This window comes from Xyrauchen texanus, chromosome 14, assembly GCF_025860055.1.
Source record: "Xyrauchen texanus isolate HMW12.3.18 chromosome 14, RBS_HiC_50CHRs, whole genome shotgun sequence".
Lineage (NCBI taxonomy): Eukaryota > Metazoa > Chordata > Actinopteri > Cypriniformes > Catostomidae > Xyrauchen > Xyrauchen texanus.
The window spans coordinates 6,168,688-6,240,776 of NC_068289.1; the positions used below are offsets into that span (position 1 = coordinate 6,168,688).

The 72,089-nt window shown below is 38.0% G+C and overlaps 1 protein-coding gene and 1 pseudogene across 2 annotated transcripts; one reads left to right on the forward strand and one right to left on the reverse strand.

Moving 5' to 3' along the window:
• Positions 1-11,684: 11,684 nt before the first annotated feature.
• LOC127655070 (WD repeat-containing protein 3-like) lies at positions 11,685-20,558 on the reverse strand (annotated as a pseudogene).
• Positions 20,412-57,257, forward strand: LOC127655302 (ganglioside-induced differentiation-associated protein 2). Of its 2 annotated transcripts, none has more exons than XM_052143032.1 (14): positions 20,412-20,570; positions 23,137-23,349; positions 24,703-24,842; positions 25,007-25,160; positions 27,734-27,822; positions 27,968-28,044; positions 28,350-28,509; positions 30,950-31,100; positions 31,547-31,623; positions 36,716-36,792; positions 37,329-37,468; positions 47,185-47,239; positions 48,597-48,740; positions 56,113-57,257. In XM_052143032.1, the coding sequence occupies exons 1-14, from the start codon at positions 20,557-20,559 to the stop codon at positions 56,152-56,154; spliced, it is 1,533 nt and encodes a 510-aa protein (XP_051998992.1). In that variant the 5' UTR covers positions 20,412-20,556; the 3' UTR covers positions 56,155-57,257. The 2 variants fall into 2 exon arrangements, with proteins under 2 accessions (XP_051998992.1, XP_051998993.1); XM_052143033.1 differs by lacking the exon at positions 20,412-20,570 and adding an exon at positions 21,951-22,222.
• Positions 57,258-72,089: the final 14,832 nt, after the last annotated feature.

Consider the following 72,089-nt stretch of genomic DNA (forward strand, 5'->3'; position numbering starts at 1 on the left):
GTGGCAGCAGTCCTTTTTAGTGCTGTACTATATGAAATCTCAGAAAAGTTCAAAATGTTATGCAGGCTCATTTTATATGTTTATACCTTTTGGTATACCTTCACTTCAGAAATATGGAATCTTTAGTGTTAATTTTGTAAGTATTACTGCGTAGTCTAAAAAAATTAAGGCATATGTTTAATGATTGACGGATTGCTCAGCAGTCTGGGTGGTCTTTTCAGGACTAATATGGGGGAGGGAAGGTTCTGACAGCTTGCATGCCTTCATGACATTTTTATTTTGCCCTCCGCCTTTTTTTTAAAAGCAAACCTTAAAGGAGATTGACCATACTCAGGTCAGGAATGAATATCTCATCCCTGAGGCAATTCCGACATGTGGGGCTCCATACTTTTCCAGTAAAAAGAAAAACCATATAGTCTCTAATGAATATAACCTTTCACAGACTTTTTTACTTGTATAATTTCGTTTTTATGGATCATTTTTTACATGGTTTACTTTCAATTTTTCACAGGCTCTGCACCAATATATTGAGTCTCAATGGCAGTACTCAGCCAAAGGAACTTCACAGGCGTTCTTTGAATGCTCTTAGTGTCCAACTGATCACTGCATATTTCCTGAACATTTGAGTCTCACAAATACACTGATCTAAACAGATTCTTAGCTGTGACTGCTGTTGTCCTGAAACGCTGTCTGGCTATCTTAGACTTCACTCACGCAAAGATGTTTATAGAATCAGACCATAATGACCTTTACAAACATCCATTAATTGGAGATAATTACATCTGTTTCCAACAGCATACAAAATCCAAACAGATTGGTGGACAAAACAAAGAGATCCCTATGAGATGAGATCCAATCATCCCATCTGATCCTCGGCTCATAATCACTGATGTTAGATTTCTGGTGCCACACCTGTTGCCAGACAGCTGAGCCCAACCATACGTATTTGTTTTACTTAAAAATGTAGCATGTAGCCTATAATGTTTCTGTAGACATCTCTTTAAAGCCAACTCATGCACAATGGGTGAATAACATAAGAGGCGTGACTCTGTATTCAACCATTTTATTTTGTTAGAATTTGAGAAGGAAGAAAGTCAGGTCCTTTTCTACCATAGACCAGTTTGATAGATACCACATTTAATTTGATGTGAATGAAAACGAGGCTGTGAGGAATAGATGTACAGCCAGTTTAATATGTCTTAAACATTTATTGTGTATATTTGGTCAATTGTTTTCCTATACGTTAGTTGTGTGCTATACATTCTTATTTGGAGAACATATGTTCCCATTCTAATTTTAGTCAGAGCACAGTGCTGTGATTCATAGCCATTCAGATTGTTGTCAATACGTTAAGTTTCTGTGTGAGATAGAAAACAGTTGTTCACGCTCACTGGAGGGCTCAAACAAACGCAAAGTCGCTTTGCTAGTGTAATACAGATTTATGTCTGGATATATTTAGATAATGATGTAGATCAAACCTTTGAAAAACATGTCAAGGACATTTTTCATTTGTCACACCCTGCTATATATGTGTCGTAAATGTAAAAGTTGTGTGTCCATAATCGATCTGTATTTATTTTCCTTGTTTAATTGGACAAATGAACTGCATTCCTTTGGCGTAGTATAGGAGCATTATTGTTGGGGAAAGATAAACCAAGAGTGGTCCAGAACAGATTGTAAAATGACAGGATAAACAGTGAACACTGAGTAAAGGATTGAATGTCTGTTTATAGGGAGTGTTATGAAGTGCATGACTCTAAAATGACTAATTACATCAGCTGTGTGGATTTCTGTGGAGAGCTCTTAAAAACTTCTGTCTGTGCATGTGTGGTGAAGCAAGAGAATGTGGGTTCACGTAGCAATGGAGTGCTTTCAAAATGAGAAACGGTCTCCACAACTTTGGTGAATTTATACTTGGTGGACCAGAAAGGAGAGGAGGACCAACTGACACAAGTAAATCCTGAAATTTGACCTTGGTTGTTTTACCCCAATTTAAATGTAAACACTGGACCACATGTCATCTGTTATTGTTTGAAATAATTTTCATAGTTGGAGTGAATTCAGTGGTGGCAGTATGAGGTGACTTAAAACATTGCAATGGTTGCTAGCAGGGACTAACAGAAAAAAAACAATTAAGGTGAGTGAATAAAATGTAAACTAGAATGATGGATTAAAAGTGAGAGAGTGGAGGAGAAAGTGTGGGTATTGTATTTATATATATATATATATATATATATATATATATATATATATATATATATATATATATATAATAAAAAAAACAAGAGTTTGTAGCCTCAATGCTAACAGAAGTTTCGAAAAAGTTAATTGAGCACAAACATTTTCATACCGAGTTTTGCCGGGTTGATGTAATATCAACTTGCGTTTATAAAAAGTCATATTTCATAATACAAGCCTCACTCACATCCACCCGCTCTGTAAAAAAAAGATGCATTTGGATGGATGGCCATGTTGATGTAGCTTGGTCAGAAAAGATTTTTGGAAAAGCAATGCTGCCACCCAGTGTTTCCTCCAAGTCATACAACAAACAAATATTAACGTATGCGCTTAGTCTTCATTAATTAATTAGCTTCCTAAATAAAGGAGAATAATTTTTTTAGTCTTAAGTTTTGCATAATTTAATAACAAATTATTGCTAGTGTTGCTCAACTGCTATAGCATGTCACTAGCAACGTGGGTCATGTTTTTGATTCCCAGAATTGATGAAAGGAGCACTTATCTTGTACAGACCTGAAAAGATCTTTTTGCTTCTCTCGCCTACAAAACAACCAATGGAAGTTTCAAAGAGATCATATATAAACCCCCTCTTTCAGGTCTATAGCAGATCTCTTGAGACCAGGCCTGGCTCTGTTTAGTCGGTGCTTAAAAAGGTTATCTGTAATGTACACTTTAAAGCACTGTTTTGAATAAAAGTGTCTACCAAATGTATACATGTAAATGTATGAACATTGATAACATCTGGACAGCCCCAGTGGCCTAATGAATAAGGAACTGACCGGACTTAGGGGTTGAGACTCATGGCATAAAAATAAACACATAAATAAAAAAATAAAAAAAATAAATAAAAATAAATAAATATATATATATATATATATATATATATATATATATATATAAAGACTAGGTGAGAACATTACATTTTTCTAATTTTGGAACCATACCATGCCGACTTTTCTCTCTTTTTCTGATAACAATTTGGACGGGAACCCACATTGAGCTTTTTTGCTGTTGGATGTTCCTGCTTTTATCATTTTTTTCTGTTTCATCACCCATAACCTAGTGGTCAATGAGTGAATACCATCCTCTGCCAAGACTTGTTTAATGGTTCTAGATATGGAGTAGACATGTAACATTGTATATGCCTACTGTTCCCTGAAGGAGGGAAACCAGGTACAACACATTATGTGATATTTGATTAACCAAGTGGACTAAAATGGGAACTGAAATTAGATTGTAACACTGCTTGAGGTAAACCATGAGCCATCACCATTGCGCCTTTGAGCAATTCAATCCCAGATTACTGTACTTTAGCATAAATTACTTCCTACACACTGAAAATGTGTGCTACAGGCTTCGCGAACAAGATTACTCAGTTTTGTGGTGGTCCGTTTTGATTTGTTTTGACTGTACTTCACACTTTTTAATTTTTCTTCTTTGAAAAAGGTTTGGATAAATATATAGCAATAAATCAAGAAACACCTGCACAATTGTTTGTTCATAAACATTATCCTTAAGGAGTGACACAATCACTGACGTCCTGTCAAAGCAATAGAGGAAAATATGTTATGGGTGAAAAATGGGCAGTAGATGCTTTAAATCAGATGACTAAGTGTTGGAGAACTACAGTATTTGGAGATATCATTGTTTTAAGAGACAATCGACAAATCCACTGCAAAGAACATACAAAAGTGATGTACCGACAAAGCATGGAGTTCCCGGACTCGCTTCATGGTAGTAAGAGCCAGTAACAATGCTGCCTTTAGCGAAAGCAGCTTCAATTCCACTGCTGGGGATTGCTGCTCTAAATCCTCTTTCTTCCTTGAATTGCACTGCTGCCACATCGTAGAAGCCATAGCCCTGAAAAGGGCTTTCGGTTCCACCGGGGCATCCATGAAGTCAGTCTTCTCGCTCTTGCTCTCTCTGACAAACCCAGCCAAAGAGCCCGTTTGTCCACTATGGCGAGACCCATGCTGCGGTCAATTTGCTGCCCCATCTCCTCCATCAGCATGGCATGATATGCTGTGAGGAGCGAGGTGGCATTAAGGGCCCTTATGGCTAAGGCTGAAGATTGGTAGATCTTCTGATAAATGTAGGCTGACAGTCTCTCAGTCCACCACGTCAATGAAGGGGGAGTGGACGAAAAGGCCACGTGATTCACCACCGATGTCTCAACCAGAGGATGCACATCCAGCCTAGAGAAAACTTTAACAGGCACTCTGTGAGAAAACGGCTTGTCCCAAAAATATTGCATCTCCGCGATGCACACTGGGACGGCAGGAATCAGTTGTTTTACTGAGACAGCACGAGAAAGCAGCCGTTTACTGTCATACAGGTCTCTCTCTGCAACCTGACCCACCTGCTGTGACTGCTATTTGATGGAGAGTTTGGCTGCTGCCCATCTACACATTTCAACCAGGTCCAGCTCTCCCTGGACAGGAGAGGGGGATGCGTCCATCATGCTGCCTGGCTGAGAATGAGCGGGGAGAATAGCATAATCCTCATCCTCCTCACCATCGTCCTCTAAAAGGCGATAATCGTCATAAGCCTCATCTTCTCTGTCCCCCGCCAAAGGGGCAGATTCAAAGAGGGGAGGCAGTAAAACAGGGATCCACATTATTCGATGCCACAACCCACACCCTCCTTTCCAAAACGTACTGTATAAACCGGGAACGGTGTGGGCAACACTCGGGATTAGCGAGTGCAGCCTGCGCATGTCTGACCCCGAGACGATACAGAGTGGGTGGGAATCCTTGGGCAAGATCATAGATCCACATGCACACGGTGAGCTCGCATTCGCCATTACAGAAACCTGAGCTCATGAACACAGAGCCAGTTCACCACAACGTGCCACTCGATTCTGTGTAAATCCCCGGATCTCTCCTTAATGTGTTAAGACCAGCTGATCTACCACACCACCATGATGTGCAGAAGAGGGTCGAAGCTATAACCACTTTTAACTCTACCAAAAAATATGTAAACCCACCTTGAAGTGCTGGTTTATACCCGGAGAATCAATATCAACACAGCAGAAAAGTATATTAACTTCGACAGTGAATATATTTGCAAAAGAAAAAAGCTGTGCTCTGCAACATACCTGAACGGCTCGTCTAACTAACAGTTTAGCATCCACTCCTTGTGAGTTCTGCTGAAGATAGCTTCCAATAATCTTCAAAGGGAAGAGAACAAGAATGAAGAACAGACCTGTGGCTGTGTCTTTTATATAGGGAGGTGGGCTACTTTATTACTGCTGTGATTGGTCTGTCAGCTGACATACGTGATGTCATTGCTTCCAGTGTCAGACACGCCCGAGGCGAATTCCCATAGTAAGATACCGAACAAATGTTAGAAAGAGAACACGTCTGTGTGATAAGTACTTCCTGTTTGAGACACAGTACTGTCCACAGGGCAGATTTAACACGGAGCATGTTCTCAGGCGTTTAACTTCAAGCTTTTCCTAAGGAAATTTTAATATTGGTAGGTGTGACATTTATAGCTTTGAGACCCAGACCAGCCTCATAAAATGCTGTAAGCTTTTTTACGGCTTTATAAATACAAATTTAAATTGCTTTTTTCATTACTATTAGATTGAACAGATCTGAAAAAAGGGTGTCTTTACAGGCTTGTTTCATTTCCAAAACACTGATGATTAGACATTAACACATAGTAGGAAAATAAGGTGTGAGGTGGGTGAGAATTGTTTTTAACTCACAAGTGATAACCTGAAGAGGAGCAGCATCAGTCAAAGTCTGTGTCAATCTTAAACCGTAAAACTACTGCCACCAGAGCTGTGGCAGGACTGAGAAATGAAAGTGACAGACTCTGACTGAGCTAAATTAATCTGTTTATTACAACTGAAAATCTTCTCTATTTTTATTGGCTTCAAATGATCAGTGAGGAGAATTTGAGCATGTGCACGTCTCCTGATGTCTCACCCAGGGGCATAACTACAGGGAGGGCAGGGTGGGCAGCCGCCCTCAATAGCAAAATCATACCGTTCATGTGTTAAACTTGCTATAGTTTACTTCCATGCTGCTACTTCATCAAATAACAATGACAACAGAGCCACCTTGAGAAACAAATAACATGCATACTATGTACACGCCAGAGTTTCCGCTAGAAAAAAATGGTGCCGGTCAAAGTGACCGGCAGAGGTTTCGTTTTACGGACATTTTGATGATATGCCGGTCAAATATATCGCCTCTTAATTAGTCAAGTTGAGGAAAACTGGAGGCAGTCTATGTAACTTAAAAAATGACATAATCAGGCCGTATAGAATGCAACATATTATTATTAGCTTAACTTTCAAATAGACGAGAAAAAAAAACATGAACGTCCGATTGGCGTCAATCAACGCCAATTGTTTTTTACTGTGGTTTCATACACATTCACTTTTTGAAACATTGAGGCACGGATGTACCTAATACAAATAAATAAAACATCTCCAGTTAACTAGCAGATCATTCATTTAGTCCGTTATTAAATAAGAGATCTAGCGCTAAAATCTGTTGTTTTTGAAATCAAGCGAGCGCTCGTGTCCGCTGCTATCAGTTGCATGGACGACGCGCTGCGCGAGTTGCGCAATCTTCACTAGGACGCGCGTTTCAATCTATCGCCGTTGCGGAGACTCTCTATTAATTCCGGTGAAATCACAAAATAAAATGCACACAAACGTGTCCCTGCTTGATATAGACTGTAACCATGCACTGATGAACATAGGCTATTCAGTTTTGATGATAGAGAAAAAACTGCACGAATGCGCGGATTAGAAGCACTGATCTATCTATAATGAGATGTTCCTGATTCACCATCGTCTGGCCTCTGAAAAAGCTTTTAAAGCTAGTCTGCCTGGGCCTGGCCATATTTGAAACGTCTCACTCAATCGTTCGTTGTTTAGGTCTATATTGCAGCCGTTTTAGGCGTGCGCTTTATTTGAAATGCAGCATGCGATGTTGTTTCATAACTTTCAAACGATAGAGCCTGTTCCTTTATAACATAGCAAGAGATCGGTGTATTTTTGCTTTATACATTTTAGGCTTATTCTGAAATTCAGATTGTGTTAGGGGGACGGGATTATTAGGCAATTTTAATCGGACAATTTGACCGGAGAGATTTAATTTTGTCGGACATTTAATTTTTTTACCGGCCAATGTCCGGTAATTACCGGACAACGGAAACCCTGGTACACGCATATGGGATACTGATTATTCACCACCATTGCACAGAAAATCTACATGATCGTAGTAATTTCTATGAATGTAGTACCAATTTGTCTGGTAATAAAGAAATGGATATCCTTTGAGAGTAAACATATATTGATATGAAATAATCCTAAAAATAATAGTGTAGGCTAAATAATCCTTGTGACACTATTACATATCTTAGGACACTAAAGCCCCTATACACTATTGGTAATAAAACAATTAGAATTTTTTTTATTATTTTCTATTATTTGATGATTCTTAAAAGATTGAGAAATACCAAATAAGTTTGGGCAGAACTAAAAGAAATGGATGAGGTAAAGGAGGTGGAATAAGGTCCCAGGTTACTAAAGACCTGAAGTATGCATTTAACGGTTTTATTGACCAAAAATGAAAATAAATTACATTATTTACTCACTCTCATGTCATTTCAAACCTATATTCTGCTAAGTACTTGATTAATCGATTACGCTTGCACATCCCAAGGATAAGGACTTAAAGTTCTGTCGCACAAAGCTAGTTTGGCTTCAGAAATATAGCACAGGAGCCATATGAACTACTTTTAAGGCACATTTATTGTGCTCTTTTTCTCTTTCTGGAACTTGACTATCAATTTATGGATAAGACCAGCATGAAAATTGTACATTTTTCCTTTTAGTGATACACACAAAGAATAACAGCATATGGGTTTGGAACGACATGAGGGTCAGAGTAAATAATGAAATCATTTTTAATCTTGGATGAACTATTCTTTTGAGGTAACGTTTCTGTTTCTAAGAATTACTTTAACATATGAACATCATTATCCACTTACAGTCCTTGTCATTAAATCCCAAGTCCATCAGTGCATGTCTGATAAATATTTTGTAATAAAACAGCAGTAAAACGTCTAGTGTTGTGTAAAGTCTAATCAAATGGCCAGAAAGCAGCAGCACGTATCTTTTGTCATATGCAAGTACTCTATATGGACACAAGTATTGGGCCCCACCTCTTAATCATTGAATTCGGGTGTTTCATTCAGTCCACAGGTGTATAAAATCAAGCACCTAGCCATGCAGTCTGCCTTAATAAACATTTGTGAAAGAATGGGTCGTTCTAAAGAGCTCAATGAATTTGAGCGTGGTAATGTAATAGGATGCCACCGTTGCAACAAGTCAGTTCGTGAAATTTCTTTCTTCCTAGGTATTCCACTATCAACTGTAAGTGGTATTATTGTAAAGTGGAAGCGTTTAGGAACCATAACAACTCAGCCACGAAGAGGCAGACCACATAAAGTTACAGAGCGGGGTCGCCGAGTGCTGAGGCACATAGCTGAATTGTTGCTGACTCAATAACTGCAGAGTTCCAAATCTCCTCTGGTATTAACATCAGCACAAACACTGTGCACCGGGAGTTTCATGGCATGGGTTTCCATGGTCAAGCAGCTGTATGCAAGCCTTAAATCGCCAAGCACAATGCCAAGCATTGGATGGAGTGGTGTAAAGCACGCCGCCACTGGACCCTGGAGCAGTGTAAATGTGTTCTGTGGAGTGACGAATCACGCTTCTCTATCTGGCAGTCTGATGGACGAGTCTGGGTTTGGTGAATGCCAGGAGAACATTTTCTGTCTGACTGCATTGTGCCAACTGTAAAGTTTGGTGGAGGAGGGATAATGCTATTGGGTTGTTTTTCTAGGGTTGGCCTAGGACCCTTAGTTCCACTGAAGGGAAATGTTAATACCTCAGCTTACCAAGACATTTTGTAAAATTCTATGTTTCCAACTGTGTTGAAACATGTTGGGGAAGAACCTTTTCTGTTCCAGCATGACTGTGCCCCAGTGCACAAAGAAAGGTCCATAAAGGCATGGTTGGATGAGTTTGGTGTGGAAGAACTTGACTGGCCCGCAAAGAGCCCTGACCTCAACCACATTGAACACCTTTGTATGAGAATGAACTAGAACAGAGATTGCGAGCCGAGCCCTCTTGTCCAAAATCGGTGTCTGACCTCACAAATGCTCTTCTGGTAGAATGGGCAAAAATTCCAACAGACACACTCCCAAAATCTTGTAGAAAGCCTTCCCAGAAGTGTGGAAGCTGTTATAGCTTAAAAGGGGAGACCAATTCGATATTAATGCCTATGGATTTAGAATGGGATGTCATAAAACTCCTTTAGGTGTAATGTGTAGGTGTCCCAATTCTTTTGTCCATATAGTGTATATTCAGACTCCAATGGTCTGGACATTTTAAGAACAAAACCAATTAAATTGACCTGTGGGAAATTCACTTATATGGACTTCAGACATGTACAAATTACATAAGAGCTGCCAGCATGTCACTTCTTGAGCAATGGAGTCTGTTATAACGGTTGAGAGACATGGCTGAACTTTAGTTTTGACAAATCTTTTCGCAAGATTGTTAGAATGGCTCTTTCACGTTTCCTTCTCTTTCTACATTTACATTTACATTTATGCATTTGGCAGACGCTTTTATCCAAAGCAACTTACAGTGCAATTATTACAGGGACAATCCCCCCGGAACAACCTGGAGTTAAGTGCCTTGCTCAAGGACACAAGGGTGGTGGCTGTGGGGTTCGAACCAGCAACCTTCTGATTAACAGCCCTGTGCTTTAGCCAATACGCCACCACCACTCCACCACTTTCTCTTCTCGAAATGCTCTGTAGCATCAGCAAAGAACATCACATCCTCTTTGCTCTCGATCTCACGCTGCAGGAACTGAAGACCACCACTGTTAAAGCCAAGGATATCCTGAGAACATGAGAATACAGAGCTTACACAACCTCATCACATGAATAGTGTGGTCAGAGTGGATGAAACAGCTCTTTATTGTAAAAAAGCAGGACTCAATCCTGATCGCTTGCACTTTAGAGATTGTGTTGGTCCATAACACTGTAAAGCCTAAACCTTTAAATGACTGTAAGAAAATTACAAATGAAAAAACTTTACAGCTAAGTAACTACACAGTTTTAACAGAAGAATTGCAAGTGCTTTTATAAAATTATATGATTCACATTTCTGTGAAAAACCCTCAAAAACTAGCCCCATTCACTTCTATTGTAAGTGTCCCACTGATTTTTGCTTTTTATTTAAGAAAGGACGGACGACTCAAAATCATTTATTGTGGTAATCAATATTATGCCTCAAATTCTGTCGATTGAGCTTAACTTGTATAAAAGATGGAATATTCCTTTAATAAATATTCTACAGCTGTGCATTAACCAAATATAGCATTACAAATAGTTGTAGACAGATATATCGCCGAGGCCAATAAATCGTCCCATATTTTGACTTTTTAATTATTGGCATCGGGCACTAAATTTTAAAGTTCGATTTGAATCTTGAGGGTGCTGAAAATCTTGTAAACAACCAGTCATGGTTTGTTTTCTTGTTATGTGCCATCGTGTTACTACAATAATAGACCGGTGTGCAATACAATGTAATTTAAAAGGTCTGCAAATCAGAGCCGCGGCAGATGAATTTGAGCTCATAAATAATAATGTTAAAGTGCTTGCCTGTTTCATTCTCTCTTCACAACAGTTCCTTGTAACTTTTAACTGTCTTGTCTAATGATTAAAAGGCAAATATCAATAAAACTATTATATACCATTTGCAAATATGCAGATATCTCGTTTAAGCAGATGTAATTCACAAACCTCACAAAAATCCAGTGTTTTCTTCCCATCGAGTGCTCATCTAATATCTTCCTCTGAAGTGCGTATTCAATCAGCCAGAATCAAAACTTCAGGATCATTATCAAAAGATCCTCTGAGTTACAAATCATGATGGTCAGTCCATGACAATCCAAGTAGGCGATCCAGGCCGGGAGATTGCTGCTCATGCTGGACTTGGACAAGCGTGCAGAGCAACTTCAAGGCCGTGTCCGAAACCAGAAAATGCTGCCTCCGGAGGCTGTATACGGAGGTAGGATGAAAATAGCATTTGTTTGTCTGTTGCTAAACATCTCACCCTAACATTCTAGCACTGCATTATGTCACATTGTACATGTGACGCCACAACTCGGGGTTCATACTGCTTCCTTCTCTGGAGCAAGGTTTCATAAGCCATGGTTGAGAATAGACCGATAGCCTCAGTCCCTATTCACTTTCATTGTATGGAATAAAAGAGTAACATTTCTTCAGGGTCAATCCTCTTGTGTTCCACAATAAACAAAGTCATACAGGTTTTGAATTACAGAATTCTTTTTTTTTTTTTTTTTTTTTGGGGGGGGGGTAAAGTTGTACCCCTTAATTGTAGTTAAAACTGTGTCCAACTAAAGATACAGCATCATTAGACAAACTTTTTATTGTATGAACCTTTCAAACCAACAGCCAAAATAAAAAAGACCTTATGGATTGTTTTGGATCAAGAGGTTCATGTTACACTTAATAGAATCTTTTATTTGCATGACTTAATGGACTTAATGTGCATCTCTCTCATTTCTGGAATATATAATACCTCTTTCCCCGCTGCCTCACAAGCAGCTCTGTGCTCCTAAAGCTTTTTACTTTCCTCTCTATAAAGCTCTAGATCCCCAATTTTGCCCTCTGCCTGCAGAAAGACAACAGAGATGTCATATATATATATTACTGTACATAAAGGAGAAGAGCTCTTTAGCTCTACAGAGCTGGAGACTCACAGCTTTCACGGTCTCAATGGTCTTTTTCTCAGCGGGCTCTGCCTCTACTTTGGTCTCTCCAGGGTTCTGCAAGACACAGGAGAAAACGCTGACCACACAGAGACTAAAAAGAGACATAACTGATCTTTTAAGTTTAAGAGTAACACTTACCATGGGATCATCACCTTTAGCCAGTGACTCTTCAAACTCTTCTTCTCTTTCCTGAGGAAAAAATATCAGTCATGTACTTCAGTTTGTACACATTACATTATAATACAGATTTAAACTAGGTGTATATACAGGTGTGCTTCAAAAATGATGATACTAGGTAGTTTTCTTGGTGGAATGGAATACCACAATTACATATCACCTAAGTTTGCTTAATTTTGTATATGAAATTCCAGGCATGCCATTGCACTATTGCTTTAAACGAAGGTATGTGTTAAAGACTTACTATTTACTGCTACATACATACCATTTACTTACAATTACAACATAGTACAAGCAAAGTCATTTTACTGCTACAGAATGTTACTAAACGGCCCCTTACTCAGTAGAACTTATGAAACTGTACAGTGACATGAACACTGTAATATAAAGTGTGACCCAAAGTAAATTCTGCAACTATGAGAAGATTCATCTGTCACATCTGAGATCTGAAATCTGAGAGTTGCAATTAATCACAACCTTAGGTTACAGGATTGGTAATTGACCAATCCTGTAATAATACAGCATTGTATTGACCCATCTTACTAGCTATTTTATAGATAATATTATATTAGGTTTCATAGATTTTATATTTCAAGTGTAGAAAAAATGTAAGGAAAATAACTGGGAAAACAAAGTGCATATAAATAAAATGCAACACTCCATCTGCTGAAAATCTGTATTTTTGACTCTCAAATAATTAATTATCAAGAAGAGATAATTTTGTGGATTTCAAAAATTCTTTCTTTAAAGTGCTCATTAAAAGATACAGATACAGGGGAGTGACATCAGAGATGACAGTTTGCTCACAACTGATTGGTTCAGTATCTGTTAGCGATCTGTTACCCAGAACAAAAGCTGCTCTGTCACTTACAATGCAATGAAGACCAGTAAAAACCAACCTACCTTTTGTGGTAACAAAAACCCAGTGTTGAAGCAAACTAAACTAAAATGTACCTGGCTAGCCACCTAAACCGCCTTCATGGTACAGGCTCCAGATCTGTGCTGAGTGTTAATCTACAAAAGAAAAACAACCAACCACTCACCATTTCCTTCTCTTCCTCCAGGATGATGGGTTCCCTTGTTCTCTCCCACAGACTGAGGGACTTATCATGTGTGGACTGATGGCCAGGCACCAGACCTCATGATGTTGACCCTGGGGAACATTCAGGGTCATCAAAATGAATTTAAAAAAATATATATTTAAATAGCACAATAGTAAACAGTGCCAGAAATTGTATAATAATGCTGCATCATTGTTATTACAGGAAGTTGACATGAAAAAGCAGTGTATGTGGTGTGACATGTTTTAATTAATATTCTTCTATAATTCTAGTACATGCCGTTTTTATAGCTCTTAATAATCAAAAGACTATTTGGATTATTTGTACTATTCATTTTAAATGCACATGTAAAGGCAAAAAGTTCAAACAGGTGGAAGCCACTTTAAAGGGATATTTCACCCAAAAAATATCAAAATTATCTCATCATTTACTCAACCTCATGCCATACCAGATGTGTATGACTTTCTTTCTTCTGCTGAACACAAAGATTTTTAGGAGAATATCTCAGCTCCGTTGGTCATACAATTCAAGTGAATGGTGACCAGACCTTTGAAGCTCTAAAAATCACAAAGTAGCATCAAATAAATCCATATGACTCCAGTGGTTTAATCCATGTCTTCTGAAGAAATATGATAAGTATGGAATAGAAATAGATTTTGTACCATAAAGCTCCACTTTCACTTACAAAATGTGACCGAATGTGAAAGCGAAAGTGGAGATTTATAGGACTTAAATATTGATCTGTTTCTCACCCAAACTTATATCACTTCTGAAGATATGGATTTAACCATTAGAGTCTTATGGATTACTTTTATGTTTCCTTTAATGTGTTTTTTAGATCTTCAAAGTTCTGATCACCATTCACTTGCATTGTAAGGACCATCAGAGCTGAAATATTCTCCTAAAAATCTTTGTGTTCTGCAGAAGAATGCATACACATCTGGGATGGCATGATGGTGAATAAACTGAACGAAATACATTTTCATTTTTGGGAGAACTATCTCTTTTAGGACCTAAGACAAACACTTTACAAGTACATATGTACATTTTAACCTAACATTTAATGTTGAATAATAAAAAGTTTATTGGACATGTTATATGTCATCTACAGTTATATTGATTAAACCTGCAATCAATAAAAGAAAAGCAGACTACAGCTAACAAAATGCAATCAGACTTTGCTGCATATTTAAAGACTAGACCTCAGTCAATAACTCTAATCCATTCAGCCTATAACTGCTACTTCTATCCAAGCGACCTTTGGAAAACTCATTCTGGCTGTGGATAAATGCCTATTGAATGTTGTCCAACAATCAGTTCACCTCCAACGTCTGGATGTGCTCAAACTTGTCTGCATCCCACTGCTTGATTTTACTGTCCTTTCCCACAGTGAAGAACAGATGGGTTTTGGGGACAAACTGAATAAACATGACACTGGAAAGGAGAAGACAACAGGGAAAACGGCAGATGACAAATAATATCCATCTGGGCAGATGCCATCATCTGGCTACAGCTCACATGCACTGGAGAGATGTCAACACCGTAGAAAGGGTGACACCCGAATACAGAAATCACTGCACTTGTCATCAGTTGGTATTGGATGCATCCTAACTTTCAATGACAATATAACTACAAACCTGACTGGTGACAGGTTATGTTACCAAAAGCAGAGTGTGCCAGCAATGCATCATTATACAAGTGCAGCTTTTATTACCTGTCATCATGTGCAAACATGAGTCTCCAAAGTCCAAACCCCAGATCTTCACGTTTCTGTCTGCTGACCCTGTGGCTATTAAAGCGCTGTCCTGCAGAACATACAAAGCATCCCACCAACACCACTTTAGCACATCAATTATGCCATTCTTAAGAGTTCAACGGGTGTGTAGTCTCAGTAAATGTACTCATGTGTGATATGTCCAGGCACAGAACAGTCTGTTTGTGTCCATATAATGACAAGAAAAAATATAGAAAGTAAAAAATCTGTTTATTCTTCACAGCTCCCATCCTGCAAAGCATTTGTGTTGTTTTATGTCTTACAGTATGCATGACTACCTATTTATTTAGTGGCATTTGGTAAGTTTATACAGCATTCTTTTGCTAAACATTTATTAGACACTGTATTCACGTTTACACCTAGTATTAACATCCATCTCGGGCGATGTGACCACAGACGGTCACAGAGCTAAATGCAGGAACTAAACATGGTACAAAATGTTGTGGTTCAATCACTCAAATCCCATTAGTTAAAAGGTAGTCAGAAACACATGTGACCACATCATATTTGTTGTGTAAGTGACAGATGCAGTGATGAATCATCCACTGATGTAATAATGCCAAAACAAGGGTTTTAAACTTTGCTGCTGGCTATGTGATAGAAAACAGCCATCTGGTGGAATAATAAGGAAAAGCCCATACTAGGGCTACACGATTTGGGGAAAATGTCATATTGCGATTATTGAGGCTAATAATGCGATATGCGATTTTAGTCACTGAAAACTATTAAAAAGTATTTTTTTAACACTGAAAAGTATTATTCATAAGCATTTGTCAAACTTGTCTATCCAAAACCAATATATATATATATATATATATATATATATATATATATATATATATTATTGTTGTTGTAATTTTAGTGTTATTTTTCACACTTATCATGATGATCTTATGATGACGACGTTGTGAGCTGCAGACAGCGGGGTGAGAGACGAGCGTCTCCGTGTTAGAGTGCGCATCAGCCGGCGGCTGATCTCTCGAACCGGTGTCCCTCTCAGATTGGGTCTCTTCCGCGACTGGTTGAGACCACACAGAGAATGACAGATTTGGAGTTTGTGCTTATTTACAAGCTTTATCGCCGTGCTGTGATCTGTGTTTCTATCAGACACTCGAGCTGCAGCGCTCCTCTCGTCTCGCGTGTCATCATTATAGACTGGTCATCTTTTTATTAGCTGTGTAGAAAATGGGCAAACAGCTCTCAGAAAGAACAGATCACAGTAACACAGATCATGCTAAGTACACACATCTGAAGCTCAACTAAAATAACAGTGAGCATTCCACTCAAACTTCACGTTTGTTACTAGTGGTGAAATAACCCTTGGGATAAATGTAATTGAAGTATAACAGATTCAGTTTTTATTGGATACTGCTAAGATTTGTTATTATTTTTTACAAAGTGATCAAATGGATTTAACATACAAGAGGAGACGCATGTTTTGGTGTGAGCTAAGTATTGTAGTGTTATACACTGTGTATGTGATTTACCTTCAGTGTGTCTGTGTAAAATATTTTGACTGTACAGTCTAGAAGAGACACAGCCAGCAATCTCTGGTCAGGACTATAGTGCACACAGCACATCTTCATCTAACTGCAGGGAGCGTGTGTGTTTCACTGTCAGTCTCATGGGGATTACACAATGCAATACTACTTCAAAGCTAAGAAGAAAACAAATAGAAAAAGGAGCTCAAGAGACAATGAGGCTCAGAAACTTTGAAAGGTTTCGTGATCACAGATAATAACTCACTTGTTCTTCCCGGAGTCTTCATCCTTTATGAGTTCAAATTCCCAGAATTTCACAGTCTTGTCCACACCCCAAGTTACAATCCTCCACAAATCCAAATCAAATCCAAAGAGTGAAATGCGTTAGTATAAACCTCAAATTCTCTCTTGACAGCTTACAAAGCCTTTGGAAGAGAGTCAGAATGTCCCTGCATAGAAGGGTTGAGAAGCTGTTTCAGTTCAGTTCGGAATATTCCCACTCTGAAAGAAGACACATAATGACCAAACTGAGGACCAAGCTACACAAAACTAATGAAAAATGGGGAATTCCAGGAAGTTATCCACTAAACTTCTCACTCAGATCCCAGTTGTGCATGTGCATTAGTGCTGTCAATAGGTCTTAGAAACTAAATTACATTACAGCGAAAAAACAACATACAGATTTCCTAATGAAATAAAGACAGCCAGATGATAAAAAGCTTAGAAAAAAAAAAAAAAAAAAATATATATATATATATATATATATATATATATATATATTTAAATACAGTTGTACTAGAGGTATACCGATATATCGGTTTTACAGATTAATACTGATTTACCGATGGAGCACTGAAACAGAGCCAAGTCCCTGTAAATTAAAATAAGTGTCCCTTGTGTGTTTTGGGCTTGTTTACAGTTAAAAGTCCCACATTATGCACCAAATCTTTTTTCCAGTTATTTTGGGGGTTTGGTTTGAACAAAAAACTGCAACTGGGATTTAATTCATTTTGGAATCTTAAAGCCTCTATGTCTGTGACCGTCACAGTAAGAAAAGACTACAATAATTGTATATATATATATATATATATATATATATATATATATATATATATATATATATATATATATATATATAAAACAAATAGAAAATTATAATATATATATCATATAATAATTCTTTAAATCGATTAAGAAAATTGTCAGTCAATTAATCGATTATCTTTACCAACTTAGCTAAAGGTATCTACAAAATCCACTATCGGTAAACATCTCGAATATGCATACCTAATGCTTAAACAGTGAGAACTGATAAGAGAGCAAGACAGAACTACCAAAGAACTCCACCTCTGGGGTCCGTCACTCCAACATGTCCATCTTTTTCTATGTACTGCAAGCATGCAGTAGACAGACATTTTTGTCCATTGCGTCATGTCTCGCTGTATTTAGTGTATCCTGCCGTAACAATGCAGTTTTTTGACAATGTGTCAATTTAGGAACCTTTAAAACATGTCTTGAAACACCCGCTTTCTGTTTTATTCATTGCACTGTGTCTGTAATAGCTCAAGAATGCAAGTCATCATCAGTGCTTGGCACACATCCAAAATTCTAATGCTCATTTTAGCATTCGAGTGTGCATTATCTTAAATTCGATCGATTCTATAATTTTAATTTGACAGCCTTAATGTGCATATTCAAACTTTAAACATCACATTCGGTTATGAGGCACACAAGAACCAATGCTACTTGCGTTAATGACGCCCAACCATGCCAGGTTTGAATATGTAGAGTTGTGAAAGGAATTTGAGTGATATGGCAGAGAAAAGTTTCAATGTATAATAGGGCTGAAACGATTAGTCGACAATAAAAAAATGTGAATAGTCGTTTGATCTCATTTAACGTAACATGAGATCACATTAAACTGTAATGACTTGTGAGAGCAGCACTGCAGTTCACGCCTGACTGAGGAGAGGAAGAATTACACAGATCAGTCCAGATGCACTCTAAAATTTCCAAACAGCTTCATCTTATGTAGATCGCAAAGTACAAGGGAATTATACAAAAATAACAAATAAGTAAATACAGAAGCACTCTCGCTGTGGAATAAGCAGAGCCGGAGCTCTTTAAAGGAAACACCCCGGTGTTACATCTTAAATGCAGTTAAATTTAATGCATTATAGCTTTATTAAAGTTCAAATAATACGGAAGCTGGTCATATAATTAACTAAAAACTCTGAACCTGGCATTTCTCCTCTTCTATGAGTTGCACGAATGTCCCGATCTGAGGGGTAGAGACTGAAACTGCATCCGGCTGATACACACTCTGTCGTGGGAATGCTCATCCCTCGAGCACTCACGCTTGCTGCGGCTAGATTATAACCGTACGTTCACACCAGAGGTGGCGAGAGCGTCAAATCGACCGGAAGTCATTCATTTTCAATGACAGCCAGCGTCTCTCGGCGGCGAGAAGCGGCACGGCGAGTCTTGGGTGGCGTGGGCGTCAGATGGAAGTTCAAGTGCAGTCAACATTATGGTAATGAGCTGTGACGCGGTTCGGCGGCAACCTATTGGAATATAGAAGTGCTCCACTCTAGCGAAGTCTAGAGAACACAACCGTGTAAACTTTGGTTCCCACCAAACATTTGTTCCGAAGATAAAATGGAGGAGAAACTAATTATTGCCGTGACGGATTTCCCTGTAATATATGACCAAGACCACAGTTATTATTACAAATGTATTTTATTTTGATAACAAACAACTATAATTTTAATTACTTTCTGCCATCGATCGATTTCTTATTTTCACATTTTAAAGAGTTCATGGGGATATACGCTACTTGTGATAGGTCGGCAAAAAGTAAATGGTCGACATGTCTGGATGTTTAAATTGCGGCCCCTTTAAATATAGGTCACAAAACAAAGCATTCTGAACAAACGTTGCCGCCTATTTCATCTACGTCAGAGTGTCCACGAGCGTCCTTGAGCGTCGAAGGCAGGGCAGCCAGAGCGAATTTTGACGCTCTCGCCGCTTCTGGTGTGAACGTACAGTAACGCGATGGCTCGTGAGTTCACACTCACACACCAATGGCACTAGCCTGCCATTGGGAGCAACTTGGGGTTCAGTGTCTTGCCCAAGGACACTTCGGCATGTGGAGTCATGTGGGCCGGGGATTGAACTGCCAACCCTACGATTAGCAGCCGACCCGCTCTACCACATGAGCCACAGCCACCCCATCTGTGTTGAGATGTGTATGACTTTCTTCTGAAAGTCCATAGTAAAAAAAATAACAAATAAAAAAAAAGGATTGAAATATTGATCTGTTTCTCACCCTCACCTATTATATTGCTTCTGAAGACAGGGATTTATATTTATATTTATGCATTTGGCAGACACTTTTATCCAAAGCGACTTACAGTGCACTTATTACAGGGACAATCCCCCGGAGCAACCTGGAGTGAAGTGCCTTGCTCAAGGGCCCAGCAGTGGCATCTTGGTGGTGCTGAGGCTTGAACCCCCAACCTTCTGGTCAGTAACCCTGAGCCTCAACCACTGAGCCACCACTGAAGCTTATGGATTACACTTATGCTGTCTTTGTGTGATTTTTTTTAGAGCTTGAAAGGCCTGGTCACCATTCAGCTGAAATAAACTTCTAAAAATCTTTGTTTGTGTTCTGCTGAAGAAAGAAAATCATACACATCTGGGATGGCATGTGGGTGAGTAAATGAGAGATTTTACATTTTTGGGTGAACTATCCCTTTAAAGACTGGGGGCAGAAGTGTGGACGTGTCTGTTGATTGACCCACATCTAAAACATATGAAGTCTTGACCTTCTCAGCTTTGGGCACATCCCATATGAACACATGTTCACAGCGACATTCTCATCACATCTCAGCGTCACAAACACGATGTTGGACTTCTGACTGCCGATCACTCCAAACAAAGCGCTTGCCACATAGCGCAGATACTGCTTGGTCAACCCCATGACGAACCACAGGTAGCGAATGCTGTAAACAAACAGGGTACATTTAGTGATAACTTCGTTCTTCGATATATATATATATCCTCTTCGCCGAATGCGACTGCTCATAACATAAAATATATTGTAAATAAACAACAACAACTTGCTGATTTGAGTTTCACATTATGGTGCACAGTATGCTACTTTTATAATTTAATAAGTTATATATAATGTTACTACAAAGCAATAACGTTCCAAATCAGTCACCGCGCATATACAATGTGGCTACATTCTTTAAAGATGAGAGTTATGTTGTGTCTACAATCCTCTCTATGAAAACATTGCTTATGAGGTTTAGGAGATCTTCTACATTCGTTTCAGTCGCATGTGTGACATCCAATAAAGGCAAAGGTAGTAAATTATCGACTTGAACAACGATGTAACACAAATGTAACTTTTGTAACTTCACTCGACATTTGTGTCATTCCAATTAAAATTGTTGAATTATCATTGCTTGAACTGTTTTTGTGTTGTAATGGTTGAATGGATGATTTGTTTTTGTGTTGTAAATGGTTGATGGATGCGTTACATAGTATCGATTGATTTGGTCTGTTGAAGTCATGTTGCCATTCATGAGGAATATCGACTTGCTTAAAATAATAATAAACGACTTAAAACCACTATTATGTTCGCGTTACGCACTTCTGATTGTATATGTAATATACGTAAATTAAAATGAACGAAAAGCGGAGGATATTTGACCAGATGTGCGCACTTTCTACACAGAGCGTCAACATGGAAGGCTGCGTCCTACGGAAGTCGCATTTTTCGACCGCATACGTTATCGACACTGCCTCGTTTCGGAAAAACGAGTAGGACATTTCGAATCAGTCTTCGAATGCGACCTTCTTTCACAGGAATTCAGAGGACGCATGAGGTGTATCCTTCATGGTCACTCACATCCCACACTTATTTGCTTCAACGGAAATGTAAAAAAAATATATATATATAATAATAAATTACGCCAATTTGCCCGTAAATATTATGTTCAAACGCAAGGAATGTTCATTCTCAAGTTGATGTACCTCAGTAGATGGGTGCAGATGTATATAACATGTATAATTATATTAATATATAATTAAAAGTATACTATAATTATACTAAAAGTACACCTGTAAAATCTATTTTCATTTCTCTAAGCATCGATCATTATAACTCTCCTAAAATGTACCTCATACATTCTCTTCTAAGTGGACTTTGTTCCCTTCTCACTCAAAGCGCTCGCGCTTGTTAAAGAGTGGCGTGCTGTCATGGCAACCACGATACGTTCCGTTTATGTTTATCCTACGAAGGTCGTCGGCTTGTTTAAAGGTGGACACTCGGTATACTGCAGCCTTCAAAGGACGCATCCTACCTAGCATGCAGCCTTCGAAACGAGACACAGCCTCTCTTACTGCAATGCCGGAAGTGATGACTTTAGTCTTCGTGAATCAGCTGATCAGGAAACTGGCGGAATAACTGTTGACCACAAGCAGTTGAAATCACGTTTTAACAATGGTCCACACTTAAAGCGGAAGTTTAGAAATATAGCTATGGTATACAGCTCTTTCTAAAACGGATTTATTTTTGTTATTGCTGTTTTGTTATTGCAGTAGTCAGGATTGAGTAGCTGCACCTGTGGAGACCTGGTAGGTTCCTGTTCATTATGATTGATTGTGGTTGTAATTTGTTTCATTTCTTCACATGTCGACGTAAACTACAGTGGCTAGAATTATAATGGGGCGATGCTTTCCTTTCTGTTGTGCTTAAAGTGATCTAAAATTATTTTAGGATCTAGAATCTAGGATTATTCAGAGAGTGGGACTCAAGGGACGGCCAATATAAAATTTCTGCCTTTTCGCATGACTTTCCTGATTCGTGATGTTGTGCAATTTGACGTTAGCTGTTTCTTGTTCTAAGCTGCGTAAAAGTTAATTAGTTAAAGTAAAACTTGTAGATGCATAATATTGTGCTGTACGATTGAGATTTAAGTTGATATACTTGATCCAATGCAAGGCTTTGTTGTTGTTGTTGTTGAAATCTAATTTGGGGGTTCGACCTTTACACATGCAACTAATTTCTGCTGAATATCGTATCTGTTCCTGTAGTCCTGTCTGCAAGGATAGATAGAGCCTCTTTGTTGTGCTTTAAAGTCAATAACTTTAATAAACACTACATTTGTCAGACCTTATAATTGCTGCCCTAAGCATAAAAATAAAATCTGAAAACCTGTATAAGTATCCTCACATTTCTTTATAAGGCCAACATTGTGACTTGTTTGGGGAATTTTAGGACATGTGCATTAATTCATTTTTGAGAAAGCATCACACATACTATATTCAAATGTAAAAATATCCAGACTGTTTAGCACCATATTATCGCTCTCTTCTGTAAGTAATGTATTTAACATTGTAGCCTTGTTAAAGATTCACTGAAAGCTTTTATTCTTAAATGTTGAACTGTATATGATTGCATTAATTTGGCCCCAGGCCTTCATGCACTATAGCCCGTTTGTGTGTTAGTGCTTATCTGTGTCTTTTCTGTTTACAACTGCCCTGTGAAGCAACAGCATGGATCCCCTGGGAGCTCGTTCACAGTTTGTGGAGGTCCAGAGTCTCCCCACATGGGACCAGCCTCAGGGAGACCAAGATGGGGAGAAGGGTGGGGAGACCCATTTTAGAGAGGAGGAGGAGGAGGACGGCCTGACCAATCATCTCAAATTGTTAACATCCCCTTTCCCCTTCAGACAAGACATCAACAGCAAGATTGTACTTTTGTGAGTCTTAACGTTTAGTCATTTAGCCCTAAGTACTTTTCTGTTCCCCTGCTATTATGCATCTGTTTTTTTGTACCAGGCCTGATGATCTCAACTTTTCATTCCCTCCTGCACATACATCCTCTTTATAGTGCAGTTTAGGAGGTCTTTCTGGCTGATATAGCTGTGTTGGGGCAGGATTTAAAAGGATAGTTCACCCAATAATGTAAATTCTCTCACCATTTACTCACCATCATTCAATCCCAGATGTGTATGTCTTCTGCTGAACACAAATTAAGATTTTTAGTAGAATATCTCAGCTCTGTAGGTCCACACAATGCCTGAATGGTGACCAAAAGGTTGAAGCTCCAAAAGCATATTAAGGCAACATAAAACTGGCATTTTAAATGCAGTTTAAAGTTTCTCTTTTCAAAAATGAGGAAATTGACAGCAAAGCAACTTCTCCATTAGGTCATTCATAGAGAATTCAGAAAGCCTGCCCATATCTTGAAATTAAAATTTTAAAAGGATTTGTTGAGTGCACAGAAGTTGTATCCTCTCAGTCTCATAAGTGTCACTCTAGACTGATGCTCTGATACACTGAGATAGATGGAACTTAAAACGTGTGTGTAATTGTTTTACTGTTCTTTTAAATCATTCAACTTTTGCAGCACAAACACTTAATAATATTAATAATTTCATATTGTAGGGCTGCACAATTATGACACATCTTAGTTGTTGATTTTTCCCTTAATATTTTCATTGCGACTATTGATTTCAATTAATATAATTTACACTATATATTTAGAATTTACATTTTATATATATATGTGTAAGATTATGTGATAATTCCTTCAGCAGCTACAAAGTCTGTAGTACTTTCAAATCAGTTTAACACATTTCACCATGTTAAATTCACTTCTGCAAAATTCTGTAGATTTTCCAAACAAATAGTCACAGAAAATGCCAAAATTAAAACAAATAAAAATAATCTTTTTCTGTCTGGGACTAGACTAATCTTAACGCTCTGATTCATCATTGTATTCATGTAAACTATTGTTCATGTCTCTGATTGGATACAATGCTCAATGTTGCAAAAAAAAAAAAAAAAAGAATCGCATTGTAAATAGAAAAATTAGACAAGACTAGAGTATACCTAAAGGGAATTCTGAAATGGACACTTTTCACGATTATTTGTGGCAACCATAACTGCAATCTCCATTATTATTTTTTCAATTAATTGTGCACCACTAATATAAATATCATAACAAAATAATAATAATTTCTACCATATCTTTGTTCTCTCAGCACTTTCATACCTTATACTAGGTGTTCTTTAACAATAATGGGATGTATTATTCTCTCATTTTGCAGTATTGGGGATGTGGCACTTTTAAACTGCACTGCGATCGTCAATACAAGTAACGAGACACTAACGGACAAGAACCCCATATCACACAGAATTCACAGATACGCTGGGCCTGAGCTGAGGGATGAACTACTCAAGCTGAAAGGTAGGGGGTGCTACTTGGACAGCAGATCAAAAACTGTATGTGTGATCTTAAACTATTAGATAAGCATAGTTTCCTGTTTGGTGTGGAGTATTAAAATCAGATGTTAAATCAGCTTTTTGTTTGTAATAGGAGTGTAAAGGATATGGGTATGTGTATTATTCCAGGATGTCGGACGGGTGACGCAAAAATGACAGAGGGCTTTAACTTGGCTGCTCGCTTCATTATTCATACGGTTGGGCCCAAATATAAAGCCAAGTACAGGACAGCTGCAGAGAGCTCTCTATACAGCTGTTACAGAAACGTCATGCAGCTGGCCAAGTAAGCTGGACCTTTGCACAAATTAATGGGGAGATTGCTGCACAATTGTATGCTATGATCTACCATTATTCTGACTGGTTATCCTGACATGGTTATACTAAGTAAATATACTTGGTTTTCTTATCAGTCTTGTCACTAAGTTCTGATATTAAAGCAGTTCAAATATAGCAGGATGTACAGTGTGGACAGTTGGCGCAACAAAATCAGACTATGGCTGTGTCTAAAATCGAAGGCAACTCCCTTGTTGCCCAGTCAGTCAATGAGTCAATTACTTATACAGGCATCATTTTGAGGTAACGTAAGGAATCTGGTTTCAGACAGCATCATGTCTAATGATGTAAAACAAAGGCAAATGAAGTTCAGCGATAACAAAGCAAATACAGGTGAAACTCGAAAAATTAGAATATCGTGCAAAAGTTCATTAATTTCAGTAATTCAACTTAAAAGGTGAAACTAATATATTATATAGACTCATTACAAGCAAATTAAGATATTTCAAGCCTTTATTTGATATAATTTTTATGATTATGGCTTACAGCTTATGAAAACCCCAAATTCAGAATCTCAGAAAATTAGAATATTACATGAAATCAATAAAAAAAAAGGATTTTAAATACAGAAATGTCGGCCCTCTGAAAAGTATAATCATGCATATACTCAGTACTTGGTTTGGGCCCCTTTTGCATTAATTACTGCCTCAATGCGGCGTGGCATGGATGCTATCAGCCTGTGGCACTGCTGAGGTGTTATGGAAGACCAAGATGCTTCAATAGCGGCCTTCAGCTCTTCTGCATTGTTTGGTCTCATGTCTCTCATCTTTCTCTTAGCAATGCCCCATAGATTCTCTATGGGGTTCAGGTCAGGCGAGTTTGCTGGCCAATCAAGCACAGTAATACCATGGTCATTGAACCAGGTTTTGGTACTTTTGGCAGTGTGGGCAGGTGCCAAGTCCTGCTGGAAAATGAAGTCAGCATCTCCATAAAGCTTGTCTGCTGAAGGAAGCATGGAGTGCTCTAAAATGTCCCGGTAGACGGCTGCGTTGACTCTGGATTTAATAAAGCACAGTGGACCAACACCAGCCGATGACATGGCTCCCCAAACCAACACAGACTGTGGAAACTTCACACTGGACTTCAAGCATCTTGGATTGTGTGCCTCTCCATTCTTCCTCCAGACTCTGGGACCTTGGTTTCCAAATGAGATGCAAAATTTGCTCTCATCAGAAAAGAGGACTTTGGACCACTGAGCAACAGACCAGTTCTTTTTTCTTTAGCCCAGGTAAGACGCTTCTGACGTTGTTTGTTGTTCAGGAGCGGCTTGACAAGAGGAATACGGCATTTGAAGCCTCAGTCCACTCCTTGTGAAGCTCCCCACACATTTGAATGGCCTTTTCCTGACAATCCTCTCCAGGCTACGGTCATCCCTGCTGCTTGTGCACCTTTTCCCTCCACACATTTCCCTTCCACTTAACTTTCTATTAATGTGCTTTGATACAGCACTTTGAGAACATCCAACTTCTTTTGCAATTACCTTTTGAGGCTTTCCCTCCTTGTGGAGGGTGTCAATTATGGTTTTCTGCACAACTGTCAGGTCAGCAGTCTTCACCATGATTGTGAATTCAACTGAACCAGACTGAGAGACCATTTAAAGGCTCAGGAACCCTTTGCAGGTGTTTAGCTGATTAGAGTGTGACACTTTGAGCCTACAATACTGAACCTTTTCACAATATTCTAATTTTCTGAGATTCTGAATTTGGGGTTTTCATAAGCTGTAAGCCATAATCAAAAATTATATCAACTAAAGGCTTGAAATATCTTACTTTCCTTGTAATGAGTCTATATAATATATTAGTTTCACCTTTTAAGTTGAATTACTGAAATTAATGAACTTTTGCACGATATTCAAATTTTTCCAGTTTCACCTGTATTTGGTAACTAGAATACATATTTCTCTGAAAAAAAAGGAAAAGAAAAGGAGTCAGAAGTTGGGTGGAAAACATACATTTATAAACAAGGATGGGTATTGCTACAGAATTCCCGATTCGGTTCCGATTCACAAGCTCTCGGTTTGATTCCGATCTCGATTCATAGGGGTACATATCTGAATACAGAATTCTGAATGATAGATGTGCAATAACTGATAATTATCAATGATAATGTCTGGTGTAAATGAGCAACCTCATACCTGTGCTAATCTTAGACCTGATTTATGGTTGTTGGGAATAGGGTGGGATGCTAGGTATAAACTGGTGAAAAAAAAATGATTAAAGAAGATTTTGATTCCAATTTTAATTCAATACATTTGCCACTTTGGAGTGCGTGCTCACTCTTGACTTACTATAAATGCCACATTCATTTGTTATTTGAATATAACAGGAAGACCGTGTGTCAACCGTAGGTTTTTTTTATGCTTGTTTATGCAAATATGTGAGATCAGAGACACAGATGTCTTTACTCACTGGAATCATCTCAGGATAATTATCTCTCTATTAATCTCTAAAGCATGCCGATATTTTAATCATACTTTAATACTGTATATATTAATGTGTGTATTGGTTGTGTTTCTTTCGACAGGGAACATGCAATGGTGTCTGTGGGTTTCTGTGTGGTCAGCACAGTCAAAAGAGCATATCCACTGGAGGACGCCACACATATAGCATTAAGTACTTTTCTTTTACCAATACTTTATCATATGTAGTAAGTCAAACACATGTGTAGATCTTACTTTTTTAGTGAATTTCAAAAGGAAAATATATTGAAGTCTCTTCATGTCATCTGAATGTATTTTACACACTTTTCTCTTTTCAGGGACTGTTCGTAGATTTCTGGAGAACCATGGTGAAAACATTGAAACTGTGGTGTTTGCCGTTTCGGATGTCGAAGAGGTGTGTGCCATTTCATTTTCACTGTTAAGCAACAGCTTCCATCCTTTAACTCTCAACTGTGTGCTCTCATTCCCTCATAAAATTCACCTCAAGCTCAAATTTATGTTTGTGGGTGTGTGTTTTGTTTAAGTGAGTGTGAGCATTTTACAGTATGCATTAGTGTTTTGTATGATATACAACATAAAATAAAAACTTTTATTTCTGCCTATTGAAAATCCTTTTTTTTTTTTCATGAACCTAATCTATCACATGATTTGCTGTCCATGGATGGTGCAGTAATTGTAATTATTGTTTCTGTTATCCAGTCTGTGTACAGAAAGTTAATGCCGTTATATTACCCACGCTCAAAGAAAGAAGAGAAGGCCAGCCTGCCTCTTCTCCCTGCTGACATTGGCAATGACGAGGGGGAACCTGTTGTCCCAGAGAGACAGATTCGCATTGCTGAAAAGCCAGGAAATCTGGAGGGTGAGCTTAACAATAGCAAGATACTAATGAAACCACTTTTATTTTATCTAACACCTTTTTAAAGCTTTCAGGTGGATGAGAATGATGGTTATAAACAGCATGCACCTGCCGAACTGTTAAATGAACCATCTCTTCCTCCCTGGTCATTCATCGCTTTCTGTTCTCACAAATCCAGTTCAGCTGGCAATGATCCACAGCCTCTTTATCCCACAACAGGTGCTCCGACTACTGCAGAGTTTTCTCCTTTCAAACAGGCCCTGTAAGAGTGTGTATGGGCACTTATATGAAAAGAGGAGAATGAGTGTATATTTGGATACCTTGCTTGCCATGGCACTTCGAGCACATGTGTATATTTATTTGTTAGTGGAAGATTGAACTTGTATATTTGTTGGCTTGTCATTATTTCAAGCCCAGATTGTGTGGACTGTGTGCCAGCTTTGTTAAGGTGATCACCTCTCACTTAAGCTGACGATCCAACTCAAACACACTGAGCAAAAGCCAGGCCCTATGTAAATAAACACACTGCTCTTCCCTGCTTGCTTTTGGATGCTTTAGTCCAGGATACGCAAAGGCAGCCCAAGTTACCAGTTTAACTATTATAAGTTATTTTCAAGGTAAGGACATTTATAATTCTGCTTAATTTTGTTTCTGTATCTTTGCTTAAGCCAATAAAAATTACAGCAAACCCTAATCAGAACAAACATGATCCCTTAAAGACGAAGCTCCAAAATAACAGCGGTTTCAAACAGATCTGTATCCTGAAAGTCCTCTCCCCACACACATACGACCCCCTGTCTCCCATTTGCTGGAGAAACAAATAGTCCTGCTCCAAACTCACACCATTGGTTGAGCCAAAGTGGCTATGTTGAACTGGTCATGATGCTCAAACAAACAGACCAATGCTTTTGGCCACATGGATACAGTATTTACCCTTTTCGAGGAAATGAATGGCTTACTTATAGTTGTCTCTGCATATTATGCTGGGATAGAACAAAGTATTTTAACATCCAGAAAATAATGCACTTCACCTTTAAGAAAATGTACCTCAACATATCCCCAAAAATGGCACAACTTCTCTGACTTCCACAATGCAATGAACTTAATGGTACAATTAAAATGTGGTTCACGTGGGGGACTAATCTTGCGTTTTTAAAATTTTGATGTAGGGTGTCCTGCAAGGTTCAGTTTTGGGGCTCCTTCTCAAAACATAATCTGCAGTACAATTACAACTTTGTCACCTTGGTTGTATTATTACTTTGACTTACTGTTTATTGTTTCATCACATATTGTGACCTTGAATTGGTCAAAAACCCTTTGGATGGTCTTGATGGGAAGCAGAGGTGCTTGTTCCCATACTTTGGCTCTGAAAGACTATAAGAACGTATGTTTCATGCTCAAATCCTAACGCAGCCTCACAGTCTCCATTCTGGCTGATCTCCTCAAGCCCTTGTCCCCATATGTGCCCTTTCATCATGTGATGCAGGCCTGCTTGTCATTCTGAAAGCAATATTAAAGACAGCAGGTGACTAGGCCTTCTCTAATAGAGCACAGTCCTTATGGATTAGTCTACAAACTATGTAGGGGTTTCAGGGTTCAAATTGTGCCTTAACATACTTGTCTAATCTGCTCTCTCCATTTATTTTTCTGTCCAGTTCCCTTCATGCCCATTTTAATTCATCTTGTATTTTCAATTTCTGTTATTACCTTTCATATTACCCTTACTAAAAAGATCTGTGGCAGTACCGTTGTACTGTGTTTGTATCAGTTGGTAATACCATGGTACTGTACTTTGATATATGTTATGGTACTAAATGATTATCGTATTAATGTATCATGGTATTTACATGGACTCAGTAAGACATAGCTTCTAGCAGGGCACATAAATCTAGAAGAGACATCTTCAGGACTCAGTTAGACAGTCTGAATGTTTGGCCATACTCTTCTTGTTTACCTGTTCATGTCTCAATGTGAAATGTTTTTTCTTTCACAGTCTGAACTGTATTCATGTGGTTTTGCTGAGGAAATTAGAAAAGTTGTTTTTGTCTTTTGAAACCGGACTTTCCTTACATTTCTGCTCAGATATGGCTAATGTTGGCCTGTAGTAGAGCTCTGGCAAACAAATGTAAACCCAGACAACAAGACTATAATTTATGCTTTGTCTGGCTGTACATAATACACCGCTGACTTTCCCAGCTCTGATTGTGGGTGGGAGTTCAGGCCTGGTGGAATGTACCATACTGTAGTGCTCAGTAAACCTGGAAATGTCCATTTCAAGTATGTGAGAGAATATTTGACCTTGTATCACAGCAAAAGCATTTGTGCTTCAGTGCACTTTTATGTCCCATTGGTTTTGTTTTTCTTGTAAAATCCAGAACTCAGTGTAGTGTATTAATATGAACTAATATGTGCATCATGGTGATGTTCTTGTAATTTTCTACAGATGATTCAGGAGATGACTCACTGGATTCGGACCTAGGGCTTGTAGGATGTCATGCGTTCGCTCGTATGGAAGGGGACGTGGATAAGCAGCGTAAACTCATCCTTCAGGGTCAACTGTCTGAAGCAGCCCAGCAGAAACAGCACCAAAGAAAGTAAAAACTCAGTTGTCTTATACCATCACCTTTTACAAAAGAAAAAGCCTTGTTTAAATGGCCAACTACCACATTATCCCACCAAACCCTTTAGAGTAATGTGTTTTAATTTTGGCAAAATACCATAATTTCTAAAAGTATTAATACTGTAAAAATACCATAAATTAATATTCCTTTTTCATAAAACACGAACGGAACAAATTTCTGTGCAAATCATTCATAAATTCATGTGTACATAAGTTTGTACCATTTAATTGAATGCAACTCTTTATGTAGGAAGAGTTTTATCTATGATTTATATAGGAATTCATTCTACTCATGTTTTATGAATGAGGCATATGTATTCTGAAACACAGAAAAGAATTGGTGTATTTTTCTAGCGTTCTGTATAATACATAATTGTAAGTAGTTTAGATGTAATGTAGTTGTTTCATATCTCTTTACAGTTATAACCGCTGGCTGTGCAGAGCTCGAGCAGAGGACCTGTCAGACATTGCAGCGTTAAAGGCACTATATCAAACTGGTCAGTTGATCTCACTTGAATATTTTTGTATGTTGTAAATATATGTTAATGCATGTGGTGTTCCTGTAGTAATGTGAAGTGCTCTTATGTGTGTCTGCTTCATCTCTCGCACATGCTCATTTGTTGCTCTGTCTGTATATAGCTGTGCACATGTGGACTTTGTTCCCTCCATCTGTGTGTTTGCACTTTGGGCAGGAAACCTTTGTTCCACCTCATTTGAGTGCAGCATCAGGGGGTTCTGTAATCCATTTCTCGTTTCTCAATTTCAGGATAAAAAATAACCACCAAAGTAACAGTTGCTGTGTTAATATATATTTATCATCATTATTGTAATTTTTTGGTTGCTTAAGTCATATAGGATCAAAGCTTGTTTGTTAACTCACCTACTGAGTTTAAAACCAGTTACCTAATGTCATTTTACTACAGTTTGTACACATTATGTCCACCAAAAGCAGTAGTGCCACCAAATTAAATGATTGAATTTTGCTTTTAATCATCATTGCTGTAAATCAAGCGGGAGTATTTTCAGTCAGACTGGCTTGTAGATCTTACACGCACTGAATATCTGAATGACATTGTCTCTTTTGACCAAAGAGGGGTACTCTTTCTCCAACTGTTTACCTCAGCAAGCATGTACAAAATACCCCATGAGGATGGATTATATGAAAACATCAGGTTACACACCTCCAAATGTTTCTTATAATATACTGCAAAACATGAATTCTAAAATATTATATATAATGCATTATATTCAGTAATTATTTATTAATTAATTATCACACGTGCAAGAGTGCGATATGGCCCTATGTCAGCACTGCTGTGATTCAGCCGCAGGCCGAGTCCCGTTGGTAATTACTGCAGTGCTGATGTAGGGCTATATATCATGATTGCGAATGAGATATTGCTTATATGCAACAGTTCAATGAACAAGTACATTTTTAAAAATTTGGACAAACTTAGTACGGTCATAAAAACGCATTTGTGCTTGGAACTACTTTATTACGTGACCAATCAGAATCTGCCATTGCTGGTTCAACACAAATAATGGCACAAATAGTTTGCATTTATCACTTAATGTCATACAAAGTCCAGTAAACATAAAAAGAAAGCTAAATCCATATTCGGTGTGACCACCTTTGCCTTTAAAACGGCACAAATTCTCCTAGGTACACCTGGACACCGTTTTTCTTGGTTGTTGGCAGATAGAATGTACCAAGCTTCTTGGACAATTCTCCACAGTTCTTCTATCTATTTCGGCTGTCTCAATCACTTCTGTCTCTTTATGTAATCTCAGACTGACACGATGTTCAGTGGGGGGGCATTGTGAGGGCCATGACATCTGTTGCAGGGCTCCCTGTTCTCCTATTCTAATCTTTTCTATTTGCAAAAATAATGTTTGGGAGTCTAACTGTTATATTTCTTATTGACACTTAAGGTGAAGATAACCATCTTAAGACAAATGCTTTTGTGAAACATCTTATGTGTGTTTGCATATTAGTGTGTGTGTGTGTATATGTATGTATATATATATATATATATATATATATATACATACATACATGCATACACATGCATACATACCAGCCACAATTAGTTCCGGTCCTCAAATCTGATTGGACAAGAGACGTTCCATGAGTGCTGACGGTCTCACCCCATCATCACTCAGATGCTTCGCTGTGTGCATCACTCCGCTTGTGTTCATGCCATTCTAAACTAAAGTGTAAGAGCAGTGCAGATGTGTTAAGATCAGTCTCTTTACATTTTATTTTGTGACAATACAACTTTTAGCCAGCAGGTGGAGACCAAAGACCATTTTTATGTGTAATATGAGCCAGATAATGACTTGAAGTGAATCAGCATCACTCAGCGTTTATATTCAACAGCACTCTGTGATCACTCGTATTACTACTACACTACTAAAGTTAGGAAATGGCTTTAAATGAACAACTTCAGCATTAAGCCTTATCACAGCTGAGAGACACAAGGACAATATGGCAGAGGACATTGCAGTTGACGTGAAATAGGGAGGAATACCCCCGCTTGGATGGCTATTTTTCCACTGAGAAAACAGGATGCATTTCACCAAAATTACATTATTTTCAGAAAGCTGACTAACAGACTACAGCATCATCAACAGGTGATCGCACATGTGCCATCTATCTCTCTCTCACAAGCATGCACACACACACACACACACACACACACACACACATCCTTTTTTCTCCAGTACCATGTTAGAAACAGCCGAAGCTGTGATGCTAGTAGATCTGAATTGATACTTTGAGAGGCTTGGACGCATCATTTGGTTTGAACCAGCAATGGCAGATTCTAATCTGTTGCGCAAGAAAGTAGTTCCATGCACATATGCGTTTTAAAAAAAAATTGTATATAAGCAATATCACACTCGCAATCATGCTGTATGGCCCTAAATCAGAACTGCTGTGATTACCTACGACACTCGGCCTATAGCCAAATCACAGCAGTGCGGATATAGGGCCATATCGCACTCTTGCTCGTATGATATTGCTTGTGTGTGTGTGTGTGTATGTATGTATGTATGTATGTATGTATGTATGTGTGTATATATATATATATATATATATATATATATATATTATACACTCACCTAAAGGATTATTAGGAACACCATACTAATACTGTGTTTGACCCGCTTTCACCTTCAGAACTGCCTTAATTCTACATGGCATTGATTCAATAAGGTGCTGAAAGCATTCTTTAGAAATGTTGGCACATATTGATAGGATAGCATCTTGCAGTTGATGGAGATTTGTGGGATGCACATCCAGGGCACGAAGCTCCCGTTCCACCACATCCCAAAGATGCTCTATTGGGTTGAGATCTGGTGACTGTGGGGGCCATTTTAGTACAGTGAACTCATTGTCATGTTCAAGAAACCAATTTGAAATGATTCGAGCTTTGTGACATGGTGCATTATCCTGCTGGAGGTAGCCATCAGAGGATGGGTACATGGTGGCCATAAAGGGATGGACATGGTCAGAAACAATGCTCAGGTAGGCCGTGGCATTTAAACGATGCCCAATTGGCACTAAGGGGCCTAAAGTGTGCCAAGAAAACATCCCCCACACCATTACACCACCACCACCAGCCTGCACAGTGGTAACAAGGCATGATGGATCCATGTTCTCATTCTGTTTACGCCAAATTCTGACTCTACCATCTGAATGTCTCAACAGAAATCGAGACTCATCAGACCAGGCATCATTTTTCCAGTCTTCAACTGTCCAATTTTGGTGAGCTCTTGCAAATTGTAGCCTCTCTTTCCTATTTGTAGTGGAGATGAGTGGTACCCGGTGGGGTCTTCTGCTGTTGTAGCCAAGGTTGTGCGTGTTGTGGCTTCACAAATGCTTTGCTGCATACCTCGGTTGTAACGAGTGGTTATATCAGGCAAAGTTTCTCTTCTATCAGCTTGAATCAGTCGGCCCATTCTCCTCTGACCTCTAGCATCAACCAGGCATTTTCGCCCACAGGACTGCCGCATAATGGATGTTTTTCCCTTTTCACACCATTCTTTGTAAACCCTAGAAATGGTTGTGCGTGAAAATCCCAGTAACTGAGCAGATTGTGAAATACTCAGACCGGCCCGTCTGGCACCAACAACCATGCCACGCTCAAAATTGCTTAAATCACCTTTCTTTCCGATTCTGACATTCAGTTTGGAGTTCAGGAGATTGTCTTGACCAGGACCACACCCCTAAATGCATTGAAGCAACTGCCATGTGATTGGTTGATTAGATAATTGCATTAATGAGAAATTGAACAGGTGTTCCTAATAATCCTTTAGGTGAGTGTATATAAAATTTCAATGAAAGCTTTTGGAATGCTACTTGCTGAAATGACCATGTAAGGTAATCCCAGAAGGTGCTCTTTGGTTGGGTTTCAAACATATACTTTAGGAGAAAGTCCAGGGCACATCGTCCGGTTCCAGAAAAATAAAGAGCCTTTATTCAGATCATGGCTATCACGATATAAACATTACAATGACTAAAACACTGCACACTGATGCATCTCGTCCTTCAGCCTTCCTCCGAGTGTGTCAGGTAGAAATGATTTGCAGGTGTAGATGTAATTAGTTGCTCAGTAGAAATGGGAGAAACCAAAAGAACATGGACCGGAAGATGTGCCTTGGACTTTCTTCTAGAGCAGGGGTGCCCACAATTTTTTGTGTGATGATCTACTTTTAAATGACCAACTCAATAAGATCTACCAAATAAAAAAAACACAGTTTAATTTAAAATAAGAATATGCTTGTTGGGACTACTGCATGTATCCCTACATGGAATTCATCTTCTAATTAATAAAACAATATATAATAATGTTCAATGTTGATATAATTCAGTTTTAAAACTAAACCCAAAACACCTACAGCACAATAGATTACAATAGCCAGGGCATTTACCTTATTCTGATGATTTGCACTGAATGGAATCAGCCAGTTTTGCCTAATCCGGGCAGTAGCATCGCAATTTCGCGCTCCGTTCTCAGATGTCCTTGGAAGGCGCGTATGTGCAAACCATTGTCATGGCAACTGAATAAACAAAACCTCGCCTGGTCAATATTTACTCATCAAGTGAGAGTCAGACAGAAACTAAAAGAAGGAAAGACATTATATTTATTTGTATTAAATTTAACTAAAGTACATTTACATTTTGTGCGATCTACCAGCATTGCCTTTGCGATCGACTGGTAGATCGCGATCAACGTATTGGGCACCCCTGTTCTAGAGTGTGTGTATATATATATATATATATATATATATATATATATATATATATACATATATATATATACTCTATATATACTAATTACTCTACACTGCAAGATGAGTTTGTTAAACAGGGCAAGGTTGAAACGTGCAATGAGTTTGTTCAAATATCCTCTAAAAGAGAACGATATCAGTGAAGGAAACCCAATGGATAAAGGTGTCTGACAGTCTGCCCAGCCTTTGAGGTTGGATTAGGGTTATAAGCTCGGCAGCCTGTCAGACCATAGAGGAAATATCCTTCTTTATTTTAAACCAGGTGTTTCATGATGCTTTGTTTTTTGCTCTTAGGTGTTGATATGTGTGGCAGGACAGTCATGGTGGTTGTCGGGAGGAATATTCCAGTTACAGTCATTGATATGGAGAAGGTAAAAGAGAATTATTATACTTTCATTATGTCATGTTCAGTGTATGGGATTTATGTCCAATTCATCAGTTGCCCACTATTGAACATCTTATGGGGCAGCTAAAGGGGATTTGTGGTGGTACTGCATGAGTTCTGCCAATTTTCGTTTGATCTCTAACCAATTTTTGTGATAAAATTCAAACATGCAGTAGACAAAAGAAGACATATTAACCAAATACTTTAACATTTAAGAAGCTAACATTGAGCTTAATGTTTTATAGTCCCACCACATTAAAATGCATTAAGCAAAATTAAAATCTAACGTACAAGTATGTGACATTGGCCTAATAAAGTTTGAAGACCCCCTGTATTTTTAAAATGCAATTTATATACACTTGGTAAACTAAGGGCAGATTTTGTTGCTAAATTTTCAACTTTATCTTACGTTGATTTGTAATATGATGCTTTATTTTATGTTTTGCACCACATAATGGCATCTGTTATGTTCTCTGCAATGGTAATCTTCATTTGTGTTTATCCTGTTTATGTGTGGATTAGGCTTTACTGTATTTCATCCACGTGATGGACCATATCACAGTGAAGGAGTATGTGATGGTGTATTTCCACACACTCACTGGTGAGCACAACCACCTGGACACTGACTTCCTCAAGAAGATCTATGACATCGTGGATGCCAAGTAAGAGTTATTTCTCTTCCATTATAGAGATACTAAAAACCACCCATATTTCCTCCTCCCTCAGACCTTACCAGGGTTTAGAGATGACATGACTCATTTTGGCTCATGTATTCTTTATAAACATAAATCTCTGATACACATGGAAAATCTAATCACAGTTTCGCAGAAATGCTGGCGCAATGAGTTTTAGCATTTTTGAGCTTCTTTTGCCAAACAGTACTTTCTCCCTAGACCCAAATGTAGCCAAACCACACCACATATGTTCTGAGAATCATAGGGGAATGTCTGTGTCTCAAGCTTCCTGTGTCATGAAGATTCACACAGAGCAGCTCGACCCTGCTGCACTGTCTGTTGTAGGTTATGACAAGCTTGGAAAGCACCATTCAAAATAAGATCCTGCAACGCTGCGTCATGTTTTCACTGAACTACCAGCTTCCCATAGAGTATCCCTCTCTACACTGATTCTCAGAAGAGCTGAGAGGATGCTGGTTACACTCAGAATAGTGAAATAAAATTTTGATATGGATTTTGGTTATCAGGGTTGGAAAATTGAGTGATTGACCTTGACACCTTGTAAATCTGAGTAGAACTGAGGTCTCCATGTTCTCTGCTTGCATAGCCAACTGAGAGAATCGCCAGACTACCACTAGATGCCTACAAACATTTAATGGCTTTATCGTTATAGGATTAAATTGCATAGCATCATGATTGTGTACTAAGTAAAGGATTATTATTTCAATTGAACAGTCCTCATGAAACTTCACGATTGCAGTTTCCTGGCATAGTAGAGGAGTAAAATTAGGATTTGCAGGAGGTGATTGTGAGGTCAGGCATTTGTCATGTATGCAGGGGACACTCTCAGATCGCAGGCAGAGGAAACTACAGTCTTGCAGATACACTCTCCAGCTCAAAATCCTCACACTTTCCGTAGATTGTGGTGATCAACGTGACTCATAAATCTGCAACAGTTTTCATGACACACACTAACTAAATAAAAATGAACACATGTTAATTTTGGTTTTAGTTTTTGGTACACAGTACATTCGAAACAGACATTTGAAACCTTTACAAAATGCCTTCAAAACATGAAAAATCCACTAAATTGCATTAGACAGTCCTGAGAAATGTAATGCAATAAACATATTGAAATAGTTTTAATAAAAGCATTCTCTTGGACAGACTTGAAATATAAAAACGTGAAAACTATGTTAACTGAAAACAAAAACTGAACTGATAGTGAAAACAAAACTCTAGAAAATAAAAAAAAGTATTAACCCTTAAATGCATGGTAATTTTACCAAACACACTTAAATATTCAGGTCTTTAGAGACCTGGCACTTGTATCTATCAAAAATGGATGTACATGTACTAAATGCCCAGATAGTATAATATATATATATTCAATACAATTAGAAAACAATACAATCAAATATATTTTCATGTTTTATTTGTCATAAATTAAAGAGATAATGCAACAAATCAAGAACAGGATTAATTATTTTCACTGAAATTTCATGAACAACTGGCTGTCAAATACATATCGAGCTACACATAATCTACACATGTAACTTATGTGTAGCTTATGTGTATTTTCTCCAGGCACTTGTTGAGTCTAAATAGATGCAATGCTTACATAATTTCATTAGTATTACCAAATGATAATATTCATATCATATTTTTCTTGTGTTGTACTTTCTATAAGTTTTCTTCAATTTAGTTTCTTCATCAAATAACAATGTCAAATGTAATCACTGAAACATCAGTGCCACTTTGAGTAAGAAATAACATGTATAATATGTGTGTGTACATGCATGTAAAATACTGATAAGACACCATTGTTGATTGTTCATTGTTGCAAAAAGTCAACGTGATTATTTGTGTGAATACAATACTCATTTCTCTTGCAATACACAAAGAAATAGATATCCTGTGATTGTAAACTTTAAATAGATATTAAATAATTATTGTAAAAAAAAAAAAATGGACACTCTTAAATGCTAAAGAGGTTTGGGCACAACTCAAAATTGATGAGCTACTGTGGGTGGAATAAGGTCCTGTGTCTCTAAAATTGACCTAAATCACAAATTGATGGTTGATAACAGCCTTGTTCTCCCAAGTGCTGAACCTGGGTGTCATCTTTGATGCTCAGTTGACATTTGATGCACACATTACAAATATTTACAAAACAGCCTTTTACCACCTTAGAAATATTGCCTGACTTAGGCCCTTCCTCTCTCTGGCTAATGCAGAAAGGCTTATCCATGCCATTATCACCTCTGGGCTGGATTACTGCAATGCCATCTTTTCTGGCCTACCAGCTAAAATTATAAATGGGCTTCAGTATATTCAGAACTCTGCTGCTCATGTTCTTACACATACCTCGCCATGTCTACACATTACCCCTGTGCTCTCGCAGTTGCACTGGCTTCCCATCCATGCTCATATTGGTTTTAAAACTCTCATTTTATCATATAAAGCAGGTCATGGTATTGCACCAAAGTATCTTGCCTACACTCCGTCCCGTTCTCTTCGTTCTTCCAATTCTTTTGCACTTCAGCAGCCCTCCTGCAAACTTAAATCTATGAGGGAAAGAGCTTTCTCTTTCAGAGGCGGTAAGCTATGGAATGTTCTTCCTTTTTACTAATAGAAACACCCCAACCTTGGATTGTTTTAAGAAGTTACTCTATTTAAGGTAGTCTTATGTGTGGGTGCTGCTGTGTGTTAGTCATTTTGTGTTCAGTCTTTATAAATGTGTTGGTATGGTGGTTGCTGTTATATGTTTATTCAATCTTGAAGCGCTTTTGAGTGTAAGAAAAGCACATTATAAATAAAAGGTATTATTATTATTAAAGACCCAAGGTATGCATTTTAGGGTTAAAAATGCACTCTGCGATTCCTGAGAAACACTGTTGATATTTAAATTCAACTGCCAAAACAAACACACCCCTCTCTTCAGTGCTCCTTTGGAAGCTGTTGACAAAAATATGATGGGAACAAAATAATACTACAATGCATTAACAGTGCAAGATATATTCTTAAGCATAAGAAATATGATATAGTGTTTCTTCAAGAAAGTCATCTTTCCCCACAGGAAGCTGAAAAATTTGGGAAGATATGGGGTGAACATATTTTCTTTAGTGCTGGCTGAAGTAAGAGCAGGGGAGTCATTATGTAAGCATCTACCATTCAAATGTCTCAAACCGAGTAAAGATAAATAGTAAAAGATAACAGTCATTATTGTTTTAGCAGAAATTCAGAAGCAACGTCTTATCTTGGCTAATATTTACGCACCTAACGTTGATGATCAGGGCTTTTTTTTATATAGATTTTGAAGGGATGTTGTAAGCCGCTGGCACCCCTCATGATACAATATTGGGAGGAGACTTAATCATAGTGAAGCAAAATTGTGTAAGCCCCCTAGAGCAACATTGACACTTCACTTTGACGGATTTGTAAAATTCTTGCAGATATTTGAAGACATTTGAACCCATCTGGTAGGGAATACATGTTTTCATCAGTCTATAAGATTTGCTTTAGAATATATATATATATATATCTCTCCAAGTCCCTCATTTCATCTGTTGTTGATTGCACAATTGGAAACATTTTAGTCTCAGATCAAGCCCTGGTGAGTTTAGAGGTGTTGCCACATATGGAGAAAAGGAAATCATATAGTTGGCACTTTAATGTATCCCTTATGCAAAATCCTGAATTCCACCAAATGTTAAAGGCTGAAATCAGTGTTTATATGGAGACCATCTGATCCTCAGTATCCTCTGTGGGCATGGCTTGGGAGGCACTTAAGGTGGTTCTTTTGGGCCGGAATATACAGTAAGCCTCATTCACCAAAAAATCCAAAGCACGAGAACTTGTGGAGTTTGTATGAAATATTAAATGTGCAGAGGCAGAGCTGAAGCGCCGAATGTTGTCTGATGGCCTCAGAGAATTGTCCCTATTGAAATACAGATATAATCCTATTTTGTCTTGGAAGGTGGATTTTTGTCTATTTAGGGCAAGACAGTCATACTTTGAGTCTGGGTACAAGGCAGGAAAACATATACAAGGCAGGAAAACTGGCTAGATATATAAAACAATGAGAGCTTTTTCTACCATCTTGATTTCTGTTGTTCCACATCTTCCTCTACTGATGAGGATATTAGAAACTTTGTGGAACCATTAGAACTTCCTAAACCGACAGTTGAGCAAAAACATTCTCTTGATTCTGAGATAACCTTGGAGGAGCTTGGCAAGGTAATTAAGGGGCCAGATGGCTTTGCCACTGAGTTTTTTAGATTTTATGCTACAGAATTGGCTCCACATTTGCTAGAAGTTTATACGGAATCATTAAAGAATGGAAAGCTTCTGCCAACCATGACACAAGCCCGGATCAGTCTTGTTCTTAAAAAGGACAAAGGTCCAAGCGAGTGAAAGAGTTACTGTCCAATATCTCTGATCCAGCTAGACATTCAAATATTGTCAAAATTACAACAAAAGTTATGACATCTCTTATCCATATAGATCAGGTTGGGTTTGTTCGGGGCAGGAACTCTTCTGATAACATTTGGCATGTCATTAATATCATGTGGTCAATGGCGAATGTTCAGACTCCAGTCGCTGCATCTCACTTAATGCCAAAAAGGCCTTTGATATGGTAGAATGGGATTATCTTTTTAAGATTTTGGAAATGTATGGGTTCAGGAATATTTTTATTGGGTAGTTCAAGTTACTTTGTAGACACCCTGTAACGGCGGTTCAAATGAATGGATTAAATTCAGATGTTTCTCTGGATAGGGGCCCTCTTTCCCCCTTATTTTTCTGTCTTGACCTGGAACAATTAGCAGCCACAATAAGAAAGGAGGATGATGTTCCAAGGGTGGTGGCAGGAGGTCTGGTGCATACGTTTTTGCTTTACGCAGATGATTTTTTATTATTTGTCTCCGACCCTACTAGATCTATGCCATGCCTCCACAGAATTATTAATTCCTTTTCTAAATTCTCAGGATACAGAGTGAATTGGTTTAAATCTGAAACTTTGCCTCTGACAGCGTACTGCCCAGTAACTGCTTTTTAGCCAGGTGCCTTCCAGTGTTCCAAACAGGGCATTAAGTATTTGGGTATTTTTATTCCCAGCAAATTTGTGTGATTTAGTTAGCTAATTTTGACCTTTTAATAAAAAGGTTTTGGAGCAGGGCAGGTGGGCTTAATTACGTTTATCTATGAATGGGAAAGGTTAATATTATTAAAATGAATTGTATTCCAAAATTCAACTACTTGCAACAGTCTCTCCCTGTAGATGTCTCCCTCTCTTATTTCAACCAATTTGATAGCATAGCGAAGTCCTTCATTTGGAATGGTAAATGTCCCAGATTACATTTTAGTAAGTGACATATGCCAATTGACAAAGGTGGGCTAGGCCTACACAAGATTTTGTTTTATTATTATGCATTTGGTCTCAGGCATTTAGCTCATTAATTTTATATAATTTGATTCCACATTTTCTGTTAGTTTATTTAAGTTTTTGTATGGAATTAATACAAATTGTTAATATATAAACAGAAGAAGAACCTTCTAGAGAATCTGTATATAGAAGTTATTATAAATGGTTCATCTAATGCAACAATCCAGTTGTTTGATGGGAAATTCTCTGCTTGAGCTGCGTGAGTTAAATGCGCTTACACCGACAAAATGAACCGCTCTGAAACAAGTTAAATACCTCATTCAAATGTAAGCTATTTATACATGATCTGTAATAAACACACTATATGCAATGTAATATCCTTTCACAGAAAATCTAAGTCTAAAGCATAAAGAATTCAGAATACAGTATGCTAGCATCTAAGAAGTAGCTAATGCTTAAGTCTATTCATTATTATTTCAGGAGCTCAGGTTTTTCCACTACAAGGACAGTATGTATATGTTTGAGAAATGTTTTTTCTAATTGTTTGAATATTTCATTAAAGTTTGGTTCGTTTGACACTTTTGTTAATTTTGCTCATCATCAACAAATTATTTTCGTTGACTAAAATTATATCATTTTCATCAGAGTAAAGGCCTGTTTGCACCAAATCCGTGATGATTTTTTGAGACAAACCTCTGACAGGATCTATTTACAGGATTGAGCAGCTGCAGCGACTCTGGAAAAATGACAAAAAATGACACTTTTCTCCATGGTCAGTCAGTTTTCCTCGCATTCTGAAGGAAAAAGAAATATTGACTCATTTTAAAGGATATTTTCGTCACAAGACTAAAACTATGACAAACAAAAAACTGTGAAAAATGAACTGGATTCAACGTAAACCAAATTCATTGTTCAAATTGGAACTATACAGGTTATCAAGTCATTTTTATTTGCATAGTGCTTTTCTTAACACACATCATTTCAAAGCAGCTTTACAGAAAATCATGCATTAACAGAAAATGAAACCGTAATATCTATAAAGTCTTTGAGTGATCATTGCGTAGTTTGATTAAATATGATTGTAAATTGTGTATAGAAATTATATAATTAAATAGTCATTGTATTTTGAACCTCTGTGAGCACGCTAAAGGTGATTGTGACTAAGAACGCAAAACTCCATAAGATGTTGATTAATGGGAGAAAAATAACCTTGGGAGAAACCAGACTCACTGTGGGGGCCAGTGCTCCTTTGGCTAACATCATGAATATAATGCCAATATTAGTTATTTATGTGCAGTGCAGGTCATGGTTTAAAATTAGTAAACTAAATAAGTGTTAAGGGCCAGTGTTTATACAAAGATTTAGTATGAACTGTAAGATTAATGACTAATGTCTTTTGAAGTTCATCCTGGATTATCTGCAGAAATTCACATTGATGCATTGTCCTTTGTTAGTTGGCCGATGAAGGCTTTTGTCTGCAAATAATTGAGTATGTATTAGATTATAAGAATGTAGTCCATCGTTAGACCAAGGTGATCCAGGCAGAGATCAATGAGGTACATCGCAGTTCAATCAGCAGGTCATTTTGGTGAGGTCTATACCACTTCCATGGAATATAAACAAATGGAATAATATTAGCATAGATGCCATTAAATTTTTTGCAGAGTTATAGAGCATAAATGTTTCTGGTTCTGGCAGACCTAACTTGTGAGTTGATACATAAATTAGGTGTATGCCTGGCTAAATATACAAGTATTTAGTGAGTGTGTCTGCATCCCACACAGTGTTAGGGAGACTATTCCATAGCTTAGGAGCCAAATTGGATCATGATCTACCTCCTTTTGTGGATTTTGACATTCTAGGAACTATTAACAGGCCAGAATTTTGCGATCGTAATGAACGTGATGGAATGTAGTGTGGTAGAAGGTCACTTAAGTACTAGACCATTCAAAGCTTTGCATGTAGTTAAGAAAATTTTGCAGTTAATATGAAATTTAACAGGTAGTCAAGTACACCAATGATATTTTGATTTATGATTTTGGCTTAACAAAGCCTCAAAGTTTAAAACCTTAAAGTTTGAAGTTCAAAGGTTTCACTGGCCCTAATGTCTGACAGATGAACCATGTGGTAGATAGACTGACCGTCTATTTTTACAAAATCAATGTAAATCTGTTGGATTTTTATGTATTTATTTAAAAAATGTATATATATATATATATTGTTCGACCTGTAAGAAATGTATAGCATTCTAAGTAGGTCTAAAACGATTAATCAACATTATCGACAACGTCGACAATAAAAAAAATTGTTGATTAAAATGTTCATTTGTCGAATAGTCGTTTGATCTTATACAATGTACCATGACATCATATTAAAATCTAATGATGGTGCAGTGAGAGCATTTTGTAATAATACAAAAATACAAAATAAGTAAATTCAGAAGCACTCTCATTGTGGAATAAGTGGCGCCAAAACTGCTGCTCCACTGAAGGAAAACTTGCGTGTTGAGTGTCTTTAAAGGAAACACCCCAGCGTTACATCTTGAATGCAGTTATATTTAATGCATTATAGCTTTATTAAAGTTCAAATAATAAAGAAGCAGGTCATGTAAATAAATACAAACTCCGAAACTGGCATTTTTCTGTGCGGTCAGCGCCTCTTCAATGAGTTGCACGAATGTTTCGATCCCAAAGGGGGAGAGATTGAAACTGCACCTGGCTGATGCACACTCTGTCACGGGGTCGTTCGTCCCTCGATCACACACACTTAATGCAGCAAGATTATAACGTGATTGCTTGTGACTTATTGAATCATAATATGTCACTATGGGTTTATTATCGTGATGATAAATTGGCAATATGCAGCTTTATAAGAGGGAGTTTTTATTTTTTTGTGAGTTAAAGATGGATTGAACTGAAATTAAAGAGAGTGTAGCCTTCGTCCCATTAAACACTGCAACAAAATATGATTTTGATGTTTTCCAATATAAATATCTAAAACTCCTTTAAAACAATGTACATTTTCTTTAGCAGCTATACGGCATAAGAAAAAATTATTATCTGAGAATGTTGAATATAATATTACAAATAAAAATATTTTCAAATATCTAAAAATCCTTTTAAAAAAAGTTGCATTCACCTGAGAAGAACTTGCTTTTAGAGAATAGATCTTGAATATAAGTATATTTTGTCTTCACTGCATTTGCAGAAGTATAACCAAGTGAAAAAATATACTTCTATTTAAGATACATCCTCTTAAAGCAAGTCTAAATATTGTATATGTTGCTTAAGTAAAGTTATCTTGTTTTATGAATTTTAGACCATTTTAAATGGAAAACAAGACAAAAATACTTGATAACAATAATATTTTTACTGAATTAAAGTATTTTTTCCTTTAATACAGTGAATGCACATAGAGGTACTTTTAAAAGATGATTTTGTCTTTGTTCTAAGCAAGCACGTTTAATACAACATTTTATGTTGGGCACAAGCTAAATAGTCGGTTAAAAACTAATGATTAATCATTGCAATAATTGCAGAATAGTCGAAAATCTTTCTAATAATCGTTAGATTAGTCAATTATCAAAACAATCATTAGTTGCAGCACTAATTCTAAGTCAGAATTGACTGAAGGTCTGTGCTGAGTTTGAGTATGTAGCTTGAAAGCTCTAAGAGGGGTGGCAATTTATTATTTGGTTTAGGTATTTTAGAAAATCCACCATATCCCATGGCAGAACAGTGTAATCATTGTAATCATGCTCTTTGTTTTATTTATCGAAAGCAGTGTATTGGATGTCCTCACAATTGACCTTTAAAAAGTCTTACCAAGCATAGTGTGGTGAACAAGATAATAGTGAGAGGAATGATAGATTCTGTTAACCATTAGACTGATGTGAATAACTCAGCAGGCCACTGAAAATGTCACTCCCTATGACCCATGTGCATGGGTTTGGACAAAATCGGGTGAGCGCATCGTGGGAAAGAGGGAGAGGGTGATGGACACGTCACACACATTTTCTGAACTCCCCTTCACTTCTGGCCAGCCAGTTGTCCAGATCGCTATCTGCCTATGTGCTTTGGACATCGGTGTGCGGTTTGGACACACTCACCGTGCTGGACTCAACTCAGAGATTTTAGCTCGTTCTTAAAATATGCACCTTTGTTTCAAACTGCTGTAGTTTTCTTTCTAATGGGTTTATTGTTTTTGTTAAGGCAATAATCCTTTCAAAGCCCAGTGCCCCAGAGTAATCCACTATTTGTGTATTAAGTAATTAGTTGAATGTGTTGATAATGTTTATAAAACCGTTTCTGTGTTTTAGGTTTAAGAAAAACCTGAGGGCTTTCTACTTTGTTCACCCAACGTTCCGCTCCAAGGTAAATGCAATGAATTCATCATCTCAAATGTGAGTCCATTAAATGCAGCACAAGATGTTCATCTAGTTTCGAGCAGCACCATGAAAGCATTTCTTTCAAAGCTCATACAAGCCTTTGGTCTGATTCACAACGGTCAGCTCCACATGTTTCACATTGACTAAGAAAGACTCTGTACGACTCTGTTATTGCATCTCTGAGACCACATTGAGATTCATAATGCGTCTGCACTAAGTGCTCCATAGTGTTCCACAGAAGCTATTCAGGTAAGTGAATTGCTCATGAGTGCGTGTTGCCTCTTTCAGGCCTTACTTTAATTTGTAAAATTATGCGACAATTATGCTCCATGCTCTCCAAATGTAGAGGAACCCCTGCAATTAAGTATCAGATGTTCATTTTAAAATGCATCCTTTGCACTCAGAAAATGCTCGAGCATTGTAACATTCCCAGGTGTGAAACGTGTTCAAGCATTGTCGATGGACTTATTAGAAAAAATGCTGAAAATGACTGTGCTGAAGCTCTGCAACAGCTTTAGGATCTTCAGGCCATGTATGGAATGGTATACTACTCATACTATTTCTGCTGTAGACAGATATGGTTAGAGTAGTAGTATGCCATTCCAAACTCAGCCTCGTACTTTTCTGTTAACTGGGAAACTATCAGTTTGTAGCTAAACTGACTTATTTAATAGCTGTCTGACCTAATTATTGGTGAATTTTCTTGAAAATGATTTTTACGAATGAATGCGAGTTAAAATGTGGAAATTAGCCAAAGCCTAACAGCAGCTGTCAATTATACTATTTGACTTTCTATGTCTTTGTATGTCATCAAATTTCTATAACCCCAATTGCATTTGTCAAACAACCATTCAACCATGTGACCAATATGAAAAATTATATAAAATGTTTCTTTCATTTATGGGAAAAAATAAGTTGTTTAATTGCAAACCAGCATTTGACTACCCAAACTACACAAACTAGCTAGCACCTACTGAGGTGATGTTATACATTCTGGTGTAGTTTTAAAAATTCTGACTTCTATTTTTTTTTTTTATTAAAAATGCATGGCTAGAAAAGACAGTCACACAATGAAGATTTAACCTGTATTTAAAAATGTCCTAAATTTCAATAACATGGTTTGCAAGAATTTTCATTTACCAATAAATAAATAAATAAATAAATAAATAAATAATTGTATAAATGCTTGAAATATGTAGTCTGACCTTGTGATTTGGTCGAACATATTTTTCTGAAGGTTAAGCACCTTTTATTGACCCTTTGTTGAAGAAAAAAAAAAACAATTACTGAAAAATTAAGTGCTTCTCAATCCTTCTAAGGTCTTTGCTTGCAATTCCTGTCAGGTGTCCATGTGGTTCTTCACGACATTCAGTGCATCAGGCCTTAAAGAGAAAGTGCATCACATAGAAAACCTCCAGCAGCTCTACACCTGTATCCTGCCCGAACAGATCGACATCCCTCCCTTTGTCCTGGAGTATGACACACGGGTGAGTTTTCAGCCCTGTCACACACACACTTTGTCTTCGGACAATCATTTTAAAGTAAGTAAAGGAAGTTACTCTTTGAAAACTAAATGGGTACTGTGCACAAAATCTGACCTTTACTTAATGCTTCTGTATAAAATCTGTTAAGGGAATTTATCTTTTGATAAACAGCATTTTATTATTTAAGCCTCTGGCATACTTTCACAGAGAACCAGCTACTCCTCTGTAACATAAATTCCCCACAATATAAAATTATCAATGGCATGTCATCCAGGCCCGATGTTGCATGTGTATTTTGAATGATTAAAAACAGGCATCAGATGGTTGGGAAAACACATCTCTATTCTTATGAAGGCTTTCTTCATTTGTGTTTGTATTGTCGGTTTTTGCTTTTTATATAGTATGTCTCTCTTATTTTTTAAAGAGAGTTTAGCTCAAACACATGAAAAGGTTGTATCGGTGCTTAAAGTACTTAAAATGTGCAACTTATGGTCAATTTTAGAAGCAATTTTATGCAAGTTCCACTTAACCTAACACCTATGAATAACAACATTTTGTTTTCCTAAACTGGTTTCCCTTCACAACCTGTTCTTTACATGCAGCTCTTAGCCATTTGTTTTATTTTTAGTAAAGCTGCTATATAAAATAATCTTCATGGTTTTATTTTAGTTCTTAAATAGGTCCTTTTATATTTTGAAATGGATTGTTTTTGGCTTTTGGAAAGGAGATGCTTTGGGTCAGCAGTTAAAAATAAGTCCCCAAGTATGGGTGGAGGAAACTCTTTCCTTTCACAGATTTAAAGAGGTCTCAACTGTGAGAAACGAAACCATCTGAGAGCTGTGCTGTGACTCACTCAACATGAAAAACATTGCTGTTTATTTGTCAAAATGACTTAAACTTGTTATGTGGGTTAGGGTGTCATATTTAACCCTTTAAATGGGCCCGCACAGAAAATAATAATTATCAAATTGTTAATAACTACAATCTTGACCAACACAAAATAGGTGTTTTTTTAAAGCTGAGAAGCAGTACATTACAATACATGTTGGCATTATGACCAAAACAGAACAGAAGTTTTTGTTTTGATAATGTAATAATAATTTTGCACTGTACATTTTATTGTAATCTGTAAAACATAAAACTGATCAAATAGCCATGTGTCATATGTCGTTGGACAGCTCTCAAAGAGTAGAATACAACCAGCCTATTGTTTTACTTGCAGACATAAATATAGGGAGTAAAAATGAAGTGTATGACTTTAATATATAGGACGTGCTACATGTAAACAGGTGTTGCTTATATATGCTGCATTTTTGATTATAACTGTGAAAAATAAACAAAATATGAAATATCACATACATTATTCAGACGAGGTGATTCACATTAAAACTAGCTCACACACAACAGTCAGATGCATAGATCATTAGATAATCCACATGAAGCACAATGTGATGTCTTTTGGAAATTATGTAGTATGCTGTCCAGCATCATGGAACGCTAAACGGATTCAAATCGCTGCAACCAGAGGTTAAAGTCATCCAAATTTGGGCAGTGAGGATCGTTTCCTCTAATTACATATGGCCACCAGGAGATGGTGCCAGGTACATGACGCGGACTCAATGATGGCTCAAATGACAGTGAATGGGACTGAAAGAGATTTGCTGCAGCCCCTCTTTTCACCCTCTGGATGAAACGCTCTGTTGTACCTCTGGTCTCTTTAAAGCCCCCCTTTTTCCAGTCTGTTGTGATTGGTCAACCATGTAGATCGTGTGTTGGAAATGTAATGCCCCTTACCATTACCGAGTTTCAGCTCCTGAGCAGCTGTAAACAATATTGTAACAACGGTAACCGTGGCGATGGTGTTTTACATACCAGTTCGAGACTGAGTCTAATAATGAAAGTTTGGAAGAACAAGCTGATCGATCCGAACCTCCTTTGCAAGCATGACTTGAGCAGGATGTTTCACAGTGGTAAGTTTTAATTTTGTAGCTTTCTTACAAGTACACTTTTGATTTATTGTGAACCTAACAAAGCTTCAAGTAAAAGACATGTAGTGCATCTAAGTTAGTCATTTTTTGCTGGAGTTATGAATGGAGAACAGAGGCTTACTCCTGGTTGGACATTACTGGGTGTATTAGAGACATTACAGCTTGTAATTATATAAGACGCTTGAGATTGACCATTTTGTTACACAGTTTTAGGTAAAAGCCGGCCCACAGCTGTATAGTAAACCCTTACAAAAACAATAATGTTACATAGCAAGTTAGCCAAGCACAAACGTGGATTGCAGACGTAAAATGACCATTCGTAAAAATAAATCCATCTCCACATTTGATCACTGTTCATGATAGTAAGAACAACAAACAATCTGCATAATTCTACACAATTTTAGGTAAAAGCGCCATCTTTCAGGAGTAACCATCTTGAAAATCTGGCATTGGCTGTGGTTGTACTGCTGAGGAATAGTGGTAAAAATTTATTTTAAGCACTGATTCTTCAATTCGTCTGCCTTTTTGGAAGTCCAAACAAAGAGGTTTTGCTTTCGCAGTGAAGAAAACGCCGTCTTCTCGACATGGCGACAACACTAACCCAACTCATCCTGGCCTCAGCTATAACTACCTTTGTTTGAGGGTGGGCCAAAGTAGCCCTTAGGTGGGCATTATGCAAATGTGTTACATACTGACGTAGATAGTTTACGTAAGAAATGGCTGGACTCTACAATCCAGCTGTTTCTTGTACCTCAGGAGCAGTGTTTTCTATGGCAGAGAATAACTCCCTTTGGCGTGAACTTTGTGCTTTGTAACTTTGCAGACCTTGTACATGCACAGAGCTATATTACACACTAAAGGAAAGATAAAATCCCCAAAAGCATAATAGGTCCTCTTTCATTTTAGGCATGCCACTGAAACAGGAAATCTTTAAAAATACCTTCAGAGCTTAAAGAGTTAAGGAAATGTTAAAATAATTAAATTTAGTGAGTTGCTGTGTAAGAGGACCTATTATGCTTGGTGTTCTCTGGCCTTGCAGAATCTCATATTACTGTTATAACTTGACAATTTGGCCTTTTTTTTTCCATTTTGTGGTCAAATGAGTATTGAAACTTTTTGGTACCATTGTTAAATCCAAGTATGTCACTGTGGCATTAAAGCATTAAAAGATTTGTCACCACCAATTACAAACCATATATACTGTGAATATACTGTGTATATACAGGTATGGATGGATGGATTACCATAATATGAACAAATTATTCAGAACTGATTTTTTTTTTTACATCAGCCAATTGAATAAATCTCTGAAGTCTTAAAGAACACTGAACTGCACACAAGCAATTCAGGACAGGGACAAGATAAGAGAATCTCGCATCTGAATATGTGCATGTTTCCAGCAGACTTTACTTTGCAGATTTAAATGAAAAAAAAAAAAGTACATTTCGGTCTGATGGGATTTTCCCCCACACATGACATGTTGCAGACTGTGTTTGCGGTGTTTGAAATGTATAGATCATCATCTTATTTAAACAGTTCCGACATCTTGAATATGATGAAATAGGTAACACCTCAATCATAAGTAAATGTTAAAAATCATTTTTGACATTTACTTTAACTAATATCTGCAAAATATTTGCCTGTTTTGAAGGAGGCCTTGTCTTGTAAGTTGACACCCACTGTCTAAGACCTTGAATTTGATGGCTCTGAAAACCTAAAATGTAAAAAAAATTAAGGCCATTATAAGGCCAAATGTTATGGACATCTGAACACCAACATTCATATGCGCTTGTTTAACATTTTATTTCAAAACCATATGGATTAGTCTTTTTGCTTCTATAACATCTTCCACACATTTGGAAAGGCTTTCCAAAAGAGCATCAGTGAAGTCAGACACGGATGTTGGGTAGTTTGCTCTGGCTCGCTGTTGCCATCCAATTCATCCCAAATGTGTTTATTGGGGTTCAGGTCTGGGCTTTGTGAGGCCAGTCGAGTTCTTCCACTCCAGACTCTGTACATTATTTCTCAGTTGACCTCGCTTTGTGGTAACAGTAGGGCCAATCTCTGTGCACAAAGTTGGAAGTGCACATTTCTTTAGAATGCCACTGTACTGTCGCATTAAGTTTTGTCTTCACTAGAATGAATGGAATAACCAAACATGTTCATTAAAAGGAGGTGTCCTCTTTTGGAGTTATAGTGTATGTTCCATTTCTATTACAGTTTTTTTTTTTAACCATTAACATAGGGTTCCCTCAGACAAACCTCGACATATGCTACGTTTCCAATCATATATTCTTTCCAAAAATAATTGAAATGAATTACACACTTAATTATTCATATACTGTATGTCATGTAGATTTGAATTTTCCTTGAATATTTTTGTCTGTTTTGTACCTGAGCTTAAAGTGCACAGAATTACAGCTGCATTGTATCCCTGTAAATTAAACCGGGAAGGAAGACACAAAGGTGAAGCAGCTGTGAATAATCTATCCAACCAGTAATGCGTTAATTGGCTGATCATTCTCTTTGCACCCTGTGCATGTTTTGCTGTATTTATGTGTACACTGAACCAGAGTGCTGGAGCACAGACTTAATTAGGAACAAATGTTATCCAACAGATTGTTTGTGCATTTGATTTGGTTGAAAGACACGTTGTACTTGTGCTTTAATATGTGCAAAACATAATAAGCAAACTCTTTTACATTTAAGGTCATTGTTGGTGTGGCAAAATTGTGTTGACGTCTCAGATTTTAGTTTTCATCAAACTTTCAGTGAGAATTATTCAACTAAAAGACTAACGTTGCCCGGTAGGTATGTAGAGTTGTGTAAATGTAGGCTAATTGTCTTCAGGTGGAGTTTTCACAGGGAAGGATCTGTTTTGCAGTGTTATCATTGAAGAAAACTAAATGAAAACCTTTTGTTAACTCATATAAAAACGGATATAACGGGTAAAACGTAATCTACAGTACGTTTAAATACATTTTTATGACACTAAAATAAAATAAATGACAATAAATTAAACAAAAAATGTCAAATTAAAGTTAATGATAGTTCCCCCAAAAACTGAAATTCTCTTATTATTTACTCGCCCTCATGCCATCCCAGATGTGTATTCTTACTTTCTTATGCTGAATGTAATTGAAGATTTTTAGAAGAATATTTCAGCTTTGTAGGTCCATACAAGGCAAGTTAATTGTGGCCAGAACTCCAAAAGCTCCAAAAAGGAGATAATGTCAACATAAAAATAATCCATATGACTCCAGTGGTTTAATAAATGTCTTCTGATGCAATCCAGTTGGTTTTGGGTGAGAACAGACCAAAATGTAACTTGTTTTTCACTGGTCATCTTGATAGCAGTCTCCTTGGCGATCATGATTTCAAGCTAGATTAAACTTCCTATAGCTTCATCTAGAGTTTTGCACATGCGTCAAGCACTAGGCAGTGTAAGCGAGCTTGAAATCATGATCGTGCCTAGAGACTGCAATGGCAAGTTGTACACTGAAGAAGAGTGTTTTAACGTGGATTAAACCGCTGGAGTCTGATGGATTACTTTTATGTTTACTTATCTCCTTTTTGGTGCTTTTGGAGTTCTGGTCACTTTTAGTTGAATTGTATGGACCTACAGTGCTGAGATATTCTACTAAAATCTTCATTTGTGTTCTGCAGGAAAAAAAAAAAAATTACATTTGGGATGGCATGATGGTGAATAAATAAAGAGAGAATTTTCATTTTGGGGTGAACTATCCCATTTGTTTTGGATTTTCTGTATATTGTAAAATTAGAAAAGACTTTACAACTCGCCATCATTAAACATGAAAATACTAGGTAGATAGTTGCGGTAGATGATCATGTAAAGTTTAATGCCTTATATCCGTTAAAGCATTAACTTTGTTAGCCCTAAAATACGTCAACTAAAAAAAAAAGTTACATATACTGTAAAACTAATCTGTCAATAGATACACTGATTAACAACAAAAATGAATCTTTAAAGATTCAAAAATGAACACTTAAAAGGTGTATAAATTAACATTAGTTAATGCACTATAAGTAAAAATATAATTAAGCTAATTTAAAATACAAATCAAAAATAAAAACTACAATAAAACTGGAAATTAAAACTAAATGAAAAATTCTAAACCATTATAACCATGTTGCACTGTCAAAGCAAACAGTCCTTAAGTACATATGCCAACATGGAATATTGGCTCTAACCATTTCTTCTGAATTTCTGCTTTTTCTCACTGGGACTCTCCTTGTGTCTCTTATTTCTTTAAACTGTGACTTTGGTGTCTGTCTAGAGATGATTATCTTTTTAGGAAACTGTAGTTGTTGTGCAAATGTTTAAGTGCCTTGCATTGATAAACAAATTTTTCAGTTAACGTATCTCTCTTCTATGTTATGTCAATAATAGTGTGTGCTTTCGGTCTCCATTACTTAGACTTGGATTTACTGCTGGACTACCATGAGTATATCCTGTCATTCTTTGATTACCCAGTCAGTTAATGGGCGGAAGAGGAAATGGCAGTATTAGTAGGCTTTTAATGGTAATTTCACTTTGCTTTCTCTCTCCCCATATGAATAGATGCACTGCAATGGAAAGTCCAGCCGCAGTCACCTCAAATAACCCAGTCAGTTTTCCATAAAGCATTGAAAAAGCCCTTAAAGGGTTTTTATTTTTGACTTTTACCTAATTGCAGGTACGCTATCAGTCAAGGTTTGGACACAAACTACTCATTCTTTATTATTACTGTTTTTCCATATTTTAGAATAGTAGTTAAGCTATAGGGATATAAACAGTCAAAATTCAGTCAAGCATGTCCAAACTGTTTGTCATTGTCGTTTTGGGAGGGTTTTTGTGTGTGTTGCTAGTGCTCTTTAAAACAATTTTCTACAGTCTGGTCTGAATCTCCTTTTGCTTTCATTTGACCTGAAGGTATGAAACTGCTGCTTCCTGTTGGATCTCCTCAGCTTCCAAAAGTTAATTATCAGTCATGCTATCAGAGCAAACACATTTAAATTCCCTGCAGATCTAAGTTAGATATATAAGTGCTGATTTGATTCTTGAAATCCTTGCATTTTTCTTCTCAAGGATATCCTATAAACCATAACCTTTACTAAATATTTGCATCTCACCCCTAGCGAGGTCATTTGGTTAGAGGCACATTTTTTGTTGGCTTAAAATGTATATTCAGATTTGCGTATTAAATCATCTAGGACGTAGGTGTTGCTTAGCCCTATGATGTGGTGACTGGCTCCTTGCCAATTTGCTTGCAACATTTTACAGCGTTTTTGTGCTTGTCATCCAGTCCATGCGCAAACGTAACCCTTTCTATTGTTTGTTTATATTTATTCAAATGTACTCATAAATGTCCACTCTGCTTTCTCAGGTTAACAGCCCCTATTACACGGCTCAATCCTCAGGCCTATGATGGTATCAGATAAACCCAATACAGAGGAGTTTAATTGACCTACCACTGTATGCTGAACCCCTCAGAACCTGCTCTGGGCAGACACACACACCCTGATGACCCGACTCTGAAATGGAGCTTAGGTGGACAGAGTCAAAGTTGTGTCTCTGCCATTCCTGGGCAGCTGAGTTTTCTCTATGACACTGTCGATATGTCTTTTACATTTTCTATTCAATAATGCTGTCTAAACACAATCTGCTGAACGTGCCAGTGATCTAGAGCGAAACCAAAACGTCATTATTGGAACCACTGATCCGACCCAAGTTTTACTGAAAAAGATATGTGTGTGTGTTTCTAGATTAAGAGATGAATTTGATATATGCATAACAAACATACTAAACCAATGTTGTTGTTTTTTTTTTTCCAATGTGAAACATGTAACAATGTATTTTGTATCTGTGTGAATAATGGCTGAAATCATTATGGTTTCTGCTGTTTTTAATTTCTCATGGCCTTGTCTGTCCAATTATTTGCCTATAGCCAAATAGCCTTGGTTTTTATCTTACAAAGTAGAGTAAATGATGACAATTTCTTTTCAAACCCATATGACTTCCTTTCTTCTGTGGAACGCAAACTACTTTAAATGAAGAATTTTCATTTTGGGGTAAACTTTCCCTTTATGCTTTATATGAGGCAATAAACATAAATATCACTACAAATTCTTGTACTTTGACAACTAGATTTAATTTACCCTATTAATAATATTACATATGATGATCTCGTAGTGTTTTGTTATTTCCATGAATACACAGTTACATGATTCGGATGCCTCACATCATCTGCCTCAGTTTTACCATCCTGTAGCAATAGAATGTCTAAAAGCTGGAGGGTACTTTATTTGTACGTTTTTCTGTCTGTTAATTTTCTGGTGGGTCTTCAAATACAGGCCATTTCCCCTAAGGTACACTAAAAATCTTGAAGAGTGTCAGTTTTGTATTTTACTCTCAGTGAAGCAGATTTGCTTGCATGGCCAAAGGAATCACAAAGACCGAGAGTTGTTTTCTAAGTGAAGCATTGTAAATAGTGTAATTGTAGATACAATAAATGCTGTCTGTTACTATTAATTTTGGTTTGTTTTAGTCAGCCCTTTCTCTAACTGTGCAGTGATTGTGTGCTGTTTCGTACCATTTTAAATGAAGTATGACGTATGAATCATGATGATGCAGAGAGTATTATTTGAATAAAATAATCTAGTAGTGGGATGTTACACTTAAACATTGTTTGGGTTTCATTATTTTAAAGATTTTATTTTGTTTAAATAAATATTCCAGGTTCAATGCAAGTTAACCTCAATCGACAGCAATTGTGGTATAATGTTGATAACCACAAAAACGTCTTTTGACTCCTCCTTTTCTTTAAAAATGCAAAAATTGTCCCCATTAACTTTCATTGTAAGAGCCTCACTGTAACCTTAATTATTGCTTTTTTTTTGGCAGATCATTATGCTACAAATGCTGTCGATTGATCTCAACCTGTATTGAACCCGGAATATTCCTTTAATATGCATATAATAGGCATTTTCAAATTTGAAAGCATACAGTATGAAAACAATGTTTTAAATGTGGAAATCAGTTTTAAATAAAAGCACAGCCTTTTATTTTCTCATCTCAGTTTAGCCTATATCAAAGGACATCTACTGTTCAGTATTTATGATATTATATTTGAAATTACAGTTTAGCTAGATGCCAAAAACAAAAAACATCCAATGAGGGGCAGTTCTGCAGACTGAAATGCCTTGTTGATGAGAGAGTTTAACAGAGAATGGCCAGACTGGTTTGAACTGACAAAGTCTACGGTAACTCAGATAACCGCTCTGTACAATTGTGGTGAGAAGAATATCATCTAATTGGCACTGTTTTGGCAGCAAGAGGGGGACCTACACAGGTGGCTTTAATGTTGTGGCTGATCGGTGTGTGTGTATGTGTGTGTGTATATATATATATATATATTCATTACAAATTACAATATTTGAAGTAATTTAAAGCAAACAAATGTATCTTTAACTAAATAGACCTTATTTTGAATCCTGAATAATTATTTTTGTGGGTCGTGCGCATTATTAAATGTGACATCCCCTCCTGCTACTCAATCTGCACCTTAAGATCTTTGAGAGGATGTGTGCCGGGTCTTTCTGAAACAATAGTCTAGGAAAGCTTCAGGCCCAGATGGTGTTTCACCTGCTTGTCTAGACGTCTGCACTGACCAACTGGCCCCCATCTTCAATAGATCACTGGAGCAGTGTGAAGTTTCCTGCTGCTTCAAACTAGGGAACCATTTTTTCTCTTCCGATATAGGAAATCTCAGTATCGGCCGATAACGATCCCAAGCCAATACTAGTGTTGTTGTTTTTTTTTTTTTGTTTTTTTTTTTGGGCATAATCCGTTTAGAATATCTTTATATTATTGTGTGGAACTAATTGTGTGTGCTCTTTAAAATGCAAAGAAACACAAACCTCCAACTACACATTATTTCAATATAAATGTAGAGCTTATTAAGAAACACTTTATTATTAACTAGTATACTGGATAAGGAAAGGATAGGTACCAGACAAACAAAGACCCCAGCATGTCGGTATGCTGTAAGGTGGCAGCCCCACCAACCGACTATCCTGCGGAGGGCTAACATCCCACCCAGGAAAAAAAAACTTTTTTGTTACGAAACCGATCAGAGAAAGTAGCCGGACAGCCCAACACGACAACGGACCCCAGCCTGACCTCGACCAACGAGTACGGATCAACCTTCGTCACAAGACCCGGGTCGCCACATGGAATGTTCAGACACTCCTTCGCTCCGGAGCTGCCACCCTGCTGTCCTGAGAGCTCTGCCGCTATAACATCTCCTTGGCAGGGCTCTGTGAAGTTCGATGGCACGGTAATGGCGAAACAACAGCAGGCGACCATTGCTATTTCTGGAGTGGCCCTGAGAGACGGACAGGCCTTTATGGCGTGGCACTTGCCATCCCAAAAACCCTCCGCAAGTCCCTCATCAACTGGACACCCCTGAGCGACAGATTACTGTCGGCCTGCTTTCTCCATCAACACGGCAAGATGACAGTAATCGTTGCTTATGCCCCTACCGATGTTGCTGACGAGGAAGCAAAGGATGCCTTCTTTGACCAACTTCACCAGGCTGTTGGCCAAGCCTCACCACACGACATCACCATCATCCTCACCGATGCCAACGCCACTCTGTCTAGCAGTGATCGGCTCACAGGCTCACCTGTCGGCACAACCTTTGCTGACAGGTTCACAAACGACAATGGTAACCGCCTTCTCCTTCTCTGCCATCACAACAATCTCTGTGTTGCTGATACCTGGTTTCCCCGGAAGCTTATCCATCACTGGACATGGCACAGCCCAGATGGCAGAACTAGGAAAGCGCTGGACCATATCCTCATCTCTCGACGCTGGAAGCCGTTTGTCACCAACTGCCGTGTGTACCGAGGAGCAGAGCTTGGCAACACCGACCATCGCTTGCTTTTGGCCCAGCTTAAGCTAAAGCTGCGAGTCAACCAGCACACCAAGACTCAGCCTCGCCTTGACTCCTCCCTACTCAGTGATCCAAACATCGCCACAGATTTCAGCTGCGCCATCCGCCGCACCTTTGATAACCTGGCTACCGACAAGGTGAACGACTGGCAGACCTTCAAGGAAAGTATCATCCAGTCAGCTCACAATGTCTTCGGATGCTTCCGACCCTCCCGAAAAAGCCCTGGATATCAGAGAGAACATTCAACATCATCGACCGGAGGCGTGAGGCCCGCCTCCGAGGTGACATGACGGAATATCGGCGACTGAACCGTCAGCGCAATGTGGCTATAGCTGAGGATAGGGAGAAGTTCTGGCAGGCAGAAGCTAAACACCTAGAGTCCGCGGCCAATAACAATAATATGAGCCGTGTCTTAAGTCTGCTGCGCCAAGCCCGTAATGGTCCACGCATCAAGACAGCCCTGGTGAAAGATTCCGATGGCAATCTTATAGCAACTGAAGCAAACTGCCTTGAACGCTGGAAAGAGCACTTAAGCCTCCTTCTGCAGCACGGTACCTCCCCTGCTGATACCGCCAACTTATCGACCGTTAATGCTACAGCCCTAAGTGCTGTCTGCAATACAGACCCTGTCACACCTGAGGAAGTCAGAGCCGCTCTGGAAAAACTAAACAACAGGAAAGCCCCCGGCATCTGTGCAATAACCGCTGAGATGCTAAATTCTGGGGGTGAAACCATTGTCGAGTGGCTTACCCACATATTCAATGAGGTGTGGGAGACAGAAAGGCTTCCCAGCGACTGGACCAGAGGAGTCATCCTGCCCTTCTGGAAACATAAAGGTGACAGGCTAGTCTGCGGCAACCACAGAAGCATTACCCTGCTCTCCATCCCAGGCAAACTCTTTACCAAGATTTTGCTCACTCGTGCTCTCCCAGCCATCAGAAGCAGCCGCCGCCCCCAGCAGGCTGGCTTCATGCCTAACCGCTCCACGATAGACCAAATCTCTGCCGTTAAGCTGATGATAGAGAAGACCTATGAATTCGTAAAGATCGCCATCTTTACATTGGGTTCATAGATCTGAAGGCTGCCTTTGACACCGTTTGCCATACTTCACTGTGGAGTATCCTACAGGCCCTTGGAGCACCACCCAAGATCGTTGCACTATTCAAGCTGTTTTATAGCAACGCTCAGAGCTGTGTCCGTATTAGCGGCAGAGACTCAGACTGGTTTCCCATCTCCAGTGGCGTTCAGCCAGGGCTGCGTGGCTGCTCCTGACCTCTTCAACTGCATCATTGACCATCTGATGCCTAGGGTTTGTGAGCGGGTCCCCGGAGTGTCCTTCGGCAGTTACCACCTGACTGACCTGGAGTACGCTGATGACACCATTCTGCTCAGCACGTCCTACAGCCAGTTGAGAGACGCTCTGGGCATATACAGCGAAGAGGCTGAGAAGCTTGGCCTTCAGGTGAACTGGACAAAAACCAAGTTTATGTATGTCGGTGATGGACCGCATCCAACCTCCCTGCAGTTTAGCAATGATATTGTAGAGCCTGTCAACAACTTTGTGTATCTGGGATCCTTAGTGACAGACAACAGGGACCTAAAACCAGAGATTACCCGCAGAAGAGCCCTGGCTGCGTCAGCTCTGCAGTCTCTCTGGAAAATACTTTGGAGGCACCAGTCCATCTCACGCAAGACGAAGCTCCGGATTTACAACTCAGCAGTACTCTCCATCCTGCTTTATGCATCAGAGACTTGGCCCTTAAATAAGACACTGATTACAAGATTAGATGGCTTTGATAGCAGGGCCCTCAGGACCATTGAGAAGATCAGGTGGCCCCAGCGGATTTCCAATCAAGTGCTTAGAGCCCGCACGTGCCAGCCCAGAGCATCTTGCCTGGCTGCGCTAGCGTCGCACCCGCTGGCTTGGCCATGTCCTCCGTTTGCCTCCTGATCACCCGACAAGAGCCATTCTCCAGTTTGATCCGAGAGTCGCAGGCTGGAGACGACCACGAGGTAGACTCCGCACCCGATGGCTTGACGTCCTTGCGGGCGACCTCCAACAACATGGAGTTGCTGTGGAGGATGCAGAGCAGATGGCACAAGACCGTCAGCAATGGAAACAACTGGTTCATCTGGTCGGCTCAACGCACAGGGATGGGATGCCCCCATACCCATTGCAGGAGCCAAAATAATAATAAATAATAAAATACTGGATAATGTAGCAGCAAAATTAACAGTAATTCCAGTATTAGTCATCAGAAAAGAAACCAGTGTTTTGTTTTGTTTTTGTTTTTTGTTTTTAAAAAAAAATTCAACTTGTATCTGGACTTTAAAGGATTCAGATCTCTTTTTGGTTCAATTTAGTTGTGAGACATCAGTCCTTTTTTCATTCACAGTTATTTTTGAACCCATTCAACTTAAATATTGTTATAAATTGCAAACAAATACTAATGATGATGATAATAATAATTAATTGTTATTATTATTATGATTGACTTTTAATTTTAAATAAAAACGTAATAAATTTAAATCGTGCCCTTTTTAAACCCTCACGCTTTTATTTTGACATTCTAAACTCTCCAGGAAGTCCTGTATGTGTCTGTTTATAGTAAAGTTCACAGTAGTTTAATGAGCTTCTTATTCAAATTCTGGTTAAATGCACCACCAGTGCCATTCAAAATGCATATTATAAGTGAACTAAACTATTGAGCATTTACACCTGAGATGCTGCTCTTGAGTAGCGCTCAAATATTGCTCACCGCTGTGAAGGCTAAAAATAGGTGCTGAGTGCATCACCAGCCTGTGTTTGTGTCAGCAGAGCAGCACCATTCACTAACGCCCTGGCACTGCAAATATTATATATTTACTTATAAAACACAGCCTTTTGTTTTTCACAGAGCTATCACACGTCTTCAAGTGGCTTTGAATAAAATGCAAAATCATATCAACTGCTTTAATGGTGTTTTTATGGTTCTTTTATGTAATTTTCGGAGCTTACGAACATGACTAATGCACATTATCGGATTTGGATTGGGCTCGTCGGACCGATACCCGATCCGTCTAAAAGCTTCAGTATAGGAGCCGATACCAATTTCGGCTTGGTGCCCTACTTCAAATGCTCCACCATCGTTCCGGTCCCCCAAAAAAACTAAATCGCAGGACTTAATGACTACAGACCTGTTGCTCTCACATCTGTGGTCATGAAGACGTTTGAGAGACTGGTTTTAGCCTACCTGAAGGACATCACTGGAAGCCTGCTGGACCCCCTTTAGTTTTCTTACCGAGTGTGACAGGGCGGAGGGCGGGGCCGGGTCGTGATTATACACACCCGGTCCCTTATCAGGCTCATTAAGCCTCCGAGAGGGATAAAGGCCGATTGCAGACGGTGGTGTGACGAGAGAGAGATCGTTTACGGACATGTCCGTCGTGTGTGTGTTTGTCTTTTAAGTTAATCATTCAAATATTGTTTATATCGCCAAGATTTATTTATTTTTATATTATTTTTATTTATATTCTGTGTCTCACTGTAATGTTCTGTGTGCATTTGTTTCTCCAATTACCATAACAAATAATTTTGTACATCTGAACACTTGGCAATAAAGCTCATTCTGATTCTGATCATTTATTTGTATCGTGAAGGTATTCAAACAATTCTCCCCCCTCACGACACACAATATTCTGTTTTCAATAGCACGTTTGCCATTCTGCTCCTTTTTAATAATTATTTAAGCACAATTGGCAAGACAGCAGCACAGCATAGTTGCGTGAGATCAGAGTGCCAATGTCTTCGGGGTGGTGAAGGAAAACGAATCAGCCTTTCACCGCGTCTGAGGGATCAGCAAAGCTGCAGTGAACTGCAACACCTGGACAGGATTGGTTCGGCTTTACTGTGAACCGGACCCGTTGGTGTGGGATCAAAGTTCTGCCTTAACCCTTCAGCAGGAATATGTATGAGCAACAACAGATCACTTTTGCAATGAAAAACAGCACATGTGACTTGTGCCGTCATTATAGGATGGTCTGCAGGCTCACAAGAGCTCCAGCTAATTCTGATGTCCTTAAATAACCCTCCTAATGCAATGCATTTAGTCCTACTAACTACTCCATGTATTCATGTAATTAAACTCATGCTGCATTTTGTCTCATTTTAGACTAACATGTCTAAAATACCCTCGAGTTTTCTTATCATTACTTATTTTGGATATGCGCCACGTGCAAAAAAGGGTCCCTTTATATCTAAATGAATGACTTTGGGGTTTTCTATCAGAATGTTTGCTGACATCAAAATTTATTGATGCACTAACAAAAGCTCTGGAACCAAGAGTGAAATATACAGAAACAATATGATTTAGGTTGATTGAAATACAACAGATTGGCTCGCCTTAAAGACAGAGAAGTGATTCATTGGGTGATGATGCATAGACGCTCGCTCTCTTTTATCAATGCCAGATTTGAAAATAAGATATTGATTATCACTGGCCATCTTCTTATTGTACTCTTCTCCAAAACAGATTGTCTGTTACTGACGACTTGTAGAGCAATATACGGTCACTGTGCTGTAAGTGTTAATGCCCAGTGGGGGGCAGCAATACACTCAACAAGCACTTTTGTGTTTGATGACTCATAATTAAGAATCTTACATTGTTTTTCCACGTTGATCCATTGATGGTTATGTTCTAACTATTCAAGTTTCTGGGAACTAACATCACATATGTAGCAGAACATAACTTTGGTGTGAAGATGTTTATTTGAAATAAGAGTGAGAGCAAGATGGGGTTACTTCAAGAAAGTCATGGCATAAGCAAACAGTAATTCATTTTTACTGACTGACATTTATAGAGGGTATGAGGTTGAACTCCAAAATAGTAAAACCAACTGAAATAAAACACATTTTTCCTCTGAGTTTGCTAACTTATCTTTCCATGTGAAATGCCTTCAGAGAAAGACAATATCGTCTTGCATTATTTACAAATTAAAAAGAAAACATACAGAAGTTCCAAAGTCTATATGTAATATGTGGGAAGTGGGAAATATTATCTGTTAAATCAGCTCTTTATATTTAGAAGGCTAAAAAATTGTAGGCTAATGTGTTCAATATTTTGAAGTATTGTTTTTTCTTTGGTTTTTTATAATTTATTTTTTGCTTACAATCAAATGTCTCAATCAGATTCCGTTTGAAACTGCATAGCTTGCATCTAAGTAACTTCTGTGCAATACAGACATGTTGCATGTATAGAGGATGTATAAAGAATTAAGGGCACTGATGCAGAAATCTTATTGGAAAATATCATGGAACAGGAGTTTATGTTAAAATGAATATGCATGTACAAGTCATATTGTATATTGTCACTATTTCTTGAGGTTTTCACCATTTTTGATCACAGTTTAGCTTTTTTGCAAAACGTCCTGTGGTGTGGCAAATGGATTTTTAAAAGCCTACTTGTGCCTATTTCATGTAGTGCCTCAGTTAAAGGAATAGTTTACCGAAAATTACAATTCTCTCATAATTTGCTCAGCCTCATGCCATCACAGATGTGTGTGACTTTCTTTCTTCTGCTGAACACAAAGATTTTTAAAGAATATCTCAGCTCTGCAGGTTCATACAATGAAAGTGAACTCCAGCGGTTAAATCCATGTCTTCAGAAGTAATATGATTGGTGTGGGTGAGAGACAGATCATTATTTAAGTCCTTTTTCTTGTTCATGTTCCTACCAGCGCAGTAGGTGGCGATGTACATGAAGAATATGAAATGCCAAAAACAAAAGAAGAATGTGGAATTGAAAGTGGAGATTTATAGTAAAAAGGACTTAAATATTTATCCGTTTATCACCCACACCTACCATATCGCTTCTGAAGATATTGATTACTTTTATCCTGCTTTTATGTGCTTTTTGGATCTTCAAAGTTCTGTCCATCATTCCTTTGCACTGTATAGACCTACAGAGCTGAGATATTTTTCTAAAAATCTTTGTGTTCTGCAGAAAGTCACACATCTAGGATGGCATAAGGGTGAATAACTTAAATAATTTTTATTTTGGGGTGAGCCATCCCTTTAATATGAGGTCATAAAATTGCAAATATAATAACACAAAACTTAGAAAAATGTAAAGTAGCTTTAGATGAGGGATAGCATGTCGCTATGCTGTCTTTGCTTGAAATTTCCCACAAACGTTTCCGTTCATGTTTTAACATTTGTTTTCACTTGCGATCACTTCAATCAAAGACAACCAATGAAAGTCTGATGCCTCTTGGAGACATTGGTACAGTGTGAAGTTTAAGACACATTTGAGAGAGTGTGGGGCATTTGTTTCATATATTTGTTTCTGAGAAATGCTACAGACAAGGTAAAAAAAATAGCATTTGTAGAGTTTACTCCCCCGTTGCCTTACCCCATCCCCTCTATCTCTCTCTGTTTCAGCCACAAGAACATCTGGCATCCCTCCCTCCATCTTTCACCTGTTTCTCAGGACCTTGAGCCTATAAATGGCACCTCTTGAAAGATGTTGATGCATGAAGTTACTGTTTGAGCAGCTTGGCTATTTCCTGGACAGGAAAGGCAGTTTGCTTAAGCTGACTGATTTCTCAGAAAATTGATAAGTTTGCCACCTTCTGTTATATAATACAGCAAAACATTGCTTTGAACCCCTATGAATATTTATCAGTAGAACATTGTGTGTTATCCTTCAGCTTCAAAAAATAGAATATTTTATGGAGATACAGTTAAATACCAACACAAAGATGTCACACACACACACAAAACATTTTAATTCCATGCTCTTCTTTCCAGTTATATAGATGCATATACATGAGAGAATTGTACCGCTTCACTGTTCCACTTTAACACATATATAATTATAAACTTAATTTCTCCCTTTTGCCCTCTGTAAGATTTGCAGTGTTGGGGACTAACGAACTAAAACAAACACAACTATCATAACTGAATTTTTCTGTAATGTGTCAGTAGTTCTCTATTTTAACAATAGTGAATCTTTTCTAGTAACAAGATACTTTTAACAGAGTAAATGTGTAGCTTCAACCCAGCAATTTTGTTCAAAAGAACGTTTTCCTAACATTATCATTAGGTTGTGAAAACGTTATTTGTGAAAGTTCTTAGAACGTTAAAAACATCCATTTTTTTATGTTTTAAGAACGCTTTTTCTTGGTTTTAGGAACGTTCTGGAAAATGATGCAACATTAGTTTTTTCCATTGAGCAAACAATTCCTCACCGTTCTCTTGGGAACATTGCATGGTTATAGGAATATTCTAGAAAACATTGGAACGTTATTTTCTCATTGTACATTTATTGACATAAAATGGTGAGATTCGATACACTGTTCCATAACTGTTCTAGGAGGACAATGTCAAAGAATTCAAAATCCTCAGACTCTGGAGACATTAAAAGACACTTACGTGCTAAAGCTGACACCCCTGAGCTGATCACAGGCCTGGGAGTCGATTTGGTCAGAGAGATGCGGGAAATGTGGCGAAAGATGCTGAACATGTTGGCAATGCACGTTGCTGACTTGGAGGATCTTGCTGTGATATGTCGATCGATCACTGCCATGGAGGAGAAATTCAAATCCAATAAAGATCTTGTGCTACGCAAGGTGAGGAGTAAAGGAAGGCTTTCTTGGTAGAACCACAGCATTTTCTTGTTCCCAGACTTTGCGAATTTGACAAGAGAGAAGCTTGATCGAGTCAAGGAATGCAAGAAACTTTAACACCAATGGAAGGTTGCTTTTGCACTGGTATGCTAAGGATGGCCGTAAAACATTCCCATGCCCACAGCAAGCAATGTCCTTCATAAAGTCAATGGAGTGAGCAAGTCATCTTGTTGTACTCACATTGCAGCCGAGTGGACTGGCTCACTCAACATTTGCTTGACTGTTTGAATATTCTGTGCATTTTTGTGTGTTTGTGTGCGTGTGTGTGCTGTTTCCACCTAGCGGCTGGAGATTATTTTATAGTGTGCCACACCTTCGGGACAGATTTGTGGATGAATCTCTTTGCAAGAAATACTCCACAAAACAAACCCCAGTCAACAGGAGAAATAAGCACAAAGTCATTGGAGTAATTAAGTCATTTGTTTGCACTCATGTTGCAGCCGAGCGGACCGGCTCACCGAACATTTGTTTGATTGGTTGAAGAATCTGCGTGTTCTTTTTTGCTAGTTCCGCCTAGTGGCTGGAGTTAATTTTGTAGAGTAATACACCTTCAGGACAGTTTTGTGGATGAACCTACACACTCTTCATGCCTGTTCCTCCTATTGGCTGGAGTTTGTTTTGTTGAGTATTTTTGGCAAAGTCCATGGAGTAAGTAATTTGTTCGCACTCAAGTTGCAGCCGAGTGGACCGGCTCACTGAACATTCATTTGACTGTTTGAAGAATCTTTGTTTTCTTTTTGTGCTGATTTCGCCTACTGGCTGGAGTTTATTTTGTAGAGTAACACACATTCAGGACAGTTTTATGGATGAATCTACATGCTCTTTGTGCTTGTTATGCCAATTAGCTGGAGTTTGTTTTATAAATTATATTTTGCTGTGTAATTCCGTCTCACAAAAGTTTTATAGAAACACAGGACTTGAGCAGGGGTTCTCGTAGACGTACATGGACTGAGTTTGGAGGGATGGACGCCAGTGGGCGCTGTTGTGCGCAGGGTTAATGCGCACGTTTTTTTTGTTTGTTTGTTTCTTTTGATGTGGGCACCAATGTTGGAATGTGGGCTTTATAATCTTGTTTTTGACACACATTCTATTTTTTTCTTACATGTCAAATTGTCAAATGTTATTATTAGGGGACTGTCTCTCCCCACATGGAATGTGAATGGGTTGGGGCACCCCATAAAAAGGAAGGCTATTTCTCTTCTAAAGCGTAATAAATATTATATAGAATTTCTTCAAGAAACGCATCTTTATCTGCAGGCTGCTGGAAAATTTGGAAAGAAATGTGGTGGGCATTTTTTTTAATAGTGCTGTTACATGTAAGGGCAGGGGAGTCATTACGCTGATAAGTAAATATCTACAATTCAGATGTCTGAAACAGAGTAAAGATAAATTAGGAAGAGTCATTATTGTTTTAGCTGAAATTCAGGGGCAAAGTCTTATTTTGGCTAATATTTACGACCCTAACGCACCCCTCATGATATAATATCGGCTCAGTCCTTGATCATAGTGAAGCAAAAGTGTGAAAGCCCCCTAGAGCAACACTGACATTTCACAGGATTTGTAAAAGAATCTTGGTCTTACAGATATTTGGAGACAGTCATACTTTGAGTTGGGGCCACTCGGCCACTGATATTAATAATGCTTCTAAAGAATTCTATTTCGATCTTTATGGTTCCACATCTTCATCTACTGAATGTGGATGAAACCCTGTGGAACCATTGGAACATCTTAACTGTCTCTTGATTCTGAGATAACCATGGAGGAACTTGGCAAGGTAATTAAGGCCTTGTCAACAGGCAAGGCTCCAGGGCCAGACGGCTTTGCCGCTGAATTTGTTTTAAATCTTATGCTACAGAAATGGCTCCACTTTTGCTAGGAATTTAAACTGAATAATTAAAGAATGGAAAGCTTCTGCCAACCATGACACAAGCCAGGATCAGTCTGATTCTTAAAAAGAACAAAGATCCAAGCGTCCAATTTCCCTGATCCAGCTAGACGTTAAAATATTGTCAAAAATTTTGGCTAACCGATTAAGATATGACATCTCTTATACATATTAATCATATTTATCAATTTCTGATAACATTAGGCATTTCATTAATATCATGTGATCAGTAGCGAATGATCAGACTCCGGTTGCTGCCATCTCTCTTGAAGCCGAAAAGGCGTTTGACATGATAGAATGGGATTATCTTTTTAAGAGTTTGGAAATGTACGGGTTCGGGAATACTTTAATTGGATGGATTAAGTTACTTTATAGATACCCGGTAGTGGCGGTACAAACAAATGGATTAATTTAAGATTATTTTACACTGGACTCCCCATTAATGTTCTGTCTTGCCCTGGAATCATTAGCAGACGCGATAAGAAAGGAGGATGATTTTCCAGGGGTGATGGCGGGAGGTTTTGCTTTATGCAGAGGATATTTTACTATTCATCTTTGACCACACTAGATCTATGCCTTTCCTCCACAGAATTTTTTAATCATTTTTGATGTTCTCAGGATACAAAGTTAATAGGTCTAAACCCAAAGCTTTGGCTCTGACAGCGTATTACCCATTAACAGCTTTTCAGCTGGGCACCTTCCAGTGGCCCAAACGGAGCATTCATTATTTGGTTATTTTATTCCCAGCAAATTTGTATGATTTAGTTACAGTTAATTTTGACCATTTAATAAAAGGGTTTTTGAGCGATGTGGGCTTCATTACATTTATCTATGATTGGGAATGTTAATTTTATTAAAATAAATTGTATTCCAAAATTCAACTACCTGCTACAATCTCTCTCTGTAGATGTCCCCCTCTCTTATTTCAACCGATTTTATAGCATAGCGAAGTTCTTCATTTGGAATGGTAAATGTCCCAGATTACACTCCAGTAATTTACATTGGCCAACAGACAAATTTGGGCTAGGCCTACCCAAGATTTTATTTTATTATTATGCATTCGGTCTCAGACATTTGGCTCATTGGTCACTTCCACCTGAGATAGCCCCTCCCTGGTTTTGTATCGAACAGGAAGTTCTTGCCCCTATTTCACATTGCAAAGCCTTTCTATCAAATGAACTGGAGAAGTTAAATTACACCCCATTATCTCGCATTTGCACTTGAAAAGTGTCCAGAGTGCTTAATTCGGACATTTATTTAAATGTTGCTTCGAGCATATGGCTGAACCCAAAATTATGTATTAAGTCCCCTTTCTGCTGGACAGAGTGGATTGTGAGGGAGGTTAATACACTCTGTGACCTATATGAGAATGGAGTGTTGAGGTCCTTTGAAAATATGGTTCAATATTTTGATACCCAGGTCTCAGTTTTTTAGGTATTTACAGCTGCGCCACCTGCTCTGTACTATTTTTGGGAATTGAGAATGTTAACAAAAGTTCTGAGAATGTTCCCTGTTAGCTGGGAAAAAAGTAAACAAACATTTTCACTTTCCATCCTCTCTGTCTCATATGTATCAAAGCTTTTAAGTAAACTGGTTCGTTCTCGGTTCATGTTGCCTACTGTAAATAAAGTTCAAATAAACGATATGCAGATTTACTTAAGCCCCTTTGCAGAAGTCACTGTGTCTTCTTTTTTAAACCAATTATTTAGAGAATTGCTGCCGTTTATCTGCATATTTTCGACTCAGTAATATATAATGTGTTTCTAGTTTTATTGGTTGTATAGTTAGTATGAATTTATTTAGGTTTAATGTTCAATTTAGGTTATTTACAGTTTAAGTTATGTTTAAGATTTCTTTCAGTAACGTGACAGTAGTTCTTTTATATTTTGACGCATCAACAATTTGGTGCTCTATGAACGTGTTCCTAACGTTACCATTAGGTTGTGAAAACAATTTCTGAAAGTTCTAAGACCTTTAAAATGTTTTAAAAAACATGATTGGTTATAGGAATGTTCTGGAAAACATTATTGGAACATTGTACAAACATTTTCTTGTCAGTTGAACAACATTAGAAACTGTAAATATAAATTTGACAAGAAAAATTACAAATGGTGTGTGTGTGCGTGCGTGTAATATACACACACACACACACACACACACACACACACACACACACACACAGGTGCTGGTCATATAATTAGAATATCATCAAAAAGTTGATTGATTTCAATAATTCCATTCAATTGTCAATATACAATGTAGTAATGTTTAAAGATCTTTCCACTAACAATGTATGAATAATGTTTTGATGCTAACTTTTTGATATGTTTATTAACAAAATGGTCTATCAACATTAGCCAAAGTTCTGAGAACGTTCTGTTAGCTGGGAAAAAGTAAACAAACATGTCCACTTACTATCCTCCCTCTCTCTCATATGTAGCAAAACTTTTAAGTGAATTGTTTTGTTCGAATGGTTCATGTAGTTTACTGTAAATAAAGAAGTTCAAATAAAACACAGATTCACGTAAGCCCCTGCGCAGAAGTCATTGAATCTGCTTAAATGCTGAAGAAAGAAGTTCAAACAGAAGAAAGTGGAAGTGGTTCGACCAAATGGATGCCATCTATGACAATAGACCGGCGAGCAATGGGAGGGAGAGTATTGGAGTACACATTGTAGGATGGTACATTAACTCTATACTTTGACTGAAAACTTTACTTTATTTAGTTGACCAGTTACTGGAAAGTTTGCTTCTAAAACAACCAGGCCAATTTAACTGTTACACTTGTTTAAAATCACCATGCAACAACTGCTTTATGTAGCACAATGAGCTAGGAGCTAACAGCTAGCGGTCGTTTA

Excerpts from the sequence above, each read along its gene's own strand:
- LOC127655302 (XM_052143032.1), top strand. Across the intron at positions 24,843-25,006 it reads TGAACTACTCAAGCTGAAAG|GATGTCGGACGGGTGACGCA; the intron begins GTAGGGGGTGCT and ends GTATTATTCCAG. Across the intron at positions 37,469-47,184 it reads TATGACATCGTGGATGCCAA|GTTTAAGAAAAACCTGAGGG; the intron begins GTAAGAGTTATT and ends TCTGTGTTTTAG.